Consider the following 63,535-nt stretch of genomic DNA (forward strand, 5'->3'; position numbering starts at 1 on the left):
CATCACCAGTGCTTTCCCAAACTTAGGCAATGATAGCTTTATGGCCACGCAAGGATTCTCCTTCCAATCCCTATTTTTGTATTTTATTTCAAATGGTACTTACACCTTCTGTGTGTACTTGCTAGCCTATGATTGATTAGGTCAGGCTCGCTGTCTATATCTATTATGTAGTGTCCCTATACTAACTGAGCAACTGTAAGTTGTTTTTCTTTACTTTACTTGTTTCTTTTCTTGCACACTGTTTCTCCCTTTTTTTGAACTGTTTGTTTATGTGTCATTAATACAGTGCATGCTACACAGTAGCCGAGTATTTTACACTATGTGTTAGAAGACGCTAATTGGCTAATACGCATGCGCATTGGCTAATGTGCGTGACCCCACGCACATTATGCGTTCTCACATTCTCACACGTTGACCCGGACATTGGGCGCCAAAGGAGGCCTATTTAAAGGCAGCTGGTGCATTTGCACTTTGCTGTGTTGTCTTCAGCTCTCCTGTGTTCCGAACCTGCTTCCTGTTGATTCCTGTCTGATACCTGTTGACCTTTGGCTCGTCCCTGACCTCACTTGTTTGCTGCCTGTCCTGATCCCAGCTCGTTTTGACTACTCTTCTGGATTCTCCTTGTCGGCTCATCCATCTTCGGACCTTGACCGGTTACCCTCTGGTGGGGCGACCCTGGGGACCGCGACCTGGTATCCACCTGCAGCCAAATCCATCCTCACCATCAGAGGCTCTGGTGAATGCTTAGTCCCCGCACCTCAGGCTAGCCTGTGCTACTCACCCTGGGTTTCCATCCAAGCTCTGCCCACCAGCAACGGTAAGCCTTCTCTGCACGACAGGCTTCCACCTGCCTCATAACACTATGTATTACAACCAGGCATCTCTTTGTACCCTAGTCGGTAGGTATTATCCATGTGGGGCAATTTAAGTCATCCCTGGTGGACGCTACATCCCGCCGGTTCCTTTTGACTGCTGGGCCTAGTTGCTACAGCTATAGGAATCTGTTAACCATACTCCTCAATTCCTCCCTTGGTATGCACCCACCTATGTGTAGATCTTGACCCCAGAGAAGGCTTATGTCATTGCTTACAGTTATTCTTACGCACAAGCTCTCATCTAACTCCTGGTCATTTATTTGTCTTGATATTTTTGTGGCATGTGTGGCATATGTCTGGTGTTGTCTCTTTTATTTTTCTGTATGAAAGTTCTTTAAAAAAAGTTACATAAAAAAAATAATTAACTAGAACACATGTCCAGAGATCCAGAGGAGGGTGCCCTCGGTCTGGTAAGAGACTAACATTGTAGAAGTTCATCTGTTGCCTGCTGAGAACTGTTGTAATTTCTTCAAGCCCCCCAACTTTGCCAGCCAACAGGTTTTTTTCAATCAGTGTTGCTGGGTAAATGCAGTTCAGTTCTGTTAATTACTGTTAGTCAGAATACTGCAGGTGTTTAACCGTATCTCTCAGAGTAACGTTATTCTCCTATTGATTGTTTATATAGGGACTCTTGCTAATCCTTTCTTGTTCTATGCTATGCTTGGCCTAATAAATTCTTTGATATACCTCAAGTTGTGTCTGTAAGTCCTGAATGAGTGAGATGTGTCACCTGAAGGTGTGCAGAGAAATCACAAAACATTTAAAGCGGAGTTCCGGCCACATTTTGAACTTCCCATCATACATAAACTTATCACATGATAAAAACGAATTAGATATTTTTTTTTTGGTTCGCTTACATTATTTTTGATGAAAAATCACTGCACTTCCTCCTTATGCAGCCGCGGCTGCCTACGTCATTTCCTGCTTTGCATTGACTCCTGGGAGATGAGTGTCATCAATCCCAGGAGTCAATGCGCCTACACCAGTGTCCCTCGTCACTTTCGGTGCAGGCGCGTCATTCTCTGCCGATGGATGGAGAACAGCTTCTGGGCATGCACAATGACGCGGAACCAGCTGTGGGATGATGCGCCTGCCCCGGAAGTGACGAGGGTATAGCAATCTGGGTCGCACAAAATCCAGGAAGAGGGACACTACGGCTTCAGCTGCCCACACCGCAGATGGCCACGCTGGACAAGAACTTCACAAGGTAAGTAATTCATGCAGCATGTACACTTAACAGGGAACAGTTTAGAGGATATCGTTGTTTAAATGCACTAGCCCTGACTATTCTAGGGGTATTTAAAAAAAAAAAAAAAAAGAAAAAAAAATTGTCCGGAACTCCACTTTAAGTGGCTCCTCTGGTGGGTAGCTCTACAATATTTTTTTTTACTCTCAGGCAGCAGTTCTTATAGTTATAGTGAATATAAACTATTATATTAAACTATATAAAACTATTATAAACAGCATCAGTGTCAAGCAGTACTGCCATCTTCATGCATTTCATTAAGGTGAGAAGAAAAGAAAGTGTTTCATACCCTGTTTAAGAAAGTTGAAGGGAAAGCACACTCATAGGGTGTGCCGAGTGTACCTGGGCACACCCTAATCACCTAGGGCACATAGCATTATCGCTCTGTTTGCCAGTGAGGAGATGGGAAAGATCTCCCTCGGACCTGCTCTGCTCTATTTCTCTTTGCCAGCAGGGAGAGTAATGTATCGGGGCCATGTACATGTAGGCAAACACATGCATGTGTATTTAAACTTTGGGGTGCACACCCTAATGCAATAGGCTGCGCACACCTATGAGCACACTAAAGGATGTATTTGTAAATCAGTGAATCTTGCATTCACCAAACATTTATTGCAAGGGAATCTTCCTTGTGCATGTGATTTAAATAATTACTTCAAAAGGTGCGCAAAACCAATATCTCTGTAGTGATCGATACAAAAATATGTGTGTGAAAAAAACAAAATAAACATCATGCATCAAATAAATGGTGAAATAGCAGTCCCATAATATGTATTTGACTGATGCATAACAAAGAAGTAAACTTCAAAGAGAAAGTTAAAAATAGTCCAAATGGGCAATCTTGAAAATGATAAAAGTGCACATGTCAGAATCTCAAACTACCTCAAAGACAAATGTGCCAGTTCCATTACAGAACACTAATGATCTCCAAATGATAAGAAATCAACAGGGCAGAAATCATCCAATTGGGGGGCCACCACTCAGGATACCACTGACTCCACCGCCTCCACATTCCTTCACTGGTTATACAAAGCCAGCACCTCAAAGTAAAAAATGGGTAGGAGAAATGACAAAAGACTAATATGATAAAATCACAAGATTTATTAAAAGTAAATATACTCACAAAAGTTAGAGTAACGCAGGCAAGACACATTTTCGAGATTTTACATTTGGACTTTTATATTTTACTTCTTTGTTATGTATATGTGAATTATATATTATGGGACTTCTATTTTACCATTTGTTTGATGCACTTTGTTTAGTATGGTTTAATGATTAATTAAAAAGTTAATTTATGAGTTAACCTTATTTTTTCACACACAAACTTTTGTATTGATTGCTTCAGAGATATTTGTTTTGTTGCACCTTTTAGAGTAATTATTTTTGTAATTCCTTTGTGTTTGGATTATACAGGTAGGTTGCTGCATTAGCTACTTTTGCATTAAGTGCACAATTTTTTCTGTGTTTATAAGTTTGTATTCTAAATGGTAGTGATAGGTAACCACCAGGTAATGTTTAAATATGCCCCAAGTTGATTAATTTAACATTTTCAGAACTAGATTTTTTTTGTTCTCAACTGTTAGCTCTATTGCCCAATTGTTTTTTTAAAACTGCTTCCACCCACCTACTAACACCTACAGTATACTACCTACCCTGTAGATGAAAGGTGCCTATACTTACCTATTCTCAGACCACTCTGATCCGGTCACGCGAGCGGCTCCCCTGTGTCAGCTGGCGATGGCTTCAGGGGAGAGGAGGCAGCGCTGACAATGGATTGTCCACAGTAATCATATTGGTGACGTCGCTCAGGCATTCCAGCCGTTGTCGGAGCGCTCTCTCCTCTTTCCTGCATCCAGGGCTCGCTGACACAGGGGAGATCATGTGACTAGATCAGAGTGGCCCGTGATTAGGTAAGTGTAAGCATCTTTCTTGCCCAGGGTAGATAGTATAGACGTATAGAAGCAGAGAAGGAGCAGTTTTAAGATTACATTGTTTAATCCCGGAATTCCACTTTAAAGCTAAAACTGGCCAAATATGTTTATACAATGACAAGAGGAATATAAAAAAAAAAAAAAGTATCTTTTTGTAGATATAATACATTTTATATTGCACAATATAACATGACATTGTCCTGCTTAGTAAGGGTCATGTTAGGATGTTTTAATAAACATCACACCACATTAAATAGATCAGATGTGCATTATGAAGTTACAAAGATCCCTGTGAGCATCAAAATTATAAAAAGATTTGAAATGTGTATGGAATACGAGAATTCATAATTACAAAAGAACATTTAATGATAACCTGTTAACCCTTTTTTATTTTTTGACTAGCTGTTCACATCTGAGGTTTTAAAAGAAAAAAAGCTGCACCCTAAGTGCAATGTGAATGCAGCAGCCTATCTGATTGTGTCTCCAGGAGGAAGAGATGCGAACACATATTGTTGCATAGAGCAGTGAAGCCTGTAATGCTGGAGACCCCGCCTCCATTCTTTAGCCTGCAGTAAATGGAAACGCTATGTATCTAAGCTTCTCTTGTCATATGGCTGACATGAACACCAATATACTTAGAATTCTTCAGCCAGGAGCAAAGCCTTGCTGCTTTTCATTTTGATGCAGCAAGATAGAGTGAATAGAACATTCCAGCTATTTTGTAGCATTGGGTACAGGTTTCCAAGGCGAATGACATTCTCACCTCATTCATACTCATCCAAAGGTTTGCCGGCTTTCAGGGACATGCAATGTAAGTTTTCAAACAGCATGAAATCTGTAGATGGCAGCTTTTTGTTCTTATCACCTTTGTGGAACTCAGGGGACACCCAGCAGGTAAGAATGACTATATATACATGGCTTGTATCTGTACAAATATTTTCATTTTTGTGTTTCTGTGGCATTGCAGCTGAATGCAGATTTTCCTTTAGTGACTGAAATCTTCATTATTATGTCTTTTCCTTTTACACAAATTCGTCCTAAATTTGATGTTTTTCCCATTTTGTTCATGAAGTTTATGTTGTTTTTGAGCATATAATTAGATACATTTGTAATGTGCACATGATTATGTATATTTTGTCTAAATGTTTGAAATTTTTTGAATAGCTTAAAGCATCTCCTTAGCATGTTCTTTTTTTCGGCAGACTTGACTTATTCAGTGGACCAGCAACGGTCATCCCAGTAGATGGTGACAATACATAAAAGCTAAGGGGGCAAGGCTCCAACTATAATCACAAACGCTTATGCAACATATCATTGATAACCATCCAGACATGGCTACTGCTTTGCTAGCAGGAGAGAAACTGAAAGAACTGATCCTGCCAGGGCAGCAAGATGATAAGGCTGGGTCCCTGGCAGCCCTTATGGTTCAGCTAAAGCTGGAGCTTCCTTTTGATCGGGTGGTCACCATTGGCACAGTCCTCATCCCTATACTTCTTGTCACCTTGGTCTTCACAAAGAACTTTGCTGGTGAGTCCAGTATGATTTAATCATTAGAGCCACTTCCTTTTACATTATTATAAAACGGCATTGTTGATTGCGTAATTGCACTAATTTGGGGATGCAGGAAAGACTAGGATGGAATTTAAAGTGGTTGGTTCTTTTTGCACTGATGTGGAATGTTGTATTACTTTGTAAATGACTTAAGCTACCCATAGAATGAAACAATAGTTATCACGTCTAGCTGTTTCCAGTCTAAGGTCTAAGTGTTCATTGCAGATTCCAGAAGATAATGGTCATGGCTACTGATCAAACAGAAGACCTTATCCAATAGCTTTACCCCCCCCCCCCCCCAAAGTAAGTCACAAAGCAAAGCCGAGCTGAGGCAGAAGAGGCCTTGGGCACATTGCTGCAGAGGGTGCAGCTCAGGCAGGAGCTTTCTGTCTCTGCCCAGCTGTCTCCTGCACTGTGCATGAGTGAGCTGTCAAATTTATAGCCCGGTCATGCAGATTACATGGGGAGAGTGTGACTTTCCCTGTGTAATCAACAGCACCCTGATGTCAAACTTATAGCTGCCCGCTCTGTAGGAAAAGCGTTATATGCTCCTGGTAAACGGAGCACAGCATCCAGCTTTCATGGAGTTCTGATGATTACACTGGGGCAGCCACATTCTCCCTGTGTAATCTGTAGGACTAAGCTGCCAGTTTTTACGGCTTGAGTCGCTCTCTGCATTTATCTATAAATTAAAAGTATTATTTCCAGAATCAAATTTGTAGTTAAAATATTTTTATAAAAATTTTTGTTTAAAATGTAAAGAGTAACTCCATTTTAGTTAAGAAAAAGACTCCTCTGGATAATCAACTGATGCACTTGCAGAGTTCTAATAAGAGTAGTTGTAGGTTTTGCGTCCCTTTATCACTCTATACCCTTTGGGAGTATCTCACAAAAATATAAATTTTTTTTTTTTCAAAGGATGCCTAAAATCTGACTTTTCATCTTCGTGCGGTCTTCTGGGAAAATCAGTGAGCCATTAACACAAGCAGGAAATGACATTTCTGGAAAGGTTTTGTACAACAACTGTGTGCAGAAAGCCTCTAGGTTGCCATATTGCATTGAATTTTATAAAAATTTAAAATGCTGCAGATTGAAAAGGAAAGGTCATTTTTAAAAACATTGAATTACAATGTGACTTGTGTAGCAAATGTATATCTTTTATTATGTTTTTAATTTGCTATATTTAAAGTGGAGTTACCCTTTCAGTTAGCCATAATTATTTATAACTACTTCATTATCCTCCCCCTTTTTTTAACTGTACATACATTTTGAATTTGGTTTTGTTTTTGCCAAATTAAAGAACTCCACTTTGTTGGGTTTACTTAGTTTGCATCATCTAGCTATATCTTCAAGATATTCCACAGCTTCATTGCCCCTACATAACTTTTCATCTTGATTGAGTTAACAGGCTGACCAGGGGAGTGTCATGAGTGGGCTTATAGCAGGTTTCTGCATCAGTGTTGCCCTGTCAAAGGCCTACAGGAATATAGGGCTATCCAGGGGCCACAATCTTCGTACTATGACTGCCCCAAAGCTAATGCAGATCCGTATAATCTTCCTACTGCACATAAAAATTGCAAGTTAAAAAACCCCTGGACAAAAGCAAATTCCTTCTTTTTATCCAGCAATAAAGTAGTACTTCTAAACATTGGCAACATAAAAAAGGCACTTCTTTTTGTAGTTGGTGAAAACCCACATTCTGCCATAGTTTCAAGTTCTTAGTATCCTTAGGGTCACTGCTGATTATCAGATGTCTTTAAACCCAAAGCTAGGGAAGACAGTATGGGGAAATCAAGCACAGATCCACTAGTCTACTCCTACATTTTCCTTAACTATACTGCTATGCATCATTACTAACCTCTAAACTCTGCACCATTTACTACTGACTCCTGAACCCTATGTCACTTATTACTGATCCTTGAATGTTGCGTCACTACTGACCCCTGAACTCTGCATCACTTACTACTGACCTCAGAACTCTGCATCACTTACTACTGACCTCAGAAATCTGCATCACTTACTACTGACCCTTGAATACTGAATCACTTACTACTGACTCCTGAACCCTATGTCACTTACTACTGATTCTTGAATGCTATGTCACTACTGACCCCTGAACTCTGCATCACTTACTACTGACCTCAGAACTCTGCATTACTTACTACTGACCCTTGAATACTGAATCACTTACTACTGACACCTGAACTCTGCTTCACCTACTACTGATCCAAGAACACTGCATCACTAATGACCCCTAACCTCTGTATCACTTACTATTGACCCCTGAATGCTGAATCACTCACTACTGACCCCTGAACTCTGTATTACTTACTGCTAACCTCTGCACTTTCCCACTACTAACCCCTAAACCCTGCATTACTTACTACTGACCTCTGAACTCAGCTTCACTTAATACTGACCCTTGAACTCAGTGTCCTTACTGTCCCCTAAACTCAGCAACACTTATTTCTGATCTGTAAACGCTGCATCACTTACTACAGACCCCTGCACTCTGCATCGCTTACCACTGACCCCTGGACTCAGCATCACTTACAACTGAACCCTGCACTCTGTGTCACCTACTATTAACCCCTGCACTCTGCACCACTTACTACTGACCTCTGTACTTGGGGGTCCAAGAGTGCCCTCTTCATCAGGGCTAGAAAGAATGTAAGAAGATCTCCATATCAATCTTATATCATTAAAATATCCCTATCAATCTGATATCACGATCCCATGGAGGGGATATTGTATAATATCAGATTGATTTAGAGATCTTCCTATATTCTTTCTAGCCCTGATGAAGGAGGCGCTCTTGGACCCCTGAAATGTGTTAGATACTTTTTGGACTGTACCCCTGACATTTAATAGAATATTTGGACCTTTTAGCAGTGGTGTGGTGCTTTAATTTACATTTTTCTTGTTTACTAGCTCAGCACTCCCACTTTCCACTGCACAGCATGTATGTCAAAGCTTAAGAGAAGGTCTATTTATAGAGAACAATAGCACATTGCCTGGACATGTGATGAGGTGATTATGGGGCCTAGGCAGACTATTCTCTATTGCCTGACCCATTCTCTGGTCGGCACATGCACCTGATTGTATTGTGAGTAGGAACCACTGACCTAGTAATTATGCCCATTTCTGGGCACACCAGGAATACTAAGAGAGATTCCTGATGAACAGAGGTATCTCCACAGGTACACAGGTACAGTTATCTCTAAATTATTGTTGCAAATTTTTTTAATAGTACTTATGCCTTTAACATTTACAGAATATTTTGATCAGTATGGATGTTATAATGCCATGATTTAATCACAGAACTCTAGAAACCATTTGTGAACTGGAAATAATCCTTGCCTGTACAGCTATTATCTGTACACCTACTCTTGTGCTTCTTCTAAAACCATGGCAACACCAGCTGCTGGCTTTTAAAGTGCTACTATATAGTCACCATGCTCCTAATCATTATGTAATCCTTGTGAGAGTAATCTCTTACACCAACAAATATTAAGCAGTTAAAGTGTTTGTAGTGCCCAATTTTTTAAGGGGTTTGGACAGGGTAGAGAAGTTTATTTTTTTGCGTTTGGTGTCCCATTGGAGACATCACATTATACATCTTGTGCTGGAGATGCAACAGGAAGTGACAGGAAATCTCTACAAAGTGAGGATAATGCCTATGGTAAATAGTTGACACCAGAACAGGTTGACCCCACTGGAAATGTTATGCTCAACTCTTGTTCAAGTGACAACTATTAAAGTTTGGATTTTCCCTTACTCTTTTCTCTGTGGCAGTATAGTTACCAGTACAAACAATAGTAATATTTGGGACTTGTTTAGATTGTCATAAATTAGCTTTTAGTTTTACTTTAACTACTTCAGCCCCAGAAGGTTTTGCCCCCTTAATGACCAGGCCATTTTTTGCGATTCGGCACTGCGTTACTTTACCGGACAACTGTACCCTAATAAAATTGATGTATTTTTTCCCCCACAAATAGAGCTTTCTTTTGGTGGTATTTGACCACCTGTGTGATTTTTATTTATTGCGCTAAAAACAAAGAAAAGCGACAATTCTGGAAAAAAAACAATATTTTTCACTTTCTGCTACATAACATTCCCAGAAAAAATATTTTAAAAATCAAATTTTTTCATAATTTTAGGCCAATTTGCATTCTGCTACATAATTTTGGTAAAAAAAAATCCCAATAAGCGTATTATGATTGGTTTGTGCAAAAGTTATCGTGTCTACAAACTAGGGGTAAGATTGATGTCATTTTTATTTACTTATTTTTTTTATTAGAAATGGCGGTGATCTGAGATTTTTAGCGGGACTGCGACATTGCGGCACACAGATCAGACCACTAACTGACATTTTTGGGGGGGACCAGTGATATTACTACAGTAATCAGTGCTATAAATATGTACTGTTACTGTAATAATGACACTGGCAGGGAAGGGGGTTAACTCACTGGCGATCAAAGGGTTAAGTGTGAGCCTAGGGGGTGTTTACTAACTGTGAGGGGGATGGGCTTGTGGAATCAACACAGAGACCTGTGATTCTAAATAGGAGGATCACAGGTGCTCTGTGTTCATTCCAGAGAGAACAACGGTCTGCTGTGTACAACATCAGACCGTCGTTCTCTCTCCACAGGGAGCGATCACGGATGCCCGGTGGTGATCACGGCCGCCAGCCCCATGGATCCGCTTTCCCGCTGCCTAATGGGGGCACGAGTGCACCTCCGTCGGCACGTGCACGCCCCCAGGAGTATATCTGCGGCGGGCGGTTGGCAAGTAGTTAAGGCTTTGTTTATAATTGCTTCAAAATGTGGTATTGGACATGCTTTTTAAAGCACTCTGAATGCCAATCAAATCACCTGTCAGTAAATAAAATGGTTAGCTTACAGTCCTGTTTTCACGTTATGTTTGCTTTGCTTCGCTTCAAAAACTATACTCTATGTTGCTTTCTTGGTGCTTCAAAGTGTCTTCAAAGCCTCCATAGATGCCTGTGACAAAGCTCGCTAGCAGCACCTGCAGCTTTTGAGAGGCTTTTATTCAGCTTTAGCTTTTGTTTTTAGTTTTGAAGGTATTGCAGGTATGAGATATCCCAGGATGCACTGGGAAACCAACAAGAAAACTGGAAAGACATCATCAACAGTCACTTCAGGTTCATGTGTATATTTTCTGGAAGTGTCTGGTGCAGACGTCACATCTGGTGAGCAGCAGGAAGGTGAGCGGTGTCTGGACCAGAGAGGAGCAACTGGCAGAGGACACACATGGTGTGCAACATGGGAACACTATAGCAGAAGGTGAGCGGTGACTGAAGAGAGGACTGAGCGGCAGAGGATCAGCAGAGCTGGGGGACTGGATCAGGAGAAACTAGCAAAGTCACATGTGGTGTGCAGCAATAGAACAATATAGCGGAAGGTGAGCACGAACCAGAAAGAGAGTAGGATCAGCAAACCAGAGGATCAGCAGAGCTGGGGTTTACTACTGAGTGGGGGATTAGAAAAGCTGGGGGTTACTAATGAGTGGGGGATCTGCTGAATCAGGGTAATAATAAGCTGGAGATCTGCTTAAGGATGGTACCAATTAGCTGGGGATCTGCTAAACAGGGGTACTAGTGAGCTGGGGATCTGCTGAGTGGGGGTTCCATTGAGCTGAAGTTCTACTGGGCCCCTTTAAAACTAATAGAAAATCAACACACATGCCAAACTTCATTAAAGCTTAAAAAAAGCATAATGGAAGCATCATCAAAGCATCACCAAAGCATCACTGAAGCTACAAAAACACATAAAAAAAGCATGTTGAAGCAGTAGGCGCTTTAATGAAGTTGAAGTCGAAGCAGGTGTAAATGAGCCCTAACACAATGGTTCTACTTTACAACTAATCCTTACAATCCAGATCTGAGTGAGCTTACTCGTTAAAAACAATGCAATCTCAGATTGAGGCAAAAAAAATTTGCATGATGAATACCAGGCCATCTTCTAGATAGGGGACTGGTATGGATTTTTAAGGCGTATCCCATGCAAAAACAAAACAAAAATGTGGGATACCCCTAAAATTAATATCAAACCCTTTTCCTAGATAGGGGTCTTTTAATAATTTTTAAGGGTGACCCATGTAAAAAAAAAAAACATACCAAATCCTTATCTAGTCATGCAGCTGTCCAGGAAAGAGAGGGACATGAAGCATGTGCCCCCTCCCTCTGAACCATACCAAACCTCATGCCATCAACATTGGGAGGGTACTTTTGGCAGGGAGGGTCCCCCTTGGCAAGGCATCTTGCTCAATGTTGATGAGGACAAGGGCCTCATTCCCACATCCCTGACTCCCTGAGTGGATGTGGGGGTCTGTGGTAGAAGACTAATCGAAATCTTAAAACCCCTTTTAGGTAAGGGGCCAAAAAATATATGTCCCGCCTACGTGAAGGACTAAGACAAAAAAAGTAAATGAACACACAGACGCTAGAGAACAATTCTAAACCAAAAAAGGCCCACAATGTTGATCCAATGTCAAAATCGTTATCTAGAACAGTTGTCAGTCTTTATGAACGATGCCCCACCACCGCAAACATGACAACCTGGGCCACTGATCATATCCTGTCAGACTCTTGCTGCAAATGACAACTGCCCAACCACCAGCTGAGTGTAAATAAACCATCACAGATGACGTCACTGAACATATATTGCATGTCATGACCATATGTAGTCAATATCATCACTTTTTTTTTTTTTACTAGCATAACCCAGCAGGCTAAGAACTGTCATTTAGCGGCAATATTTTTATTCTTTTTTTTTATGAATGTCACTTTTGCTGTAGTACACCCTACATGTGCGTCATATGCAAGTTTAAGGCATTTTATGTTGCTCTTTTAGCCTTGTTTAAAGACTCACTCCCCTCTGAACTGAATTTTTGGAAAAACCTTTTGCATTGGTATGTGTCTCCAGTAGTGACCAGCCACCCATGCCCTTTTATTACCAATATTTTGTAAATTAGCCTTGAAAAAGGGTAGAACAAAATATTAAGATTCAGGGCCAATAGACTTTAATAGGGGTCAGGCTCCATATTCGAGGTTTTTGGATTTCAGACTGGGTTCGCGAATATTCAATTAACCTGAAACCCAAGCCAGTTCGCTCATCACTAATGAATACTATTGTTACAGGTATTAACCATATACAGTTACTGGAATGAAATATTTTTCTCTATTAATATTTGCCTCACAATAAGGAGCTCTCTGGAGACATAAGATCAAGAGTAGTTGATCTGCATGAACCTGGAAGGGAATAAAAAGCAATTTCAATGTGTTTAGGCATCCATCAGTAGACATTTAGACAACAGATTAGTAATGTGGCTACTCTCCCTAGACATAGGCGTCAAGCCAAGATGACTCCCAAGGCACAACGTAAAATCCTCAATGGGGTAAAGAAGAACCCATGACTAACAGCTAAAGGCTTGAAGACATCACTGGAATACGTCTACCATACATAAGTCCACATTAGAACACCACAGAAGACGCCACCGTTCTCCAAATAAAAACATTGCTGCGCACATGATGTTTGCCAAACAGCAGCTTGGCAAACCTCAACACTACTAGGAAAATGTTTTGCAGACTGATTAAACAAAAGTTGAATTGTTCGGGAAGAATACTCAATACTACCGGTATGTATGGCTCAAAAAGGAGCACAGCTTACCAACATCAAAACATCATCCCAACAGTGAAGTATTGCGGAGGGAACATCATGATTTGGGCTAGCTTCACTTTCTCAAGGCCTGGACCACTTGTCATCATTGAGGGAAAAATTAGTTCCCAAGTTTACCAAAATGTCCTACGGGATACTGTCAGGATGGCTGTTCACCAGCTGAAGCTTAGGAAAAGTTGAGTAATGCAGCAGAACAATGACCCTTAGCATCGAAGAAAATCCACCACAAACTGGCTTCAGAAAAAGCAAATACACCTTTTGGAGTGGCCCAATCAGAACCCAGACCTAAACCCCATAATAATGCTGTGGAATGATCTCAAGAAAGCTGTTCATACAAGACATCCTTCAAATGTGTCTGAACTCAAGCAGTTTTGTAAAGAGGAATGGCCAAAGTTTTCTCCTGAACATTATGCAAGTCTGATCCAGAGCTACCAAAAGGGATTGCTTTAAGTCATTGCTACCAAAGGAGGTCCGACCAGTTATTAACTCCAGGGGTTCACTTACTTTTACTTCCAGCACTGTGAATGTGTTTATCTATTGTTGTGACTTAGATGAGGATCAGATCACATTTTAGGGAAAATTACTGTAGAAAACCAGTTAATTCCAATTCTCGCCACTGTAACAAATGTTGTTCACTCTTCTGACAAGTTCATCTGCAGTAGCAGGATAATCCCTATGAGAATGTGGATTCTTTATGCATGAGCTACATTTGACCTTGAGTATGTCATCCAGGCTTTCTAAAGGTTTTTAAGAAAACAGTGTCAGTGCAATAGCACAATTTACATTATCAGAGGTTGACATAGATATGATGGCATTTTATCTCTAGCTTTTTATCATTTGTGTTACCCACAGATACTGGATGATTTTTACTAGGATCTGACACATCTAATGATGTGAACAACAAAGCAAAAAGATAAGCAGCAGTATAGGCCACAGAAGCATTCAATGTGTTAGATTCAGGGTTAGGTGTTAGGATCAAAATATTAAAATAAACCCGCGCTATGTATAAACATCAAATTGGGGTGATATAATGTGCAGCTGTTGTTCATCAAGTGTAAAACTCGGAAATATAGATACTAGCAATACAACAGCGCTTGCTCTTACAAAAAATATATAACAATCATAGATTTATACAATAAAGTGTTCATGTGCAGAAATATATAACATCACTAAAGTGCTGAAAATATTCATATAAGTGGAATATTCATTTATTGATGCCCTGGAAGGTGGGGTGAAATGCGTTGACGTATTTCCGTTTACGCCGAACCATTGACGTCACTTCCTGTCCTCCGTGGAACGCATACTAGACGGCGTTCCCGGAAGAGCTGTGTCTACTCAATTACAAGCCGATTCTGCACGTTTTTCCTCTGAGTAATATCTTTTGTAATGCGCAATAAAACTTTTTAAAATGAACTTCACTATGTTGGCTGTCTACTTTTTTTGAGCCCCAAAAGACCCTTTGCAAGGCGAAGCACAGTGACAGTGTGGTAGCAAGGAGTAGGTGGATTAACGTTTCATCTCACCAGTTTCAAGCCTCTTTGACCCCCACTAAAATAGCTGAGGGTCCATTGTTTCTGGTGAGTGGGGATACAGGAGGGGAGAGAAGCACCCCACAGCGCTTGATTGGTTTGAATCACTCCAGCACTTTTTTTTATCTTCAAGCACTTTTACACCTTTTTTGACATTTTGGAGCACCTTTGCACATATATGAATATTTTCAGCACTTTAATGAATATTTTTAGCACTTTATTGATGTTATATATTTCTGCACACGGACACCTGATTGTATAAATCTGATATGATTGTTATATATTTTTTGTAAGAGCAAGCGCTGTTTTATTGTTAGTATCTAAGTGTTAGGATCAGGTTAAGGGATACATTTTCAATTGGTATAATTGGTATTTTAAGTGTTAGGTGTTAGGGGGGAAGGTTAGGGCCTAAGGAATAATTAAGGGGTTATGTTAAGTTTTAGGTCTCAGATGAGGGAGGACTGCAGAGACACTGTCATCTTGCTTGTTTTCGGGCAAGGTCAGTTATACCGCTTAAACTTATCTTACCAGGGCTGCTCTTGCCTTTGTTGCAGCTGGCGAAAATGCCTGATGCTTCCAGCACTATTACATGACTAGGGAAATGACATAACCTCTCCCCTTAGCATTCAACACCAACCAGAAAAAGCTGCAGGGGAGCACTGTTAAGGTAAGTATACCTGATGGGGAAGGGAGGCACTTTACAAATACACTGTTATCTACCCTGAATAGGTAAGGAGTCAGCATCCAGCCTTTTGGCTAAGATCAAGTGTAGTATCTGTTCATAGCAGTGTCCAGTAGGGGTGCTATGCCGTCATTCTGGTATTTAGTATGAATGGCTGGCTGTACAGTATCTCTGCTGGTATGATGGGGTTTCTGAAGGCTAGTACTGGCTGTAACAGAAACTGGGGCGCCCACAGGCAGTTGAGACACAGGAGTAATTCCCCCTCAGAAAACTGGATGGGTCCAGTTCCTCCTGGTTAGAATGGGTCTACCTTGTCTGGTTATGGGCTTGGAAGGCAGAGAGTCCGCGGGGTCTGTGCCCCCTAGGAGTGGTCACCCCAGGGGTGCTCTTAATAACACTTGGGTGTAGAACCCCTACTGTGTGAACAGGCACATGGTCACAGCACTAAATACCTTTTCTTCACTGCACCTTCATTTGGCACGAGGCCTCAGGGCCAAGCCAGTGCACATTGCACGACCATTATTTATTTATTCTTTTATTTATTATTTATTTTTCTCCTCATGTTTTGTCACCTTTTCACTTTCGTGTGTATTTTTTCTTTTTCACTGGATAGAGGGTGTAAGTCCTCAGGATTGTCCTGAAGTCTAGGAGGAGAATGTGGAAAAACACAGTATTTTCATGAGAAAGTGATTGCAGGGCCATTAAAGACCCAACTACAGCAATAAAAAACAAATTTAACCCTTCCAGCGGGGCTGTGTCTTTACTGTAAGGTTTAATTACTTGTTTAGGTCTAGGGGAACAATAAAAGAAGATTTACTTACCTGACACTCCACTCCTCCCCACTGCTAGACCATTTCCCACAGTGTCTTCTTAATACCCCCCCTCCCCCTGCATTGGATGTGTTGATGCTCAAGGACAGTAGGACAGTCCATCACCAGAGCGCTGTGGGAACACCATCAGGTAAGTAAAAGTGTTTCTCCTCCTTCCTAGACAAAACAAACAATTTACCCCTGGAGTGCGGACGCCGCCCAACTGCAAGAGTTATTTTTCATTTTTACTTGGGCCTTTAAGTAATGAATGTGTAATGATTATTTTTCAAGAAAAGGGATATTTTTTTGAGTCACTTTAAGTTCATATTAGAGTTTGATAATTCATATTACCAAAAATAGCCCTAAACATCCTAATTGTTTACTAATACACTAATGTATGAATAGCTTTGTGGCAAGCAGGGCTTTTTTCAGCTGGAACTTGGTGGAACTCAGTTTCACCACCTCTGGCTCAGGCCCTCTGCTTCTTGCTCACCACTATCACTTGTAAACACAGAAGTCTGGCTTCAGTGTTTACAAGTGACAGCTTGTCTCCCAACGGCTCCCCAGATCTGATCTCCTGAGTGGCTCCCACTGAGTGCAGGATGGAAATAAGGAAGATGCAGGTGCCCGGGATGCAGTGCAGATGCCAACACCCTCAGTGGATGATCTCTCAGAGTATGAGAGAGGCGGAGCCAAATAGAGTGTGCGGGGAAGTACTAGAGCGGACTGGGTGCTTCAGATTAATACAACAAAAGTAAGACATGTGGAATATAGTATAGCTTTTTTAAAGAGGTGGGGAGAAGATGGGGCAGTGGAGAGGGGGTAGCATGCAGAGGTAAGCAGCTGTGGAAGAAGGCTGAACTCTGCGCTCTGTGTGTAGCGCACCCCTAAACTCTGCACTCTATATGCAGTGCACCCCTGAACTGTGCACTCTGTACATAGCGCACTCCCAAACTCTGCACTGTATGCACCCCCCCCCCCCCCCCCACACACACACAAACTCTGTACGTAATGCACTCCTTGTATTTAATGCCCCTTTAGAGATCCTCCCACTGTTAGTGAAATGTGACTACACCCACTATTTGATTCAGTTTGGAGGGTGTTTGTGTGTGTGTTTGTGTGTGTGTGTGTGTTTGTGTGTGTGGGAGGAGGGGGTTGGGGGTTTGTGGTTGAGTACCTGTACCTATTTTCTGAGAAAAGAAAGCCCTGGTGACAAATATATTTAGCTTTTATAGGAAATATTTTTTATGTATGTCCTCTTAAACTTCTTTTTTCTTGGGTAATATAATAGTATCTGTTTAAATGTAGGCTGCTTTGAGCTGTTATTGATCTTGTATAATATTTCTATGTATATTCAAGCTGATCAGAGTTTATAAAATACTTTGATGATAATGATTGTTGTAAATATTCTAGTGTAGTGATAACAGCTATGGTTCCTAGGGCCCTGAATTAAATAAGCACACAAGGTACTTGGTGCAGGCTTTTCGGTAATACAATAATAATGACCTTCAAAGCTTTACACTGCAGCTGTGGAGGTCACATTTGAAGTAATGGTAATATTGCGTTGTGGTTCCCATTATTTTGAAAAGAAATTCAGTATGTAAATGTGCTATTTTTTTTCTTTTATTTGAAAACACTTTGAAAAGATATTGATTTATTATATCCTAGATACACACAATACAGGACACAGTTTCATAATGATGCACTGGGCTTTGATGTCCCAGTAGGAAAACTCGCAGAGGAGAAGGCTTTTGTGAACATCAAAATAAACATAATACCAGATATTTAAAAAAGCAGAGTTGCAATAATAAGGCCTGTAATAAATTATAATTAATTATTGTTTTACATTTTATTTTAATTACTAATTAAAATAGAAAAGCATCCAGAAAAATAAATATGCTTACCAATTTTTTTAATGTAAAATGCATTCTGGTGACAGGGGTCATAAAACAGCTCAAAATAGTAGTTTCCTGCTGCTTTGATTACATATCCAGGAAACTGTAAGATAAAAATAAATTAAAAAAGATATTAAAAGCACACCTTTAATAAATAATAGGGATGTCTAGGAGTATTAACAAACCAGGTGGTGCTGTTGTCTGAAGTTGAAGGTGTATGACCCTATGGTGACTGCAAAGTCCAGTAGATGAGCCTATGTCTATACATAAAGTAACATAGTGTATTAAGGAATTCCCTAGATGCTGTATAAACCAATTACAATGTGAATCGGCAGTCCATAATTGCAGGTATCATCATAAACAAACCCTCTGCAGTAGGGACTCAAAAGAGAAAAGTTTGTCTGCTCCTATAAACTACAATGGTGCTGTAACAAATGAACGTCCGTGTGGATCCCTGCTGGTGGGAACAGGGAAGAATAAAAGAGAGAATAAATTAATGCCTCCACTCAGTGCTATTGGATAAAACTTAACAAATACCAATATAAATTGTACCAAAGACTTACATAAAAGTAAACAGGCACAGAGAAGCAGCCACTATAAATGAAATAACATATATGCTAAACACCAAGAACAGGGTCCAGCATTAGCAGCGCTAACAAAGAAATTAATGGCATTTGAATCAAACTGCCTGCATCTCTCACCGTACATCGTCCCGCGGTCACCGCTGACAGAGAGGCAGTAGGACGCTAGTGTATCGTCGATATCGACGATACACTAGCGTCCTACTGCCTCTCTGTCAGCAGTGACCGCAGTACGGTCCCATTCCAGTACTGTCCATGAACATACTGCTTTACTTGGTTGAAGTTTTCTACCATAGGGAGTGGGATTCCACGAGGTGTGGTGATGGTTCTCATTCAAGTCCTTTTCCAGCCAGATTCACCCTCCCATTCCATCTAACCACCGTTTATGGTTCACCTGGTGTTATGGACTTTAACACTATATAATTTTTTTGTGGGAGTGATATTTGATTATTATGTTAAAATCCCACAGTTATTTAACCACTTGCCGACCGCCGCACGACTATCTACGTCGGCGGTCAGCCCCTCACAGGCAAACAAACGTAGGGCTACGTTGCTTGCTTGTGAGGGTCTAGGGAGCGAGCGCGCGCCGCCGGAGGCGCGCTCCCGCTCCCGCGTGGTCACGGACCCCCCCGCGCGTGTGACCAGCGGACCCGATGTCCGCCAGCCACTCGGCGATCGGCGGGGGAGAGGGAGAATGTCAGGCAGCTTGTGTAAACAAGCCACCTGTCATTCTCCTCGCTGTAAAGACACTGATCACATGGATCTACTATGTAGATCCGTTGATCAGTGTCCTTACAGCTCAAGCCACAGCCAATCACAGTAGAAAGCACGCCCCTAGGGACACACACAGCCCCTCCCTCCCAAATAAAGTTAACCCCTTCACTACCAGTGTATTTTTACAGTAACAGTGCATATATATAGCACTGATTACTGTAGAAATGTCACTGGTAACCCCAAAAGTGTCAAAAATGTCAGTCAGTACCGCAAAAAAAATCGCAGATCGCCGCCATTACGCGTTAAAAAAAAAAACAACAAAAATCTTTCCCTTTGTTAGTAAACGCGATAACTTTTGCGCAAACCAATCAATATACGCTTTTTGCGATTTTTTTTACCAAACATAGGTAGCATAAAACAAATTGGCCGAAAATGTTAAAAAATTTTGATTTTTACATTTTTTTGGGGGGAATTTCATATAAAAAAATCTGAAAAATATTGCTATTTTTGCAAAATTGACGCTCTTTTTTTGTTTATAGCGCGTGATCAAAAAATCGCACAGGTGATCAAATACCACCAAAAGAAAGCTCTGTTTGTGGGAAAAAAAGGACGCCAAATTCGTTTAGGTACAGCGTCGCACGACCGCGCAATTGTCCGTTAAAGTCACGCAGTGCCGAATCGCAAAATACCCCCTGGTCGGAATGGGGGTAAAATCTTCCGGGGCTTAAGTGGTTAATATTAGCGCTGCTAATGCTGGACTCTGTTCTTGGTGTTTAGCATAATACATTTTTAGTAAAAAGGTGTGTACATCTAATAATAATCACATGTATACACGAACACAGCGCTATAGGATAATATGAACATCACATAGTCCAAATATGACATATTCATAATAAAATGGTGAATGAAAAAGTCCAGCCAACTACAGCATCACTGGTAGAAGTGTCCCAAAGTGGTATGTCCAAATAGTTCATATATGTTGGCATGCACCTCCACCACACCGGCGTGCCCCCCAAGAAGTGCCCACGTACCTCAATGAGGGGGATAAAATGCCAGTAAATATATACACAGTGGCAGGGCTTCAAATCCCAGAACGACTCCGGAACTCCACAGAGATGGTAGCTGGATCACTCCCACAATTATCATGTGACATGCAAATAAATAATGCGCTCATAGTGTGAATCCATAAACAAACTGACGTTTATTGAAAATAAAAGCCCCAAAATAATTGCACTCACAAAGATAAAATAATTACAAGCTCGTCAAGATTCCCAATCCGGGCTACCTGCAAGCCATCACCGTCCCGCTCTGTAGCCGAGGCCGCGGCTAGTACACCGCCGCCGGACTTCCGGGTGTCGGTCTGACGTCAGGCGTCCGGATCATCACGTTGCTATGGTCACCGCGTGTCCACGCCCCTAATGCGTTTCATCATTGGCTGACTTCTACGGAGGGCGTCTGTTAGTGTATACATGTGATTATTATTAGATGTACACACCTTTTTACTGTTTCTTTCATTTATAACAGCAGCTGAGGTCTGATTTGATTTTATATTAACTTTGGTTTTACATCAGTTTTATATCAATTTTAATTTGGTATATTTATTGTATGGTTTCTATTGTGTTTATAGCACAGAGCACCTTAGCGCCGAGTAGGTGAGATAAATAGGCATCCCTTTGCGGTGTGCATGCCAGTTTCCTTACTCGTTTTTTAATAATAATACATTTTTAGTTTAATATCACTTTAAATGTTTAACAAGCATTGCTTCCTCTTAACTGAGCAAACAGGAAATAAACTATTTATGTCATATATAAATATAAAAATAATAATCTAATGTGAAAGGTCACATTAATAATTTGATACTAATAATGTTCTTACACTTTTTGATTTCAGTATTTATTTGGTAATCTCCTTGGGGCCCCAAAATTATTTGGGGCCCCCAGTTTATTTCTTTTGGTTTATTTCTCCTGGGGGAAATAATTGGTATTGCAGTTTATTTTCACTTAACACATAATACCGTATGCACTCTCTTCCTCAGAACTCAAAACATGAAATGGCAGCCAGCTCCTGGGGAAGCTAGGAATTATGGGAAAGCCCAGCAATCCAAAATCTCACAAATTGTAGATCACTCATTAACCATGAATCTTGTTACCAAGTGATGCCTGACACACATGGGGAGTTCAACACATGGGGATTCAACCCAGCAGGCTGAATGAAAAAAAAAAACTGATAGATCGCTGTACTAACGCAAGCAATGATAGTACAGCTCCCCCCACTGACTGAGCTATTGTGTTGTGACAGAGGGACTGCCCCCCAGCCAGAAAACAATGATCAGTACTCACAGACATTCACTGCAGGTGCTGATCAGATGCTGGTTTTCCAGCATAGACCAGCTTCTGTCGGACAGGCTGCTGTACACCCAGAAATATTTGGCCCTAGTGTACCAGCCATAAGTCAGCTAAGGTTTTAACTCCCTTAGATCAATTTTCTTTTCTTTAGTTATTACACCTACAAGTAAAAATGACATGGTTAATACAAATAAACAGTATACAGTAACTCCTATAGGAGTTACACGTATATGGTTTTGCCAATCTGTTAACAGCTCCTAGCATGCAGCTTAAGAGATCCATAAATAGCAATTAATGAAATAAATAACTCCACTTTATTTCCACAAGAAAATCCATTTTGATTTGACAGATGGCACAATTCTCTTACATGTGCATTTTTTGTCGACACTACATATTCCTTTGTGACTTTTTCATATACAGCAGAACAATTTTGTTCCCTGCCATCTGTGTCCAATTACAATTACAGCTTGCCCAGATTCCAGTTACTGTAATATGGGGAATGACCTACTAGTGAAAATTCTTTATTTTTTTTTTTTTTTAAGAGAAATCATAAAGTAGTCTCCATAGCTGACCAATGTTGAAGATTTTTTTTTAGTAGGATAAAAGGAAAAGCTTCCAATCAGTTTTCCGTTTTCATCAGTTTAGTAGTACAGATTGTTTTTTTATTGGCTTCTTGTGATGGTCTTTTCCCTCTTTTTATACTGTATTTGGACTTATATGAATTTTCTCCTTGGGAGTAAATTGTACACGCGTCAGTATACTTTGTAACCCAGATAGCAAGCAATTGAGCTGCAAATTTTTCATGTTGTGCAATAGTCATCCCACCACAGGGACTTGTAGAGCTCTTGCTATAGACTCACCACTGCAACTTTGATCTTTTTAGAAACTTGCCAATAGGGATGGGCCGAACACCCCCCTGTTCGGTTCGCACCAGAACTCGAACAGGGAAAATGTTCTAAAAAAAAATGAAAAATACATGCCAAAATTAAAAAAAATCCAAAACAGACCTTAATCTGAGCATGCAGCCTGGCAGGTCAGAAATGGGGGGTGAGTGAGCCCCCCCCCTCCTGAACCTTACCAGGCCACATGCCCTCAACATGAAGGTTGGGTTTATGGGGACAAGGGCCTCTTCCTGACAACCCTGGGCTGTGGTTGTTGGGGTCTGCAGGTGGGGGGTTTTACCAAGGGGGCCCCCAGATCCTGCCCCCCCTTCATGTGAATGGGTATCAGGTACATCGTCTCCCTACCCATTCACCAAAAAAGTGTCAAAAAGTAAGAAACAAATGAAACAGTTTTTGACAAGTCCTTTTATTAAAAAAAAAAAAATCGTGTTCCTCGATGTAAATCCACCATCAATCACCACGCCCGATGGACCCAGAAAAATTGAAAAAATAAAAAACACTTTTGCCCCAAAGGGCCTGGTAAAGATTTTGGGGGGGTAACCCCCCGCCATTTTTTTTTAAATTCTGTATTGGGGTTCCCCTTAAAAGCCATACCAGCTGTTTTTACCCCAATTTTTTTTTTTTTTACTATTTTTTTTTAAATTCAGCTCTTAGCAGGGAAGCCTTAACAACCTATTTACTCTGCGCTCGGTGAGCGAACATCCCGCTAAGTGCCGAGAAAGTTCAGGTGTTAGGCGAGTACCTGAATGGGTGATGTTCAGGCCAAACTTATGCTCGGCCCAAACCGTTTGCCAATCCCTAGTGGTGTCTGAACACTGTAACCTCACACAGTTACTCTTGCTGGGCGCAGGAACAGCCCTGCTGTTAAAAATTAGAAAATAAAAATTGAAATTGCATACACCTGTCAAACAGGTGTAGAAAAATTAGGTCTTAAGTGTTGGTGGTGCCTGAACACTGTAACCCCTCACAGTTACCCTTGTTGAGTGATGGAACAGGCCCTGCTGTTAAAAAGGTGAAAGAAAAAATTAAATTACATGCACCTATCAAACAGGTTCAGAAAAATTGGGCCTTGGGTGTTGGTGGCGCCTGAACACTGTAAATCCTCAGTTTCTCTTGCTGAGCGCAGGAACTGGCCCTGCTGTTAAAAATGTGAGAAGAAAATTGAAATTACATGCATCTGTCAACCAGCTTCATAAAAAATGGGCCTTGGCTGTTGATGGTGCCTGAAAACTGTAACCCCTCACAGTTACTCTTGCTGAGCGCAGGAACAGGCCATGCTGTAAAAAAAAAAAAAAATTGGGTGTTGGTGGTGATCTAACCCAAAAACATTGTTGGAAGCTCGCGTTATCAAGATTCAGGAATAGGATAGGCAGCATAAGCAGTCTTCAAGGGATCCCAGATCCCTGGCAAATTCAACCAGTTACATCAGCATCAGGGGCTTGATAGCTGCTGTTGATCCAGGACTAATTCATTTTGATAAATGTCAGCCGGTCAACATGGTCTGTGGACAGACACACTCTTTTATCCATCACAAAACCTCCAGCAGCAGTGAATGTCTGCTCGTAAAGCACGCTGGAAGCAGGACAGGCCAGTGGTCCATCTTCAAGACCCAGTAGCCCAGTGGATGCTAAATTGGAAATGACTGAAGTAATTGTTTAAAGGCATTGGTCAGCCAGCTGCCTTCTCCACTGCTCTTCCTTTGATTGAATGAAGCCTCAGAAACACGTTGTCTAGGAAATCCTAACTTCCCAGTTTCTGAAAAGGTGTTGCACAACTTTTTCTTCAAGGCGTCCTCAAGATTTTTCATTCTCTGCTCCCTCTTTAAAGGCAAGATGAGCCCTGCAACTTTCCCTTTTTACATGGATCAAGAAGGGTTGCCAAGCAGTAATGATCCTTCTCCTTGATACCATGAATCCTTGGGTCCTTTCGCAGGCTTTGCAGAATCAGGGAGCCTATGTAGCGTAAGTTTGAGGAGGCATGAGATTCTGAGTCTACTGGGTCACTAAGGATGACATTTTCAGGAACTTCTTCTTAGCCATGTACAACTCCTGGGGTTTCTGGAGAATAAAAACCATCCTCCACATCCATGCTCCCGTAATCCTCCTCCTCTTCCTCCAGTGTGTTTTGCGGCTCACAGCAGGAATGGTATCTGAACAAAGGGGGCCTCCTCTTCCTCTGACTGTTCTGCATCAAGTACCCTGTCTATGATTCCATGAAGTGTGTGCTCCAGCAAAAAGACTAGAGGGATAGTGTCACTGATGCATGCATTGTCATGGCTCACCATCCTTGTGGCCTCCTCAAATGGTAACAGGACAGAGCATGCATCGATATCAGCAGCCACTGGCATGGTGTAAAGAACCCATGCTCCCCTAAGCCTGTCCTTGTGCCATACTCACACAGGTACTCATTGATGGCCCTCTGCTGCTTGTGGAGTCGCTGCAGCATTGCCAATGTTGAGTTCCACCTGGTGGGCATGTCACAAATTAGGCGGTTGGTGGGCAGGTTGAATTCCTGTTGAATGTCAGCCAGCCTAGCACTGGCATTGTTATGACCACCAGAAATGGCCAAAGACTTTTCTGGCCTGCCTCAGAAAATCTTGTAAGCGCGGGTACTTGTTTAAGAAACGCTGCACCACCAAATTCAGGACATGTGCCAAGCATGGAACATTTGTCAAGTGTCCCGGTTGGAAGACGGAGAAAAGGTTGGTGCCATTGTCGCAAACACCCATTCCTGGCTCAAGCTGCTGTGGCGTCAACCACCTCTGAACCTGCCTCTGCAGAGCTGACAGAATCTCTGGCCCAGCATGGCTCCTGTCCCCTAGACAGACCAACTGAAGTACTGCATAGCATCTTTTAGCCTAACTGCTTGCGTAGCCCTTTGAACGCTTAAGGAGTACTGCTGGTTCAGAGCACAATTCAGCAGAAGAGGCCATAGAGGAAGAAGAAGAGGAGGGGTTGGAGCAGACAGATGTGGCAGAATCACCACCAGCTTTTTGGAGGCGTGGGGGCGGAACAAGCTCCAGCACTGAACCCTGTCCTGCATCCTTCCCAGCTGCCAGCAGAGTTACCCAGTGTGCCGTGAAGGAAATGTAATGTCCCTGACCATGCCTGCTGGACCAGGAGTCAGCAGTAATGTGAACCTTGCTGCTGACCGCTCTGTCCAATGAGGCCAAAACATTGCCTTCCATGTAATAGTACAAAGCTGGAATGGCCTTACGTGAAAATAAATTTATTTTTTGAACCTGTCACTGTGATACAGCACATTCCCCAAATTCACGAAAGGGGGCAGAGTTTACCAGATGAAAAGGCAACAGTTGTAGTGCTAGCAATTTTGCCAAGCTAGCATTTAGACACTGAGCATGTGGATGGTTGGGACAGTATTTTTTCTATATAGATAGTATAGAGAGAGAAAGGGAATAACAGTATAGAGAGAGAGGGAGATACAGTATATGGAGAGGGAAATACAGTATAGAGAGAGACCGAGATACAGTATAGAGAGAGAGATAAAGCATAGAGAGAGAGGGAGAAACAGTATATATATAGAGAGGAAAATACAGTACAGAGAGGGAGATACAGTATATAGAGAGGGAAATACATGAGAGAGAGGGAAAAAGGAATAGAGAGAGGGAGATACAGTATATAGAGAGAGGGAAATACATTATAGCGATAGAGGGAGATACAGTATAGAGAGAGAGGGAGTTACAGTATATATATATAGAGGGAGGTACAGTATATATATATAGAGGGAGATACAGTATATAAAGAGAGGAAAATAGAGTATAGACAGAGCGGGAGATGCAGTATAGAGAGAGATGGAGATCCGGTATATATAGAGGGAGGGAGATAAAGTATATAGAGAGGGACATACACTATAGAGAGAGAGAGAAATACAATAGAGAAAGAGGGATATACAATATATAGAGAGGGAGATACACTATAGAGAGAGAGAGAAATACAATAGAGAAAGAGGGAGATACAGTATATAGAGAGAGAGGGAGATACAGTATAGAGAGAGAGACAGAGATATATGATAGAGATAGAGGAAGGAAATACAGTATAGAGAGAGGGAAATACAGTATAGAGAGAGGGAAATACAATATAGAGAGAGAGGCAGAGATATATTATAGAGATAGAGGGAGATACAGTATAGAGAGAGAAGGAAATACAGAATAGAGGGAAAGGGAGATACAGCATAGAGAGAGGGAGATACAGTATATAGAGAGGAAGATACAGTATATAGAGAGGGAGATACACTATATAGAGAGAGGGAAATACAATATAGAGAGAGAGGGAGATACAGTATATAGAGAGAGGGAGATACAGTATATAGAGAGAGGGAGATACAGTATAAAGAGAGGGAAATACAGTATAGAGAGAGTAAAATACAGTATAGAGAGAGAGGCAAATACAGTATAGAGAGGGAAATACAGTATATAGAGAGGGAAATACAGTATAGAGAAAGTGAGAAATTCAGTATAGAGAGAGCAGGAGATACAGTATAGAGAGTGAAGGAAATACAGAAAAGAGAGAGGGGAATACAGTATATAGAAAGAGGGAAATACAGTATATAGAGAGAGGGAGATACAGTATATAGAGAGAGGGAGATACAGTATATAGAGAGAGGGAGATACAGTAGGGAGATACAGTATTGAGAGAGAGGGAAATACAGTATATAGAGGGAGGGAGATACAGGATATAGATGGAAATACAGTATATAGAGAGAAGGAGATACGGTATAGAGAGAGAGGGAGATACAGTATATAGAGAGAGGGAGATATAGTATATAGAGAGAGGGAGATACAGTATAGAGAGAGGGAAATACAGTATAAAGAGAGAGAGGGAGATACAGTATATAGAGAGGGAGATACAGTAGGGAGATACAGTATTGAGAGAGAGGGACATACAGTATATAGAGGGAGGGAGATACAGGATATATATGGAAATACAGTATATAGAGAGAAGGAGATACGGTATAGAGAGAGAGGGAGATACAGTATATAGAGAGAGGGAGATACAGTATATAGAGATATGCATTGAAAAGTTGTTTCTCTATTTTATCTTATTAACATTTGGTAGTCATATCCCAAAAAATTCTAAGAAGAATCTTTTTTTTTTTATTTCATGGACGAAATGTGAGAAATAATGTATATATCATAGAAATTGAATACAGAGTAAACATCTGTCTTTAAAATTCCGGCACCGTCCACTAGAAATATAGCCAATTCTGGCAGGAAAAGAAGGAAGGACGGAAGGGGGAGGGTAGGGGAGAGGGGAAGGGGCAAGGAAGGGGAAGGGGAAAAGATTGTACCAGCCAGTCCTAGAAATGGGGATTTACATGTGCCCAAACATAGCAAACAAGATAAATTAAAAGTAATTAATCCATATTTATTAAAAATACAAAAAGATAAAAGGAACCACAGTCACAATAAATGTATGACAGTAAATGCATATAAAGCGTCACATGATCTGGTAGGTGGATCATATGATCATCTGGTTGGTGGGTCTAGGCGTTTCGCTCACACTTGCTGAGCTTCAGACAGGGGCCCCTAATCCAGAGTGTACCAAACAGTCAGATCCAAAATGTATACAGTAAGTACCAAAGTACCAAAATAAAAGATCAGCAACTGTAAAGTAAAGTGACCTGGCACAAGTCCCAATGGAGCATGTGACCCTGGTCTGACTGTTTGGTACACTCTGGATTAGGGGCCCCTGTCTGGGTCACCCCCTTTTTTCTTTTATATTACATCCCTTGCTTGGCTATAAATAAATCGGTATCTCCCCATGTCTGTGCCAATCTCATTTTAAATATCCAAGATCTTATTACCTTCCTATGATACTGGTCAAATATGCTAAGGGATTTCTCTACGCATATACAATTGGACCCTGAAGAAGCTCAACGATTGTAAATGAAACACTTAGATCCACCTACCAGATCATGTGACGCTTTATATGCATTTACTGATGTAGCACCACTCCCATGGGAGCTGCTGTGTGTGGGTTCCCCTGGGTTACCATTAGCAACAGTAGACCATTCTGACATGTTTCCAAGTGTTTTTACCTCAGACAAGGACCAGTCCAGTTTCTTTGGTTTTTATGTTTTTTTAGGAACTTGGATACGAGAAGGGATGAGTGATATACTCCAATTAAACTGAACTATGCACAATATGCTGAGACGATATAGAAAATCCTGAATGACGCTGGTTAACACTGACTGACGCTGGTTAACGCTGACTGACACTGTTTGAGCTAGTCACAGCTAGGCCGCTTACTTTACTTTGCCTTTTGACTGTGAAAGAGTCCTTTTAGCTTCCCAAGGCACTCCTTTTCTGAGGTAGCTGTCCTTTATACTAGACTGCACTGCTGAGCAACTTCAAGGCCCTTCCTAGTGCCCTCTTTACCCTTTAATTTTCAGGGTTTAACTACTTGGCACCCCCTTTACTGTATCACTCAGGGTTAGCTGACTTCCGGATCCCCTTGACCCCTCTGGAGTGGTCCCCTCTCTTAGGCAGACCCCTGGGCAGATGCTTGAGTACTCACGATACTGTTTTTCCAGAAGTATTCTGCCCAGCAGCTCCACTTGGTCAGCACACTTCGGTCATCCTTCAGTCATCCTTCTGCAGCACAGCTCAACCCCCGGTCCCTATGCTGACTTCCTGGACCACCTTCCTCAGCAACAGGAGGAGACACAGCTGTCACTCTTCTCCTGGGACCTGGCTTCCTGCCCAAAGACACCCTGTCACATGCTCCCTCCGGATTTATTCCCAATCCCAGGATGCATTGCAGCAATGCCCACCCACTGGGACAATCATAAACCCTGGTGTGCTATTGGCTAGGTTTCCTCCACTGTCAACAAGATACAGTGGGGACACTCCCCAGACTCAACAGGTCACACCTGGAAGCATGGGACAGGCTAACTAACAGATCAGAGCCTCCTGATAAGAAGAACAGGGTCACATATATGCTTTGCCTAGCACCTACCTAGGAGGGGGCTACATCGACATACATTTATTGTGACTGTGGGTCCTTTTATCTTTTTGTATTTTGAATAAATATGGATTAATTCCTTTTAATTTATCTTGTTTGCTATGTAAATCCCCATTTCCAGGACTGGCTGGTACAATGTTTTCCCCTTACCCTTCCTTGCCCCTTCCTTTCTCAGCTCCCCCTAACCCCCATTCCGTCCTTCCATCGCATATATCATACAATCATTCCATAAACACATACCACATACACTGCATATATAATTTAAGGTAAATATGCTTATAAAATAGATTACTATTGCCAATAAAAATAAAATGTTCTCGGAGTTCATTTTAAAAATCTGGTCACCTTACTTTATGCACTGTTGACAGAGAAAAACAGAGTGGAACTGAAAATTTGATTTAAAGCCAGCCTCCAGGATAGTAGAAAAAAATTACCTTTGCAGTCCCCCCCCCCCCCCCCAGGGGTAGTGGGATACATAGTACTTCTATATGCTCCTTGTTGCAAAGGCCAGTTATAGGTTGGGGTAGTTGCCATTTGTTTGTAATGTTGGGTATTGATGAGGAATGCACTTGACACCTTTGCTGCCATTGTGCTATTGCTGGGTGTCCAGTGAGTCCCTATACCTTTAAGGAGGGGTGGGCTCCCTTCATGCATCTATCCATTATTATTTATGTGCTCTAACTCAGGAGACTCTCAGAATTGTAAAGTTGGGACTGCAGTACACTGGGTTGCCATGACGTGGCTGCAGCAGCTTAAGCATATATTTGCAAATGTGTGAAAACGAATCCCCTTGGTTTTAATGTGAATTGTTAGGATCAATTCTGTTTCTTGCACGCTGGCTGGTAAGTGAGCTGGGATTTTTTATTTTTTATTTTTTTGGCATGTGTCGCCCTTCCATGTGCTCCTCGCTTCAAAAGCCAGTTATAGGTTGGGGTGGTTGTCATATGTGAATACATAGTACTTTCCCTATTTCTCACTCCCCACAGCAGCTAGCCCTGTCCTTTGCTCTCCAATGCTCCCAGAATATGCATGGGTCCTCACCATCCACACTTACAGTACAGGACTGCTGGTCTTGCATCGTATGTGATGACATTGGAAAGCCAGTGACCAGCAGAGCGATGAAGGGAAGACTGAGAGCAAGAAAAAAGATTAATATTACAGTTTATTCCACCAACCCTAGACTGCCTGGTAGTCTCCAGCTGAACTACTGTTCTAAAATAAGTAAGCAGTAACTGAAGTAACTGAAGCCCTGTATACAGTTCACAGAAGTCTTAAATGTAAGTGATGCTGAATAAATTGCATTCTGTTTTTGCTCATACTGACCTGGCGCCCTTTCTTATTGTTTCATATTTATTCTAATGACCTGAGATTATGGAAAACATCCACAATCTCACCCACACTAAAGCAAACCTGCCTTAAAATGTAACCCCCCCCCCCCCCCCCGAACTGCACTAGAAAATCTCTAGTGCTTAAAATTATCCTTATTGACGCTTCCACGTTTCTCTGATGCTCACCGACAATCAATCAAAATCCAGGTACTTCCAAGCAGACATGGGAGTAAGTCACACATGTGAAAGTCTCATATCTGAACCTTCAAGTCTCAAGCAAGTCCCAAGTTGCTGTGGCGAAAATCAAGCAAGTCAAGTCGAGTCCCTGCTAGAAGTCAAGCAAATCAAGTCAAGTCATTTATTTTGGTCAAGTCACAAATCAAGTCAAATACTGATCTACCCCAATTTTCACCTTTAAATCAGTTAAAAGTCAGTGGTCAGGAAAGGTTTTGTTTTATTTTCAACATTAACAAAACTGCTTAGTGCTTTTTTCTTGGCATATTAAAGAAACACTTTGAATGCCCAAACAGCTCACATCCTTCGTCCGGTCATGTTTCAACACCACAGTCACTAAAAACATGTTAAGTATTTCCATTGTTAAACAGCCAGTGTCCAAAAAATCAGAACACACTGAGGTATTTTAAGTGACTGTGGTGTCAAAAACATAACAGGCACATTCATTTTGCTTTAACACATCTTGAGAAAATGCAAATATTTAATTACTTAAAAAAGTAAAGTCATTTCGAGTCATATGTTTTAAGTCAAAGTCAAGTCTCAAGTCATGAATACCAAGTCAAAGTCAAGTCGAGTCTTTTATTTTTTTTATTTATTTTTTTATTTAAATTCTTTATTTAAAGGTATGCCATTCGAGTCTTTTATTAATTTTAGTCAAGCAAGTCTCAAGTCCTCAAACTGGTGACTTAAGTCTGACTTAAGTCAAGTCATGTGACTCAAGTCCCCCACCTCTGCTTCCAAGTATGGGGTAGCTGTACTGTCACATGGGTAGTAGGTTGTATAATGCAGAGTGTTCATTTACCAGTGAAAATAATGTTGCAAATTGCTAAATCTATTTTGGGGACAGTAGCAGAGACCAAAAAGGTAAGGAGCCACTCTAAAGGTAAGTCGAGTGGCAGATGAGTGTGTATTTGAAATGTTTTTCACAGATTTGCTTTAAAACTCACATATATTTGACACGTGTACAATACAAATGCAGCAGATTGCCTAGTGTATAGGAGGCATATTATTTTGGCTTTGGCATATGCATACCTGTGTCTTGCATACCTTTGACCTGTGGTTTTGTTAAATATACTGTAAAGGGAATGTGACATTTGTTTGGCCAATATACTTAACATTTTATCACTTCAAATGTATTTATTTTTCAGAGCTTCTTTTTAGGTTAATCCCACAGCAGTGACTTTTCTCTCTGTTATACAGAGGAGCCTATATACTGCTATACACCTCACAACTTCACCCGGGATCAAGCCTTGTATGCCAGAGGATATTGCTGGACAGAACTTAAGGATGCTTTACCAGGAGTGAATGCCAGTCAGTGGCCTTCGTTGTTTGAGCACAAGTTTCTCCCATATGCTCTTCTGGCCTTTGCTGGAATCATGTACATTCCTGCTCTTGGATGGGAGTTCCTAGCTTCAACTAGGTTGACTTCAGAGCTGAACTTCCTGCTTCAAGAAATCGACAATTGTTATCATAGAGCAGCAGAGGGTCGCGCTCCCAAAATTGAAAAGCAAATTCAGTCAAAAGGTCCAGGCATTACAGAAAAAGAGAAGAGAGAAATCATAGAAAATGCAGAGAAGGAAAAAAGCCCCGAACAAAACCTATTTGAAAAGTACCTTGAAAGAAGAGGTCGCAGTAACTTTTTAGCCAAATTATATTTAGCCAGACATTTGCTCATCATATGTCTAAGCATCATGCCTATTACTTATCTAAGCACATATTATGCAACTCAAAAGCAAAATGAATTTACCTGTGTGTTGGGAGAGCCTCATCTTAAAACCAGTAACTCAAAGTTGCAAATAAGGGTAAACTGCAAATTGCCATCTGTTCAACTCCAAAGAATAATTGCTTCAGTAGATATTTTTCTACTTAGTTTAATGAATTTAATAATTCTTGTCAACTTAATACATCTCTTCATCGTCAGAAAGTCCAACTTCATTTTTGACAAATTAAATAAAGTTGGCATAAAGACTAAGAAGCAGTGGCAGAAATCCCAGTTTTGTGATATAAATATCCTTGCCATGTTTTGCAATGAAAATCGTGATCATATCAAATCCTTAAATCGTCTAGATTTTATTACCAATGAGAGCGACTTAATGTATGACAATGTGGTTCGGCAATTACTTGCGGCATTAGCGCAGTCTAATTATGATGCCACTCCTACCATGAGGGACTCTGGTATGCAGACAGTTGACCCAAGTGTTGACCCAGCAGATATTGATGTCAATGAACAGCTTGTTATAAAGCGTCCAAGAAAAAAAATGAAGTGGATTCCCAGTAGCAATCCTCTACCCCAACCCTTTAAGGAACAATTAGCCATAATGAAAGTTGAAAATAGTAAACCGGAGAAGCCGAAGCCAATGAGAAGGAAAACTGCAACAGACACCTTAATAGCTCCACTTTTGGAGGCCTCTTCAAAATCTTCACCTCATTCATCTCAAAAATGTGACACTAGTACAATTGTAATCACTACTGGTGAGAAAAAACATGCTCGACACTTCTCATTAGATGTCCAACCATATGTTCTTAGTAGCAAAAAACCCAAGTCAGAGATGCAGGAGATCGCTCCAATAGCCATGTCTGAAAGCCAAGAGAATGGTTTCCCATGTCAGGAAGATAGTGTGGTTGCCCTTGTAAAAGGTAAGATTTTTCTAAAAGTGAATGAAGATCTACCCTCCTGGTCTGCCTTGTGATAGCCCTTACAGTAGGTGCAGATTTGGCTTGTTCACAACCATCCAGTCATGGACAATATAATGAATAATCACACATCAACAGTGCTGACTAAATTATTAGTTATTTGTTAATTCTAAATAATAATTATTATTTTTCATTTATTTATATAGCCAGCAAAAATATAGAAGGAACACAACCTTTTAAGAGTTCAGCACTGTCCTCGTGCAATCATTCAATATATTCTCAAGAATAAATAAAAAAAAATGTATAGATTATAGATTTGACCTGGCCCTTTTGGCACTCTTTATTAGATTTGATAATAGGCACAGTTCTTAGAGTTTTCCGCAGAATAAGAGTAAGTTCCACTAAAGCAGGTTAGACTGTGTGTAGAGCTATAGCTCTATTTTTCTAACAGAATGGTTAGCCTCTGCAATGCCTACCTCATTGTAGTTTTCTTTCATGTATCACAGTATCACATAACAATCAACACAAACAAACAAAATTCATTATAGGAGAAGTACAGCCTAAGCTTATTTGGCTGTACTTCTCCTGTGAATCACAGGAGTCCAGTTCGTTCTGCACTCCTGTGACCCGTTTTCAGCAGACTGCAGGCTTCACTGGAACAATGCTGTCTGCTAAAGTCACAGAGTCGGCCCAGGCTTGGGCAAGATCAAGACAATGAAGTCGGAATTCCAGCCACATGACTGGACTGGCACCCGGCTCAGCCTCTCAGTGAACCACTGAGAGGCTGAGCCCACCGCTCCCACCCCCTCCTCAGCCTAGTACTCCAGTGAGCAAGGAAGGGGCAGAGCCGGTGACTGACAGTGGAGCGCTAAGAACTGAATAATCAGCGGTGTTTAAGTCGCTTGGTTCTCAGTCCCAGAGGCGCCAGGGGACAGATGCAGCATTGTTCCAATGCTGCATCCACTTAGGTGAGTCCAGGTGAGTCAAAGTGAGTACTTCTCTTTCAAAGTTGTGTATATATATACATATATATATATATATATATATATATATATATATATATATATATATATATATATATATATACACTGCCTGGAAAAAAAGGTCTACAGCTATCCTATTGGATAGTTACTGCATGTGCCCAAAGAATGAGGTCAGCTGACTACCTGAATATACTGAATAACCAGGTTATTCCATCAATTGATTTTTTTCTTCCCTGATGGCACGGGCATATTCCAATATGACAATGCCAGGATTCATCGGGCTCAAATTGTGAAAGAGTGGTTCAGGGAGCATGATCTTGGTGAAAAATGAATGGAACACTGGATGGAAATAAATCTTGTGACATTGCAGAAGCTTATCGAAACAATGCCACAGCGAATGCGTGCCGTAATCAAAGCTAAAGACGGTCCAACGTGTGTGACCTTTTTTTTGATGGCGACTTTTTTTTTTTTTGGCCAGGCAGTATATATATATATATATATGTATATGTTTATATATATATATATATATATATATATATATACATACAGTATCTCACAAAAGTGAATACACCCCTCACATTTTTGTAAATATTTTATTATATCTGTTCATGTGACAACACTGAAGAAATTACAGTTTGCTACAATGTAAAGTAGTGAATGTACAGCTTGTATATAACAGTGTAAATTTGCTGTCCCCTCAAACTAACTCAACACGCAGCCATTAATGTCCAAACCGCTGGCAATAAAAGTGAGTACACCCCTAAGTGAAAATGTCCAAATTGGACCCAAAGTGTCAATATTTTGTGTGGCTACCATTATTTTCCAACAAAGAGGTCCAAAATAGTATATAATAAACCAATATTTATATTGGTTTATTATATATTCTTTTGGACCTCCTTGTTGGAATTAGCGCACCATTATATTCAGAATTCACTGTATTATTAGTGTGAGATCACTAGTAAAATGGTTGCAGCTGGTTTGTATATACATTTATTTCTTATATACACATATTTTATTTTTTTTATAATAGATATCAGTATTTTTATCACATTAGCATTACAGAAAGCAGTGTTTTTATATCTGCTTCGAGTGATAGCCTAGCACAGGTTAAACATGGCATATAGTAACATGTCTGAAAATGTATTGTACAGTAAAACCTTGGATTGCGAGCATAATTTGTTCCGGAAACATGCTTGTAATCCAAAGCACTCTTATATCAAAGCGAATTTCCCCATAAGAAATAATGGAAACCCAGATGATTAGTTCCACAACCATTTATTCATAAGTCCTTCAGTTTATAGACCATATAAAAAGATTATAGCATTGCGATAGGTTATATAACCATAAAATGTCCATCCACAAATAACCACTTCCAGAAGGGGATTAGAAGCAAAATCCAGCAGGAGCTACAGAGTATCAAAGAGAAGAGAGGCGCCTCTAAGTGTAGCAATATGGTTCCATTTAATGAAGGTACAACATTATCAACTCACATGGTTGATGAATAAAACAGGCACATCTAAGTATGCAGGCATCCGGGGTAAAGCTGTCCACATAGACTATCTTCTGCACCGCTGGCTACCAGTCTGTAATCCTGACCGGGAAGACCACCCTGCAGTAAAGCGTTCTGAAAGCGAGGGGCAGCATGGAAGGGGTGACGTAGATGGTGGTGCGGAGAATGGTCTATGTGGACAGCTTTAGCCTGGATGCCTGCATCCTTAGATGTGCCTGTTCCAATCATCAACCATGTGAGTTGGTAAATGTTGTACCTTCATTAAATGTAACCATATTGCTACACTTAGAGGCGCCTCTCTTCTCTTTGATACTCAGCTGTGACTTGAGGCTACTTGTATATCAAGACATTGCTTGTATATCAAGTCAAAATTTATTTGAAAATTTTGCTTGTCTTGCAAAGCGCTCTTAAACCAAGTTACTCTCAAACCAAGGTTTTACTGTATTTTATCTAGTGCTGGATATGGTTTTGTATTTCTGTAGCCATATCTAATAGCACAGTTTCCTTTGCAGAATAGGCTCTTGACTTTTGCACCAGAAAGTGAAATGTCAATATGCTGAAGTTTTTTATTCAAAATTCTTAATGTCAAATATTTATTAAGATTCCTTCTAATTTGCAAACAGACAGTCAGATATAGTTAAACATAAAATAACATTGACTAAGAAAATTACTTGCAGTGTGGAGTTGACGGCCCATACGATATGTGAAAAATAGAAAATGGGTGTGTACAGGATGTTGCAATGGTAAGAATATTTATGAATAAATGACAAAGTGTCCTGTATATAGCTACTGTTTGTGCAGAAAACAGATATGAGGGAAGTAGTGAGTAATGCATGGTACACACCGACACCTTTTTTTTTTTTTTCAACCCAGTGGCCAAAATAAAAAAAAACTTAGGAGCTTGCTGTACTAACTAACAGTGGCGGCTGGTGCATTGGGGGCGCCGCCCCCCCCCCTATCCATGTATCCGGCCCCCTAATCTACATGCGGGGGGCTGGACGCAGGGAGTTCAATGGGGCTTTTTTTTTTAACCATGTGATTAGAGCCAGAGGCTCTAATAGGCTAAAAAAAAAAAAAAGGGTGGGCTCGGGGTGCAGAGCACTGCGCCCTGAGCCCATCCAGTTGTGTGACAATAGCGAAAAAAAATCGCTATTGTCACACGGATCCTCCTCCTGGCCAATCAGGAAGCGGGTTCTGAGACCCGTTTCCGGATTGGCCGAAAGGAGAAGCTATGCCATTGGGCATATAGGAGGAGGGAGGAGACGCAGAAGACAGGGGGAAGAGGCCGAAGCCGCCGCCGTCGCCTGCTGCTGTCCAGGCAGGGTGAGTGAGCCGGGTCCTGTCCTGTCCTGCCGCTTACCGTGGTCCTATCCTGCTGTGGTCCCGGGGGGGGGGTATGTTGTGCGGCCTGCCTTTTGCCCCCCCCCCCGGCCCATGGAGCACCAGCCGCCACTGCTAACTATGCAATACTAGTACAGTAATCTCCCATTTGAGATATTTTGTTCTGACCCCCCCCCCCCCGTCAGAACACACCAGTCAACGCTCGCAGTCATTGTCTGCCAGAGCTGATCAGATGGCGATGGGCTGCTGGTTTTCTAGCATGCCCGTTCGACAGTAGCCGGACAGGCTGCTGTACACACTGGCCGAATGGCGGCCGTTTTTTTTTCTATACTGGCCGATATTCAGCCAGTGTGTACCAGCTTTTAGACCTATTCTTGCGTAGCACTGCCCCTTTGAGGACTGCCAGATTTCACACTTACGGGTCCCCCTGAGTTACCATTAGCAACCTTGACATGCAAAGTCTCACTTTTTCTCTATAGCTCATCCAATAATCAGTCCAGGGGTATGTAGTTGTTTTTTGGATTTTATTACAAAGTTTAGATTTATAGAGATTAGATTTAAGTCTTTTTCCTAAGACGACTTGATGAACTAAGGTTATCTTCAGGACACTCTCCTCAGTATCCTCTTTCTTGACTGCCAACACCCGTCTACTGACTATCCTACTCTTGGGATGGCCCCCCTGAGGTCAGGCCCTTCGACACGAGCCCCTGTACTCAGGTTACTGTTTTTCTAGGGTCTTCAGTGTCTCCCCCTCAGTCAGCTCTCCTGGACCTCTGGGTTCAGCTCTGTTCCTCTGGCCCTCAGGACAACCCTCCTGAAGCCACGTGCCACTGCAACAGAGGAGGAGGCAGCCGCCATCCTCCCTCCGGGACTCTGCTCTCCAGCCAAAGAACCCCCAGCACATGTGTTCCTGGCTTTTATACAGTATCCCACCAAGGCGACCCGCTTCTGCCAATCACCATGACTGTACTCAAAGCCTATGCATCCATTTGTCAGGTTTCCTCCCACTGTCCAACATACCTCCCTGTTAGACCAGTGTGAAACACTCTCTAGACATAATGAATCGCATACTGAGCACAATGAGCAGATCCTGCTCTCCAATAAGCAGAGGGCAATATAGATTTGCCTGCTGCTCCCCTGATAGACAGACAGAGCCAAAAACTATACTCTCTTACTAGCACCTACCTAGGAGGGTGTTACACGCACCCCCTGCCAAACAAAAATCTGCTTGAACAGGTAACATCACCCTGTCTAGCTAACTAAATACAGTATCTACATTGCATGGAAATTTACATTAAGTAGTGGAGGGCCTAGCCAGACCCGGAAATCCTAAGCAAGCCTGCAAAGAAATCAAGTTAGGCATGAGTTAATACATTGTTACTTACTCACAGTGAGATTGCCCTCTCCTCAGGGGCGACCTTCTCAACATTTATCTCTAACTGCAACTTCTTGTAGAGATCTTCATCAGTCCAGGCACCCTAAGGGCACGCTTGACTCTGCGTTTCATTGTTGTTCCTGAAACCAATAACAAACAAACCCTGCCAAGCTGACTATCTAACATTTACTTATCAGTTCCTACTGAGAACTATTTTGTTGGACACTAGGGCACTGACTCTCTCCTATTTTAGTTAGACCCACAAGCAGTGGCGTAGCGTGGGTTGTCAGCACCCGGGGCAAGTTAAGTAATTTGCGCCCCCTACACAAATAAACTAGACCACTACACTGACCTAGCTGACCACTACACAGACCTACCTGATTCCTACACTGACCTACCTGACCACTACACAGACACCTACACTGAGCTATCTTATTCCTACACTAACCTACCTTATTCTTGCACTAACCAACCTGATCACTACACTGACCTACCTAATCTCTATACTGACACCTACATGGACCTTCCTGACCACTACACAGACCTACCCGACCACTACACAAACCTACCTGACAATTACACTGAACACTACACAGATCTACCTGTTACCTGCACTAACCTACCTGATTACTATACTGACACCTACAGAGACCTACCTGACCACTACACTGGCCAACCTAATTACACAAAATTAAATCAATGGGCTGCCTTCATGCAGAACACAGGTAACAATGTTATAAAGCTAGGCTCATATCCTTCACATCACAATCCTGTCATTACAATAGTGTTCTTAGTCCCCCCTGCACATCACCTGCCTGTCTTCAGCCCACCTTCATATCCCCCCTCCTCCCCTCACATCCTTGTCATCACCCCCCCCTTTACATTCCTATCCTTATGCCCCTTTATATCATGCCCCTCCTCCTTCACATTTCTGTCCTCAGCCCCCCTCGGCATTCCTGTCCTTAGCCCCCTTTATATCACCTCCCTTCCGCCTTTACATTCCTGTCCTCATCCCCAGTACCCCTTTATATTCCTGTCCTTATCCCCAGTACCCCCTTACATTCCTGTCCTCATCCACTACCCCTTTACATTCCTGTCCTCATCCCCAGTACCCCTTTACATTCCTGTCCTCAGCCCCAGTACCCCTTTACATTCCTGTCTTCATCCACTGCCCCTTTACATAACTGTCCTCATCCCCTACCCCTTTACATTCCTGTCCTCATCCACTACCCCTTTTCATTCCTGTCCTCATCCCCAGTACCCCTTTACATTCCTGTCCTCATCCCCAGTACCCCTTTACATTCCTGTCCTCATCCCCAGTACCCCTTTACATTCCTCTCCTCATCCCCAGTACCCCTTTACATTCCCGTCCTCATCCCCTACCCCTTTACATTCCTGTCCTCATCCACTACCCCTTTACATTCCTCTCCTCATCCCCAGTACCACTCTACATTCCTGTCCTCATCCCAACTACCCCTTTACATTCCTGTCCTCATCCACTACCCCTTTACATTCCTCTCCTCATCCCCAGTACCCCTCTACATTCCTGTCCTCATCCCAACTACCCCTTTACAATTCTATCCCCCACTACCCCTTTACATTCCTGTCCTCACCCCCATTACCCTTTTATATTCCTGTCCCCCAGTACCCCTTAACATTCCTGTCCTCATCCCCAGTACCCCTTTACATTCCTGTCCTCATCCCCAGTACCCCTTTACATTCCTGTCTTCATCCCCAGTACCCCTTTACATTCCTGTCCCCCAGTACCCCTTTACATTCCTGTCCCCCAGTACCCCTTCACATTCCTGTCCTCATCCCCATTACCCTTTTACATTCCTGTCCCCCAGTACCCCTTTACATTCCTGTCCTCATCCCCAGTACCCCTTTACATTCCTGTCCCCCAGTACCCCTTTACATTCCTGTCCTCATCCCCAGTACCCCTTTACATTCCTGTCCCAAAGTACCCCTTTACATTCCTGTCCCCCAGTACCCCTTTACATTCCTGTCCCCCACTACCCCTACATTCCTGTCCCCCACTACCCCTACATTCCTGTCCTCAGCTTTACCCCATCTTCAGATTCCTGTTCTCAGCCCTCCGCCCCTCCCCCATCTTCAGATTCCTGTCCTCAGCCCTCCACCCCCCCCCCCATCTTCAGATTCCTATCCTCAGCCCCCCCATCTTCAGATTCCTATCCTCAGCCCCCCCCCCATCTTCAGATTATTCCTGTTCTCACACCACCCCCCCATCTCCAGATTCCTGTCCTCAGTCCCCCCCCCCATCTTTAGATTCCTGTCCTCAGCCCTCCCCCCATCTTCAGCTCCCTGTCCTCTGCTCCCCCTTCACAGCTTCCTCCACGATACTCACAGAGCAGGCAGCAGCTGGATAGCTCCGCATGGACGGCAGCAAGCATGAAGCTAACATCAGAAGCAGGGCAGCTCTGGAAGGAGGGCGGGATCTGCACAACTTTTCTAGGTAACCAGCTTGTGATTGGTTGCTAGCAACCAATCACCTGCGGGTTAACTTGAAGTCCCGCCCTCCATCCGGAGCTGTACTGGCTCTGATATTAGCCTCCCGCCGCCCGCCGTTCAGGATGGCTGAGCAGATGGCTGAGCGAGTGGGCTCCTAAATGGCAGCGGCGGCCGCAGGATGCGCCCCCCCCAGATTTTGCGCCCGGTGCGGCTGGCCCCCCCAGCACCCCCCACGCTACGCCACTGCCCACAAGTTCAGAAGGAAGAAATGCGGAGTCCACCCGACTGGTGTTCACAGTGCCCTCTCCTTTTGTAACACCGAGGCAACATCTCTTCTTCTGTGACAAGCTATTTTGCTGGAGCCTGAGCAACTTGTCTACTTGTTAGTTTTGCAAGTCTCTTCAAGGGTCCTTCACTCTGAGATCCCTCTTCTCTCAAAAGAGACAATGGGTCACCACCTCCTCTCCCAAGGCAGCAACTCACACAACATCCTTTCCACCGGCCCCCTGGCCTAACAGGATCTTCACAAAGTGTCCTTTGAGCAAAGTATCTTTGTAAAGGGATCCTCTTCTTCTGTACCACAACCTTCTTGGCCCATTGGCCCAAATTTATTTGCAAAATGTCCTTTAACTTGTTCCAATGAGTGATCCTGGCCCGTTGGCCCAAAAGATCTTGACAGAACATTTAGTAAGAGGGCTTCTTGTAGTAAATGAAGCATAGAACTAAGTGACTACTAAAGTTCTCTGAACAGTGTAACGCTCCTGCGTTTTTATTCTAAGCTGGATTTGCAGCTGCAGAATCTCCACTCAGTAGTCATGTAGAGATGTGTTGGAATACCAGATCCAACTCTCCAGACTCATCACTGTGGGCCTGTCTGCTTCAGCATACAGATATACACACACTCAATAAGATATTCCTGGAGTGATAGGATGTATATGATAGTATGGAAGTGATGTGCTGAAGGGACAGGTGTGAGCAGTGACAGTAATGGTAAGCACTTGATAGTAATGTTCAGGAGAGTAGTAGATGGTAATAGGTAGAATGCAGATAGGTTAGTAATCATTATGGTAACAGGTGGTAAGGACAGCAGATAACATAGACAGGATAGACTAACCCAGTGCAAGGATAGACGATAGTAGACTCAAGAGCTAGCAATCTATGTAACAGTGCAGATGGTAGAATTAGTATGCATAGATAGTAACAGTCCTTAATGTGCAGAAGATGATAGTGTAAGTTAGTTATGGAGGATTCCCCTGTGGGGTACTTATCACTAGTAAGGTTTAGTAAGTAGAGGGGTCCAGTAATGAGGGAGTGATCCGGTAGCGAGATACGGGATCAGTTGCAAGGTTCCGGTCTGTTCCAGGTAAAGGCAAATAGCTGGAGGTTCCGACAGCAAGACAAGGCTTGTGAGCATGTAGACACACATTGAACGAACAACGTGAGAGAGAACGCTGGCGATTGAAATAGCCGCTCAGCGGCGCTCAGCGATGACGTCATCCGTCTTAAAGGTGTATGCGTTCCACCTAACTAGAAAGGTGGGACGCAATGTTTTGAAAGGAAAATGGTAAATAAGGGTACCAAAGGTACCAGAATCTTACAAACAGAAAGTCTTTATGGGTTAGAGGAGCCGGCCCTCTTTGGTGATACTACGCAGTGGTAGCAGTTCTACTGGTTCCCAATCCCTCTTGCAAGGATAGAAGGGATAGGGGAATGTGGAAGTAGGGCTTTCAGCCCCAACAGCAACTTGAAATTGTCTTTGGGCTCTCAGCCTCTTTGTAACAACTTCCAGTCTAGCCAGCCTTGTAACATAACATCTTATCTACAGGGGTGGGAACTCTGCATCCTCAACAGTAGTAGTCGGGATGAGGTATCCTGACAGTCTTTCCCTTAGAGTCCTGAAAGCGAACAGACCAAGCCTGACCTGTTCCATTTGGGTGGCAAGCTTCCACACGGTCTATGTGGATTGCCAGCCCCAAATTCCAGTTTGCCTTCACAGAGTAAAAGGTGTCCCAAAACTCAGGCCTTTCCGGGTTCTGATACGGTTTAGGGATGTATAGAAACTCCCAAATCGCCTCATCACACCACTCTTCTCTCTTGGCCCCAACTTCCTGCATGATCTTCCAAGGAGCGTAGGGGTAGTCGTACCCATATTCCAGGGCCACCTTTCTTTGGATTAGATGCTGGCATCTTGAGAACCTGGGAAGGGCCTGTGTATTCCCTCTCCCAGGTGGGGTGTATGGGGTCTCCTCCCTCTTGATGAGCTTCGAATAGGCCTCATTCTGATCCTGATCCCGGGTGTAGGTTCGAGGTGGGGACAAATCTGGGACCCTCATAGCATAGGCCTCGCAGAACCCCAAGTTCTTGGCACACTGCATGTGCACCACAGCCTCCTTTGTTTCCTCATAAAGTGAACTGGGTCTTGCAGAGCTGCTCCTCTCCTCTGTTCCCCAGTCCCATTCGGTCTCCTCTTCAGACTTCCACACATCTATTCATTCTTCCAAGGACCCAAATCGATGCTGGAAGCGAGGAGACCCTATATCAATGGATCCAGCCTCCCCTTCAATAGACACGCTGAAAGCCTCTCTCCCAGGAGCCCATTGATTTCCCTCTGCCTTGCTGAGAGCGACGGATTCTGCCTGTGCAGGGATTGCTGGCCCTTCATCTGGCCGCGACTCGACCTGCACCATCTGTGTGCATTTCACCTCGGAAATATAAGTCTCCCTGGCCTGGCATACCATAGAGTAAGTCTGCTCCACTGGTCCCAGCCCCAGCAGTGCTTTTAACATTCCTCTTCCTCTGCCCACAGGGATCCTCATAGGCACCAGCAACTCATCGTTGAATCCTGTCTCCCACCTCACGCTCAGCTTCCTGGGCCGACATTCACTCCGCACCACCTGCACAAGCCTGTCGACGCAGTGCCCACACTGGCTCAATGCCCGCAGACACGTTCACTTCATGGACACATTCAAGCATTGGCTACATACCAGCTCGAGATGCTCCTGGTCCCCTTCGCTGTACAATGCCAGTCTCCCGATGAGCACTAATCGAACTCCTGTATCCCACAGGATCAAATCGGGTGATTCCATCTGCTCTCTCAGTACTCTGCCAACATGTGGGATAGCCCCTGCGGCCTGGCTTACTCCGGTATCCTCCATCTTGCTCCTCCACACATATGTCTGCTCCTCAGCTACACCCGATGGCGGAAGTGATGTCTCAGCTCTTTTCCTCCACTCGGTTTGGCAGTCCGTGGGTGGCGACTCCGCCTACGACTCCAGACTGGCTGACTCTCTGACGGTGGCTCCTCCTGTTAGGCAGATCTCTTCAGCGCGCGCTTTCCTGCGTGTTGCAGTAACCTCTTCGCTGCTGCTACAACTCTGCTTAGCCAGCATGAATGTCACTACGTGGCAGATTGTGATCGCTGACACACACACACACACATCTTCCCTTTTCGTCTGTACCTGTGCCTGAGCTGCACTTCTTTCTTCCCAAGCCAACTAACCTCCCATGCTGTTTAGGACAATTGGCCCGCTGTCATGAATTGCACAGTCAACACTTTTCTTCACAGTACATGTACAGACATGGCCCCCGACACACTGCTCTTTTCATCCATACTTGCACCGATTACTGTAAAGCAGACACAGTCCTTATGTGCAATACAGTGCATTTGTCCTCCATAATCTCTCCAATATTTTACTTGAAAAAACATACTGTTTCTTAGATAAAAGTCAGTTTGTTGCCCATGGCAACCATCCTTACAAATGTGACTTGACAGCACACTTTTACTGATCACCGTAGAGCAGACATTACTTTCTTCACTGACACTCCAGCACATTACTTGGGGAAGCATAGCATTACTTGGCGGGACTGCTCGGCCATTGCCGTTAGCAACCGTTGCTGTAACCAGGGGTGTAACCCAGGGGTGCATCCCGGATGACGCCCCCAAATGTAGCACTGCCCCCTTGAGGACTGCCAGATTTCACACTTACCGTTCCCCCTGAGTTACCATTAGCAACCTTGACATGCACAGTCTCTCACTTTTCCTCTTTAGCTCGTCCAATAATCAGTCCAGGAGTATGTAGTTGTTTTCTGGATTTTATTATAAATTAGGGTTGGGAGAAGGGAACAGTGAGATACTCCGAATTATCTAATCACAATACTGGAGACTTTTATCTCTTGGTACAGCCAGGCTGTTGATCCACCTTGCCACTGAGGTGAATTTAGATTTAAGCCTCTTTCCCAAGACGACTTGATGAACTAAGGTTATCTTCAGGACGCTGTCCTCAGTATCCTCTTTCATGACTGCCAATACCCGTCCACTGACTATCCTACTCTTGGTGTGGCCCCCTCAGGTCAGGCCCCTCGACACGTGCCACTGTACTCACGATACTGTTTTTCTAGGGTCTCCAGTGTCTCCCCCGCAGTCAGCTCTCCTGGAACTCTGGGTTCAGCTGCATTCCTCTGGCCCTCAGGACGACCCTCCTGAGGCCACGTGCCAATGCTACAGAGGAGGAGGCAGCCGCCACCCTCCCTCCGGGACTCTACTCTCCAGCCAAAGACCCTGCAGCACACATGCCCCTCGCTTTTATACAGTATCCCAGAATGCACCGAGGGAACCCGCTCCTGCCAATCACCAGGACTGTACCAAAGCCTATGCATCCATTTGTCAGGTTTCCTCCCCACTGACCAACATGCCTCCCTATTGGACCAGTGTGAAATACTCTCTAGACATAATGAATCGCATACTGAGCATGAGCAGACCTCACTAACAGATTCTGCTCTCCTATAAGCAGAGAGCAATAAAGATTTGCTTCCTGTGCCTATGATAGGCAGACAGAGCCAAAAACTATACTCTCTCACTAGCACCTACCTAGGAGGGTGCTACACATATGCAATCAAATAGCCTTATAAGCCAGAAAGAGTACACTTCAGCACCTAACTGAAAATCAAACCTTCAGATGCACTGAGGTAGAAAAGCTTATCTGTAGAGTAGTTTGGTTTTTCATGGAAAACTTTGGGGCCCCCCTTGCAGGTTTCTGGAGATTTCTCATGCACACGCTCTAATGGGATAACATTGAATTAATTAGTGTGCATGTCAGCCGCGAGGTGGAGATGACCATCACTACTGTACATTACACATGCGCAGGTTGCAACGAAAAATTTTTACAAACTGAAAGCTGAAAGAAGATGAGCTTTTAAGAGACAAACTGTAATGTGAACCTGATGTCTATGGTTTATGTACTTTAAATTGTTATTGGGTACATTACATTTATACAGTATTTTCTCTATAGGGTCTTTAAAGTGTTACTAAACCCAGGACCCTGCATTCACTTTATCTGCTCTCCCACAGTACACAGAACATAGAAATGCAATTATTTTAGTAAATAGAAGCTGCTAAATACCTTTTCTCATCATCAATTGGAGCAGTCTTGTGACTTCTATCAGTGTCTAGTTAAATCTTGTAGGAGGAGTTTTTATTCTCCTAAGACTTTCCAATGAGACTGTAGGACCCCTGCCCCTCTGTCTGGACAGTGCTGTTTGGCCCTCTGCTGATTACATGGTGATTACATGGTGATTTGGCCCTCTGCTAAAAACTTTCTAGCAAAACATACCAAACTGAGCATGTTTAGAGTGACTTCAAAGGCTCTGTCTTAGCAGGAGATAGATTGGGGGACAGTGCAAGAAGGGGAGGATCAAAGAAGACAGGATCAAATAGCCTTTTTACACAATGCGTAGGATTAACCCCTTAGGTTCCACAGTGAGTATAACACAAATTGGTATGGAGGTTGGGTTCAAAGGAGGAGGACTACAAGAGGAGTTAGAGAACCCTCATCCCTAAACTGAATAGTTGCACAAAGAGGAAAAGACCCCCTGGGTGGGACTGTGGCGGGTAATAACTCCAAAATGTATCAAAAAAGATATAAATGTTATCGCATAATATAAATACAGTGAACAGACATGTTCAAAACGTGACTTTAAAATGATGGCGACTGAACAAAGAATTGATGTGACAGATTTGGCTTGGAAGAACCTTGAATTGGTCCAAAAGACCCTACGCGTTTCGATATAACGTATAGAATCTCTTCCTCAGGGGTCTTAGACCATAGTTCCGCTATTAACAATCTATGATAGAAAACAAACATGTTCAAGAAACAATGTAGTTCTTTTGCTTTGCACCATTGTATAGGTTGCCACACGTTAACATATCTTTTGAAACACAGATGTACATACCATAAAGTCAGTCACATTTGTTTGGGAAGGTCGCCTAGATAAAAACATTGACTGTCCGACCAGCCGAAAGGAGTATGTCACAGATCGGCCAAACTGCCCCACTGCCTGCCCCTCACCATGCACCCCAGATGCAGAGGTGTCGATGTTCCAAATGTGAGCAGGGAGTGCGAACAAAAAGAGGGGGGAGGGGGCGATAGCACCAGGACTTCACATGGGGTCCAAACGTAGTGACACAGGAGAAATCCAGGCTCAAACTTGCGATTTCTTAAAACTGAAATAATCAGAAAAATATATATGTATAAGAAAAAAAGGTTGCAAATTATCAAGAGGCGTGCAAACAAGCCAATTGCTGTTCCACACCCATAAATGTCATTTTAGGTTCCTACTTTGGTTTATAGGTGTATGTATGGTATGTACATCTATGTTTCAAAAGATATGTTAATATGTGGCAACCTATACAATGGTACAAAGCAAAAGAACTACATTGTTTCTTGAACATGTTTGTTTTCTATCATAGATTGTTTATAGCAGAACTATAGTCTAAAACCTCTGAGGAAGAGATTCTATACGTTATATTGAAACGCGTAGGGTCTTTTGGACCAATTCAAGGTTCTTCCAAGCCAAGTCTGTCACATCAATTCCTTGTTCAGTCGCCATCATTTTAAAGTCACGTTTTGAACATGTCTGTTCACTGTATTTATATTATGCAATAAAACTTATATATTTTTTGATACATTTTGGAGTTATTACCCGCCACAGTCCCACCCAGGGGATCTTTTCCTCTTTGTGCAACTAGTGAGTATAACAAGTATGCTTTAATGCATATACAGACTGATTTTATTGTTATGGGTTTAGTAACACCTTAAAGGAAAGTTTTCTTTCAATATTCTTTCAAGATCAAACCAATAGTATTTTGATCAGTTGTCACAGGGTCCTTAAACAGTTAATCCGGCACTGATTTAGGCCTAGCTCTCAGTCCATGCTGCTCACTTTTATTCTTGTGATTCTGGAATGTACCTGTTGATGTTTGAACACTCTCTCTGCTGCTTCTAACATATGCAAAAGCCATTACTTTAAATTTCCTAACAACCACCAATCATTTTCAAACTTTCCTTTTAAAGGAGTTGTTAAGTCAGAAGATTTTTTATATTAATGCTTTCTATACATTAGGATAAAAAGCTTTCTGTGTGTAGCAGCAGCCCCAGAACCCCTTAATACTTACCTGAATCCCATCTCTTTCCAGCGATGCTCACGATTCCCTTGGCAGTCCGAAACTCTCCCACCTAATTGGCTGAGACACAGCTGCGGCACCATTGGCTCCTGTGGCTGTCAATCAACATCAGTTAGCCAATCAGGAGAAAGAGAGGGCAGGGCTGAACTACAGCTCTGTGTCTGAATGGAGACACGGAGCCGCAGCTCGACTTGGGTGCTCCCATAGCAGGCTGCTTGCTGTGGGAGCACTCAATAGGAGGGAGGGGCCAGGAGCAGAGAAGAGGGAGCCGAGAAGAGAAGGATCGGGGCTGCCCTGATCAATACCAACTGAACAGAGGAGGTAGGTATAACATGTTTGTTATTTAAAAAAGTTAAAGAAGTTTTTTAAAGAAGTTGTAAAGTCATAAGTTTTATGCATTAAGTTAAAAAAACCTTCTGTGTGCAGCAGCCCTCTCGGCCCCCCCCTAACGCTTACCCGAGGTCCCTCTCTGTCAAGCCATGTCCACGAGTGTCTCCAAAAATAGGGTTCTCCCTCCTGATTGGCTGAGACACAGCAGTGGCACCATTGGCTGCCTCTGTTGTCAATTGAAGTCAGTTAGCCAATCAGGAGAGAAAGGGGGCAGGGCGGGGCCTGGTGGGGCTCCGTGTCTGAATGGACAAGGAACTATGACACGGCTCAGGTGCCCCCATAGCAAGCTGCTTGCTGTGGGGGCACTGAACAGGAAGGAGGGGCCAGCAGCGCTGAAGAAGGACCTGAAAAGAATAGGATCCGGGCTGCTCTGTGCAAATCCAACTGCAACAGAGGAGGTAAGTATAACATGTTTGTTGTTTTTATAGGGGAAAAAATTAGACTACAATCGCTTTAAGTTTAAATTTGATTAGTGATAGAAGAGAAACAAATGGGTTTATTTATTAAAGACAAATAGACTGTTCTTTTGCAAATGCAGATTACCCTGCAAGCGAGTTATTCCCAGAGTTTCGTGAATGAGGTAAAGCTCTGCTGACTTCCATCATCCATCTGCTGCCTTGAGTAAATAAAACCCAAAGAAGGTTACACAGCACACATTTTAGGGAGTTCACTTAAACTTTTCCACTACCTTCTTACCTTTTGTGGGTCAATATGTGCTTATTTTGCAAGAGATTATGCAGAAATCAGATTACTCAAGGTGAATTCAGTTAACTCTCTGCAAGTTTGCATGCCTTGGAATTAGTCTGTATACATTTTTGTCTATATTTTATATATTTGGTAGATTCTAAGTTTTTTCTTCTTTCCTAACAGATACTTCAAAATCCTCAAAAATAATTGAGAAAGAAAATCAGCCGTTATCTGAAAGCTGTGGTAATGTCTCTGCAACATTTCTCACATGCGGAAGTCACATGGTGAGCGCTGCAGTCTCTACATCAAGTGTTTCCCTCAGTCAGGTCAAGCCCGAGCCCATGACTATCTTCAACCGCAACCCCACTCATCCTTTGCTCCATATTAACACTCTATATGAAGACAGGGATGAACGCATAATCGCTATTTCCTCCCCTGATCCAGCAGACATCATTTCAGTTATACCACCAAAGCAAGTCATGCTGGCCCCTTTTGAAGAGCCCAGGGCAATAATAAATTCTGTGGACTACTAGGCTTGAGAGCTGCATCAAACAACCATGCAAAATCACTGCATGAGCATGGAAAAATGTATTCTAAATATGCAAGCAGCAGCTTCCATACACAGCTTTGTCACAACTATCAGGGGGAACCTAATAATTTTTCCATGTCGTCTGCAGTGTGAAGCACAATTACTGTAAATCTATTAGATAAAGCAGCATGACACTTGGGCAGTATGCATACACATTGCTATGTAACACTATATTCCTACCTGGCCGAATATCCATTATTGACAGCCTTAAGTGATTAATTTTTTGGCAATACTCAGACAACTGTCATAGAACTGAAAACACTGAAAATATATGGGTATTTATCTTATTACAGGGTGCAAGAGATTACATTTTTGTTTTGGTTGGCTCTTGAAATGAATAAACATTTGAGCTAGTTTGATGGGCCAGATTCTTACCTTAATAAAAGGTAAGTACATTTAAATAATATATGAGTATTAAAAATAAGAATAACATTGATAATAACAATATAAAGGGAACATATAGTTTTTAGTAGTAGAATATATTTTTCATTTTATTTTTGTATAAAAATGAATGCATAATGAAATAGTAAAATAATAGAGAGGTTGACCTTCCTAGCTTACATTCTATCCATCCAGAACCAGTAGTAGGACTGCTTTAATTTAGCCAGTATAGTATTGTCACATCCCTTGACAGTGAATTCCGTATCCTGTGTACAGACAGAGACAAGCGTCTCAGAGATGGTGATGAACCCTATTTTTCTCCCATTAAAAAGGTTGTGTATTTGCCCCATGTCTCATTTAGGAAAAGAGTAGGAATCAAAAAGGGTGCAATGCATTTTTTTTAAGATTGCCAATTTGAGTAGCTTTTGGCAAATCACAATGACATTACTATTGTTATTGTTAGTTATTATTTTGCTAAACACTGTTCCAAAATTGTCTAGATCAGCCTTTCCTAACTAGGATTCCTCCAGAGATTAGTATGGGTTCCTTGAGCAGTGGCAGATTTACCTCCCGGTGCTTTCATAATTTTGACCCCAATGTCACTCAGCAGAGCCAAATACATATTTGGGACCAGTGAAACCTCTGCTTTTGTCTCTCAGGGAAGTAACCACTGACACAAAAAAATATTCTTACCCCTCTATAATAGGACATTCTTCTCCCTGATTGTAGGGGACACCTCTACTACTGACCTCCAAAGTAAGGGAGAACCACAATGACCATCAATGTAAGGGGGTTCTTTTCCACTTACAACCAACGTAAAGGATAACTACACTTACAACCAACAAGGTCACAGTGCACTTTTTCAATATACCATCAATGTAAGCACATTTTTACTGCCAACAAATGTAAGGGAGCATTTCGTTACTAACTGCCAATGTAAGGGGCAACCATTTCTCCACTGACCACCAGTACAAAAGGGCAGTTCTACACTGACTGCCACTGACTGTCACAGTCTAAGTTTAATTTATGACCAGCGTTATCATCTATTTGAAGGTTAATATGGGAAATAATTATGTCATATGGGGCAAGACACCATTAACACGTGCTCTGCACTAATCACATACACTACAGCTACAGTTTTCTGAGCACAATAATATACAGTGAGCTATAAATATGATATGTTCAACAGTGGTTCCCTGAGACCTGAAAATAACTGTAAGGGCTTCTTAGTAGTAAAATGTTTGAGAAAGGTTGGTCTAGACTCTAGACCATTACTAAAGTTTCAAAATATTACTTTATATATATATATATATATATATATACAGTAAACCCCTGCTCCATCGCGGTTCATTTTTTGCGGTCCCGGTATATTGCGTTTTTATTTGTAATGTTATTTTACTATATAAATCATTAAAAATGAAATATTTTTGTGTTTTCCATAGCTCTTGCTATGTCTCTCAGTATCTTTTATGTGTTTAAATGAGTTTCTATTGTTTTAAAAGTGTGTTTAAAGACCTTAAAATGCTTTTACACGTACAGTGACAGTAAAAAAAACATGCCTACAATGCATTTTAATAGGGTTTTTCTATTTCGCGGATTTTCACTTTTCGCGGCTGGGTCCGGAACGTAACCCCCGCAATGGAGGGGGGTTTACTGTATATATATATATATATATATATATATATATATATATATACCAATAATATACAATTATATTTTTGGCTGTTATGAAAATATGTCTATAAAACTAAAAGTATTTTGCCAAACTACAATCATGGGGATAATAAAGGGATGTTACTTGGATTCTTCAGTTTATGGTAACCTTTAGGACACATATTTTGCAACACACGCGCACAGAGGAGGTAAGTATAACATGTTTGTTATTTTAGTTTTTTTTAAAACAAGACTTTACAATCTTTTTAAGGTAAAAAACCTTTTACCTTTACAATGACTTTAAAATATGCTTCTAAACGTCCCAATGTGCATGGACACATTGAGCTGCTTCTACAGGCAAAATGCAAAAGTCCTGCAAAAGCAACATTTTTTTTAAGCCCGGTGAGTAAAACTTTAAAATATTTTTGTTCCATCATAGCATGAGAACTATAAAGAAAACAGATGCAGGTAACAGTGTCATGGTATTCCACATTACAATTCATGTCAGTCTGCTAGATAGTTGCATTCACTGAGACCATACAAGTTTAAAGGCATAGGCGACTTCAAGGAGAGGAATTAAATCAATAAAAAATATAACTAATAACTCAATAAACTGTAGTGTAAAAGCTAACACTAAATAGTCAAATATTTTAAAAACCAAATGGCAGCATTAGTGGGAGATGTAAATTGTAAAAAAAATATTTCAAACCTGTTTGCTGACCTATGATTACAGTAAGGAGCACGAACAGAGAGCAGTATTGTGTACAACACAAGAAAGTGCTCCCCGTTGGGGAACTTCATGACAAAACAAACTTATTAGTTTTGTGTCATTTTTTTTCTTGTTCTTTTGGTCATCTGCTCCAATTTCTGATTAAATTGCAATTTCATTATTTCATAGCCGTAACTGCACCCCTTACCAAGAAAACAATATATTTAATAGTTACTTACAAAATTGTGTAGGAAACAATCATATTTTTGCTAAAAATATATTTTTAGCAGATTGTATATATTTTTTTTTCCCATAACAAGACAACATAATCTATATTCAAGTTGACCTTCATTTTTTTTAATACAATATGCCAAGAATTGCTGCGCTATATTTGCTGGAGCAAGTTTATGAAAATAGAAACAAAGGAAAAATAGAGATTTTGCACATAGTAACCCCTTTACTTTTACTTTCTTATGACTTTTCTTTGGATTACTCTTCAAGAATCATCCCTGTGGTTCTTTGCAGGAACAAGATATTGTTACACTCTTCAGTTTTACATGGAGTAGTCTTAAAGCACACGTTTATCAGAATAGAAGAACAAATATAGAGTTTATTTTTGTATTAAATTTTATAATGACAATGATTTTCATTTAGAAAAAGAAGAAAAAAATATTTATTTCCAAAAGTTGAAAAACATTAACGATCTTTTCTTTGTTACTGTTGTTCTAACACTAAAAACCACAGTATCTAGGGCAGTATTACATCAAAGCAATAAATACTCAAATGCAAATTGTGCTGTTACAATGGTTATTTATTAATCACCAACCCTGTCAGTTTGGATAGAACCTTCCTGGTGTTTACTGACAATTGTTTGCTAGTAGGTGCTACTGTTTTTTGATATGACAACTTATTAGCTATATAATTAATGTACTGAGATACCCTTAGCTTAGTGCTATGAAATATGTGTTATTTTGCATTAAAATGCCATTCCAGATGAATTTCTCAAGTGTTTCAGAGTAACAAATCTAGCAAATCTCACACTATTAATATATCTATTATTATTATTATTATTACTTGAGTGTTTATGAGATGCCCAACAACTTAATGTTCAGTGACACTGTAATGCTGAATCAAATGCATTCCACCAGCTATCAATAAACCTATTTTTACATGCTTTGTGTGTTTGAGTGACTTTTTATTGCTCCATTAATATTCATATTATTATATTTTTTAGGATAAGTTAATACCTTCTGTGCTGTGACATGGAACAGGGATCCTTTGGAACATTTAGGCTATTCTTACATATTATAATGGTACAACTAAATGTGAAACCACACAAAAAAATGCAGGAAAATATCTATGCTGTTATAGTCAATTGCATTGATTACAGCTACTATATGTATTTTCCTCCAACAACTTTTCAAAATTTCTGGATGCAGTCACCTCCATTCGCCGAAGTACTAAATATTTTCTGTGCTCAAGGCAGCTGAACATAACATAGAAAAGTAAGGGAACTACAAAGGTTGACTAGCAGACTATCCTTTACAGGCAAAGACTGACAAATGCCCTTGCGTTTAAGGGTGTAAAAGACAATCTTTGACACCTACAAGGTAGCAGGTGTAAAAGTTTTGGTTTTCAATGGAAGTATGTATGCAAATAGTTAGTGGCCCTAATTATTCAAGCTTATAGCAGTACTCAAGTATCTTAAACTGTGCTAAGACATGCTAAAGTGGCCTCTCAGGCAATACGTTGTCATTTTAGCATGCCTTAGTATTGTATACTATACCAGAAGTTCCATTGCAGTGTGATAAATTTGGGCCCTATATGTGCGTCACTCATCTGTTACCATGTGTGCCCATTATACTGGCTGTGTTCTATAACGTTTTATTGTTGACCTATATCAAATATATGTAGTTTTTGGTGTGAGGAGTGTTGGGCCTGTCGACAGGTGTTCACATCTATTGGGTTTTGCATGTCCATGCAAGTCTATAGGAACGTAAAACTTGTTAAACACAAGCCCAAAACCTGTTCCTATTCACTCATATAGATGTGTAAACCAAATTGGTCATGTACCTTGTATCCACCTAAACTGTCCTCCCATGATGCAGTGCAATGGCAGTCATCTCCCTGGCACTAAGCCCCAATAGCTTGGCACCCACCAAGTGTTCAAATCAAAGATATATTTATATGTAACTTTAACTGGATTGTCCATTTTAAATGTTCTTGTTTTTTTATATATATATTATTAATTGCATGAGAAGCGTGTGGTTTTTGTATGTATATACAAATATGTTAGTCTGCAAAGTTTACTGATACCAAATGTAATGGCATACAGTTTGTACAAATTCACCTTTTAAAATGTATGGTTATATGTGTTCAAACAATAAAAAGTTTTCTCTTTTTTGTAAAAAAAAAAAAAAGAAAAGTTAGGGAAAGATCAGGATGCGCTGCATAGTTAGAAGAGATTAAGACAAACCTGTTGCTTTGCCCTGCATCTGTTAAAGAACGTTTTGCTTTAACAGTTAACCTGACCCTAACAGTGAAAATAATCCTAATATTTAAACCTAAATTCTAGTCTTAACAAAAGTTAAAACAAAACACTCCCGATTCTATGTAGGCCTTAAAAAACGAAGTTTAAGAGAAGAAAATTATATTCACCTAGGTGATTATGAACTGACACTTCTGGCTGTTCAGCCTTCTGGTCTTCATAAAAGAATACTGACAGTTAATGTATTCTCCCTGAGGGTGATTGTATCTGTTCTACACATACTGTATCCTCACATGACTCCCACTGCTAACATTCTAATAGCGTTACAGAATAGTTCATAGCTTTGCAGAGCCTGTACAAATACGGGTTTTAAAGCGGAACTAAACTCTCTCAGTCATCATAAACTATTTTAAATCCTTATGCTGCTAGCCTTAGTAAATAGACATAGCTCCCATCTGTCCCTGATTTTGAGGGACTGTCCCTGATTTGGGACAAAGTCCCTTTGTCCACCTTACCTTCTCATTTGTCCCTCATTTTGGTCTGATCCATATAGCTGTATATAAAATACACTATTTATCTTTCAATTAATGTTGCAGTGCTAAATCATTCATCCAGTTTCTAAATTTCTGCATTGGTAAATTTCAAAAGTCAGTATAAAGAAATAATAGTAGTAAAAAAAAAAAAGTACTGGTGGGTTTAACTAATACATTTTTTTTGTATAATTCTCCTTTAAGGGAGCGTGGCAGGGGGTGTATCCTATGCCTACATACTTCTGCTAATAGGTGTCTCTTATTCCTATTGCAAACTTTTGGGGGGTATATAAATAGATAGGAATGTGTATTATATTTACTTGATTTAATTTCTTTTTACATTTCTTCAGTTGCTTCCTTGTTTTGGTCTAGAGTGACTAATATGATGTTATGCATCCCAGGAATCTTCATGGACATTTGTTTTCTTTCATCTGAAGGAGGAAAGGAGGGGCTTTCTCAGCTAAGCACACCCTCCTGTCTGCATGCATTAAAGCCAGACGGATTCCAGGAAGTAAATGCTACATGAATCATCTGCCCTTACTCAAGATGGACACAGCCAGATATGCTAGGGGGTGTTTTTCAAATGATTTCTCAACAAAATAAAGCATAGAGACATGGATGGATGGATGAGCTTGCTTTGAATATTAAAAATGAATTCATTATTATTTTCAGTTTGTGGTGTTCAACCACAGTTAAAGTGGTTGTAAAGACTGAAGGTTTTTTTACCTTCATGCATTTTATGAAGTAAAAAACCATCTGTGTGCTGCTCCCCCCACAGCCCCCCTAATACTCACCTGAACCCCCTCTTAATCCAGCGATCTACACCAGAGCTTTGGCTGTCCCTGGACTCCCTCTCTTTATTGGCTGAGGCAGCAGCAGGAGCCATTAGCTCTCACTGATGTCAATCAGAGCCAGTAAACCAATAAGAAGGGAGTGGAGGCAGGGTCAAGCCACAGCTCAATTTGTCTTTATGACTTGCACGCACCAGTGCCCCCATAGCAAGCTGCCTGATGTTGGGGGCACTGGTAAAGGTGAGGAGCCAGGAGCGTCGGCGGTGACCTGAGAAGTAGGCAGGTGGTGACCTGAGAAGAGGAGGATCAGGGCTGATCTCTGCAAAACCAACTGCACAGAGCAGGTAAGTATAACATGTTTGTTATTTAGAAAAAAAGGCGAACCTTTAATACCACTTGAATGGCATTTATACTGCAGTCTGTAACATGTGGAATAAATGAAGGTAACATAGGCTTTCAGGCAACCACATACTATACAGAGGTAAGCGGAGCTCAAAATTGTAGCAGAATATAAAATACAAAGGGGATATGTTTGTGACATTAGCTTTTTATTCTAAAGTTGTAAAGGACAGTTTACAAATGCACACAATCACATCATAAAGAGCCTTTGGTGTTAGAAACTACATATGCAAGTGTAAATTTGAGGTCTTTATCTCTCAGTTTGATATTCCACTAAACAAAAAAGTGTCATGAAAACAATTAAGGCCCAACTTCACTGATATGATGTTGTAAAATAATAAACTGGTGACAATAGAATGGCAGTCAGAGTCTTTGGCTTGAAACCCAGGATATCTGTCCATCCAGGGGAGGACTGGGCCAGGAAGCAGGGGGGCAATTGCCCCCCAGGCCGCTCTGATTCCCTTTAAAAAAGGCTGCACTGCTTCTGTCAAACATGCCCAAAGGATTCCTGGTGAAGAAAAGTAAAAAGTCCCCACTGCTGACCTACTGTGTAGTGCGGGATGAAAACAAGGACAGAGTTCAGGTCTCCCCCCCCCCCCCCCCAGCAAGGATGGTGTAAACTGTGTCTGAGCAGAGGCTGGTTCCATGCCCCACTGCAGACTTTCCTCCCCCGGGCAGCCCCACCTGAGCTGTCCCAGCTCCCTCCAACTGCTTCCTGCTGGCCAGGTCGCGAACCCGGATTTGGCCAGTGAGTAGAGAGTACCTGGACCTGAGCTTCAGCCTGGAGTGGGGGTCAGGTGGAGAGTGGGAGGGGGGCTGAGTTGCTGCACCATGGGCCTCCGGTTTGTTTTGCCCCCTGGGCCAAACGTTGCCAGTCAGCCCCTGTGTCCATCTCAATTTGTGCATGAACATGTGAATTTATTTTAGTTTCTTCCCACTTCAAATAAGGTCCTGGTGTTCTGATCTCACTTTCAGAATCCTCCAACCTGCAGATGAGCAGTAGAGAGAGCAAGAATTGACTAACCTAACTCTACAGCATTGCATCCCAAAGTCACAGAGCTCCATGCTCGTTTTCTTCAGGGGGATTGGAACAAGCAAAGTGTCTACGTTATTTCTCATTCTCCCACCAGCCAGCGCTCTCCTCCACTCTCGGATGCTATCCCTGATCACACTTTGCACATGATGACATCGGAATGCTGCGACTGAAAAGGAGCAGCTGCAGGGACCTGTCATATGGAGAGGATCAAGTCTGTAAGAGCAAGGAATTAAAGCTTAGTACACACCGGACAAATATTGGGTGGCATTGGTTGATTCAATAGAAACTGGCCAACATTCGGCTCGTTTGTATGGCAGCCGGTCCGACAGAAGCCAGCCAAATGTCCAGCTTCTGTCAAAGGGGCATGACCAAAAAAAAGGTCTGCCGACAGCCATTCGGTCAGCCAGTGGCTGAGAACGCTGACCGGTGTGTTCTGGGGGGGGGGGGGGGCTGTCCTCCTGTCAGAATACCATATCTCAGCGGGGAGATCGCTGTACTAACATTGAATCATTAGTACAGCAGCTCCTCCCAAGCTCTTCAGTTTTTTTTTTGTTCAGCCGGCTGGGTTGAAAAAAAAAAAACCTCAGTGTGTACCAGGCTTAAGGCACTTATTGTATTTGGCTTTATTCCTTACCTGTTTGCCCACTCCCAATGAGCACTCAACCTTTTCAGTGCATGTGGGGAGGAAGGGGGGACACTACACTGAGAGATTTTACAGTAACCTGGAGTTCAGCTTTAAAGTAATACTCTAGCCCAGGGGTGGGGAACCTCCGGCCCGCGGGCCGCATGCGGCCCGCACGATTCTTCTGTCCGGCCCGCACAATCGTTGCGATCCGCCCCCCCCGTGCCGCTGTGTCAGAAGGAGCCGATGGCTCCGTTCTGACACTGTGGGTGGACCCGAGGCGCAGCAGAGCAGTGCACCTCGAGCCCGCCCATTTGTGTGACAATAGCCAATGAAAATTCGCTACTGTCTCACGGATCCGCCTCCTCCTCGGCCAATGTCATTGGCCGAGGAGGAGGCGGGAGGCGGGAGGCGGGACGCGGGAGGACTCGAAGAGACGAAGAGAGGAAGCCGCCCGCCGCTACAACAGGTAAGTTAAGTGCACTGGGGCTTGGCACGCTGTTCACTCTGTATTGTGGTCATTGAAAGGGGGCACGCTCTGGGCACTCCACATTGAAAGGGGGGCACGCTCTGGGCACTCCGCATTGAAAGGGGGGCACGCTGTGGGCACTCCGCATTGAAAGGGGGCACGCTCTGGGCACTCCGCATTGAAAGGGGGCACGCTCTGGGCACTCCGCATTGAAAGGGGGCACTACGCATTGAAAGGGGGCACGCTGTGGGCACTCCGCATTGAAAGAGGGCACGCTCTGGGCAATCCGCATTGAAAGGGGGCACTACGCATTGAAAGGGGGCACACTGTGGGCACTCCGCATTGAAAGGGGGCATGCTCTGGGCACTCCGCATTGAAAGGGGGCACGCTCTGGGCACTCCACATTGAAAGGGGGCACGCTCTGGGCACTCCACATTGAAAGTGGCACTCTGCATTGAAAGGGGGCACGCTCTGGGCACTCCGCATTGAAAGGGGGCATGCTGTGGTCACTCCGCATTGAAAGGGGGCACGCTGTGGTCACTCCGCATTGAAAGGGGGCACACTGTGGTCAGTCTGCATTGAAAGGGGGCACACTGTGGTCACTCCACATTGAAAGGGGGCACACTGTGGTTACTCCGCATTGAAAGGGGGCACGCTGTGGTCACTCCGCATTGAAAGGGGGCACACTGTGGTCAGTCTGCATTGAAAGGGGGCACACTGTGGTCACTCCACATTGAAAGGGGGCACACTGTGGCCACTCCACATTGAAAGGGGGCACACTGTGGTCACTCCACATTGAAAGGGGGCATGCTGTGGTCACTCCACATTGAAAGGGGGCACGCTGTGGTCACTCCGCATTGAAAGGGGGCACGCTGTGGTCACTCCGCATTGAAAGGGGGCACACTGTGGTCACTCCGCATTGAAAGGGGGCACGCTGTGGTCACTCCGCATTGAAAGGGGGCACGCTGTGGTCACTCCGCATTGAAAGGGGGCACACTGTGGTCACTCCGCATTGAAAGGGGGCACACTGTGGTCACTCCGCATTGAAAGGGGGCATGCTGTGGTCACTCCGCATTGAAAGGGGGCACGCTGTGGTCACTCCGCATTGAAAGGGGGCACACTGTGGTCACTCCGCATTGAAAGGGGGCACGCTGTGGTCACTCCGCATTGAAAGGGGGCACGCTGTGGTCAGTCTGTGGTCACTCCACATTGAAAGGGGGCACACTGTGGTCACTCCACATTGAAAGGGGGCACGCTGTGGTCACTCCGCATTGAAAGGGGGCACGCTGTGGTCACTCCGCATTGAAAGGGGGCACGCTGTGGTCAGTCTGCATTGAAAGGGGGCACGCTGTGGTCAGTCTGCATTGAAAGGGGGCACGCTGTGGTCAGTCTGCATTGAAAGGGGGGCACGCTGTGGTCAGTCTGCATTGAAAGGGGGCATGCTGTGGTCAGTCTGCATTGAAAGGGGGGCACGCTGTGGTCAGTCTGCATTGAAAGGGGGCATGCTGTGGTCAGTCTGCATTGAAAGAGGGCACACTATACCTTGATTACTAAAGGCCCCTTTCACACTTTTGTGACCTCAAAGTCACGCAATTTTTTACAGCGTTTTTTGCCGCAAAGCAATGCCTATTACATTTATGCATACATTTTGTGCGGCCCCCGAATGATGTTACAAAAATCCAAATGGCCCTTGGTAGAAAAAAGGTTCCCCACCCCTGCTCTAGCCCAAGTGTGATTGATATGATTGTGGATCAGGTATTAAAGCAGTTTTAAACCCAAATGCAAACATTATTTATATTGAAGCTTACCAATACCTACATGTGAAGGCTGCATTCATTTTCTTAGTGAGTTGGCAGTTGGATTGCATGTCCTGGTTTATGTTTTTAGACTATTCCCACATCTAAATAAATGTGAATTTTGGGTACTTCAATGGCAGTTTCTCCTTTCATTGCGTTTAACAAACATCTGGTATAAGACTTTGATCCCCTATGGATATTGTTTATTGTCAACCAGTCCCTGAGCGGAGCTTGATCTGTTTTGCCACTATTCCCAGTGTTACATTGTAGATTTTGAAGCCGCACACAGGTAGATGAAAACAAAGGTGTCTTTATTCTTCAAAAATCATCAAGGACAAACAGACAGTGTGAGGAACAGATGATTCCCAGTGTTACCACAGCTGTCTGGGGTTCTTCATGACATTCATACCTATAAAATCTTCACCCACGTAATTATATAGATTTATGGTTTCAGCGCCTAGTGTTTTAAATTTTTAGCTTACTTTTTTAAGCTTTCTTTCTTGTGCTGTTACACCAATATGTAAGATATAATATAATGCATAGTTGTGGTAATGTCATTATAATTGGTTTATACTGCCATCTTGTGGTTGTTTCGAGTGTTGCACTTGCTTTCTGTCTTTCCCTTCTGTGTTTCTTCCTTTCCCCTCCCATTGATGATGTATTTCCTGTTCCTGCTTCTTTATGCTTGTGGCAATAGAAACTGCCACATCTGTCTAGGCCTTTATACAATCTGCTCGCATCCGGGAACACATTACCATATTTTGACCTGCAGATACCATCTTCAATCATCTGCCACATTTTGTTGTCTGCTATATCTACTGCTTGCAATAAAACCTACATGGGTGGAAAGAAACGGTGTCTGGTGAGTTCAGCTATCTGAATTAGGAATAGGTCTCAGCAAGTCACTATTAAAACAACTGGAGTCAGAATATTTCTTTAATTTTAATCTGGTAATCTGTCCACCAAGTCTGTTGTTTTTCAAAAGAACAAGCTCTCGATGTATCAGTTTACAGAGATGAGACAAACCATTTAACACTGGCAGGGATGCTTAAAGTGATCAGCTTTTATTTTATTATGTAAAACCTTTATCCCAAAAAGAAAAAAATGTTTGCTGTAACAGCTTATAAAGTGTGAGCTGGAGTTTGGCTTCAATTTGTTAGTGTATCTAAATCTGCTAGTGTCATGGACATGCAATAATGTCTGGTAGCTTACCTGTTCCTCATGTCTGCATTAAGGGCCAGACTCTTCCTTCTGGCTGCTTTTATCTGCCGTGTGCTTGATCTACCTTGCTGTGTACCGACTTTGGCTTGTCTCTTACTACTCCTGTTTGCCTGTGACCCTGACCTTTGGCCTGTCCCTTGGTTTCCCTTGTCTGCCTGTTGTCCAACCTCGGCTTACCCATCACTATCCCTTGTGTCCTGAGTGGCTGCTTCCCTTCTCTCCCTATGGAGTATGACCCGGGGGACCCCAGGGACCGCGACCTGGGCCCAGCTGCAGCCAAGTCCATCCTCACCACTAGAGGCTGACAATACTGCTATCTCCTGTGCCCCCTCTTCCCATTCATCCAGAGTGAGGGCACTCTAATATAGGAGGTGTTACTGGCCAGATCACCAGGTGAAAACAGAGGGAGAAAGCCTAAAAAAGAGAAAAAGAATGCAGCCACCACATCTAATGTTTAACAAGCTGCAATAAATTACACTTCTTCCAAATGGGAATAGCTTATTTATTCAAAAAATCACAACCATAAAGTACAACTTTACAAGCTAAGTGTGCCCTTCCTTAAGTACACACACAAGTACCTAAGGAAGTTCCATGGGCATAACATATACTTTAATTTTTTTTTAACATCAGCATTCTAACAGCAATACAAGCAATATTTATTTTTTTGACAATCTAATATATGCTTATTTCATAAATCT

The 63,535-nt window shown here is 42.4% G+C and overlaps 1 protein-coding gene across 2 annotated transcripts; it reads left to right on the forward strand.

The window, feature by feature from the left end:
* Positions 1–4,454: 4,454 nt before the first annotated feature.
* Positions 4,455–51,400, forward strand: PANX2 (pannexin 2). 2 transcript variants are annotated; one of them, XM_082255545.1, is made up of 4 exons: positions 4,455–4,946; positions 5,255–5,579; positions 32,506–33,942; positions 50,337–51,400. In XM_082255545.1, the coding sequence occupies exons 2-4, from the start codon at positions 5,354–5,356 to the stop codon at positions 50,684–50,686; spliced, it is 2,013 nt and encodes a 670-aa protein (XP_082111671.1). In that variant the 5' UTR covers positions 4,455–4,946; positions 5,255–5,353; the 3' UTR covers positions 50,687–51,400. The 2 variants fall into 2 exon arrangements, with proteins under 2 accessions (XP_082111671.1, XP_082111672.1); XM_082255546.1 differs by having other exon boundaries at positions 4,455–4,863.
* Positions 51,401–63,535: the final 12,135 nt, after the last annotated feature.

This window comes from Pelophylax lessonae (genome assembly GCF_965119305.1).
Source record: "Pelophylax lessonae genome assembly, chromosome: 4".
NCBI classification, from domain to species: domain Eukaryota; kingdom Metazoa; phylum Chordata; class Amphibia; order Anura; family Ranidae; genus Pelophylax; species Pelophylax lessonae.

Bases quoted from the DNA above. Each gene is read 5' to 3' on its own strand.
- PANX2 (XM_082255545.1), top strand. From the start codon at position 5,354: ATGCAACATATCATTGATAACCATCCAGACATGGCTACTGCTTTGCTA. The intron at 5,580-32,505 runs GTGAGTCCAGTA...TCTGTTATACAG, and splicing joins CTTCACAAAGAACTTTGCTG to AGGAGCCTATATACTGCTAT. The intron at 33,943-50,336 runs GTAAGATTTTTC...CTTTCCTAACAG, and splicing joins TGTGGTTGCCCTTGTAAAAG to ATACTTCAAAATCCTCAAAA.